The following is a 72,089-nucleotide window of genomic DNA, read 5'->3' on the forward strand; positions in this document are numbered from 1 at the left end:
ATCTCAGGCAAAAACTCCCAGAAATAGTTAAGGTAACCCTGCAACAGCATAAATTCATCACAGCTCTGTTGTGCAGAGGCACAAGATTTTATAAAGACCTTGTTAAAATCCAGAAAGCTGGAAATTATGGAGAAAGCTCAGCAAACTAAAGCCCTGTTTTCTTTTTGCCCTTAAAGCAGCAATGTGTGAGGGGCAGTTATTTTGCAAACCTCCCCTCCCTGCTCCTTCAGTACCACACATTGATGCCAAACTCCCCTGTTTGATGCCATGGGTTAGTGTCAGTGATGGTTTGCACTGGTGTGGGCTGGAAGTAGCTTTGTTGTTACCAGGGTTGGACCTGCCAGTGGAGCACAGGGGATGGACCATCCTCCCCTTCCTCCCACCAAAAGCATTTCCAGGTGTAAGTCTGACACAGGGAGTGGGGAACCTTCCACAAATAGAAGGATCTGCCCAAACCTCTGCTTAAAAATGAAGTTCTTGTGCTGGAGAGTGACTGTTTCACCGTGGTAGAAACAAAAAAGAAAAAGGGGGGAAAACAGACAAACTTATAAATAATAATAATTAGTTAAATAAGGATCCCTGATGAGCATCCACTGCCTCACCACTCTGGCGTGTGGAGTTAGTTTTAATGATTGTTACAATTAGGGAGGTATTAGCAATGATTTTGTTACATAGGTAATTTCTCCTTGCTGGATTTCTGCTGGCAGCAAACAGATTTCAAGCATTATGACTATTTTTAAAGCTTTTGAGGAATCAAGTGCAAGATATTAGAGGAGCTCAGTCATATGATGGATCTTACAGGATGAGATTCCTATGTAACTTAGGAAACGTTTTCCCAAACTATGGCTAAAGAAAAGTACCTACAGTCTCAGACATCCCCTATCTATCAGTAAAAGCTAAACTGGGTCCCTCCTTGGTGTCTGTAATAAGGTAATTCTCATTTTGAATATGTTTGCTTCTCCCCATTTTTCAATTCATATTTATTACCAACAAAGTTATGGAAAAGAGATGAATAATATTGTCCTCTCCTCACATTTTGGGTTTCTTTCTCTTCTTTGTCCCATTAAAGCACCATTGAATTTTTTGAGCAACTGCATTAATTCAGCTCAAGTCACAAAGCATTTTGCATTATGAAGGCTAAGGAGTGATTTATTTTAGTGCCATTTAGGAGCATTAGGGTGTGCCAAGTGATTATGGTGTGCCAAAAAGTTGCAAACATCCAGCATAAAAACAAAATCTATGATGCAGCTGAAAGTCAGGTTAAATATAGAAAACAGGTTTACTGGAAAAAAAACATTCAGCCAGAAAAATGAATGTAATTTTTGATTAGTCCATATAGAGACACGGGGGTTATGAGGAGAATTGTTAAACCAGATCAAAATAAAAGCCAGGTTTTGGAGGTTAATAAGATATCATAGATTGAAATGCCCATCAAGGATTTAATAACTGTATTTTGCTTCGATATTGAGTCAGTGTCACTGCATTACTACCAATAACCACTAATGAAAAACGTAGTGAATCTGATGAATATTTTATAAGGTCTGAATTTTGGATCAGAATTAATTCTCAGCCACTTTGTTGTCACCAGCTCTGGAGGCCAAACCGCCTCATCTCATCTTTTTCTTTTGGTTGAAATTTTAGCAAATTAGTTATCTCTTTTAATCCTGGAAAAATCAACATCTCAAGAAGGATTTTCCTTTACCGGTTCTCAATGGCTCTCTCAGCTTGTAAATCAATGCTCTGTGAGCTCTCAGCTTTACCCTTTTCAGGTTTCAGCCCTCTGGCATTTATAAAGGACACACTTCGTCAATGAGATTCCTTGATTTCTGCAGTTTAAGTTTCCTCTCCAGTGTTTTCTGGTTTTATTGATGGGTATAATGAATGCTAAATCTACCATGAGCACAATATTTCCAGTTGGAGCTGCCCTTGATTAACTGGCACTCCAGTCACTCAAAATGCTCACGGCTCTTGCACCTACCAGACCTCTGGCAACTTGTGCTGGCTGCCCATTTTTCTTGGGAGCACTCATAGGGAAAGGAATTTTATGTTCACTAAAGCCCCTGATGGTGAAAAATAAAACACAACCCCCACGAGAGGTCAAGAGGGCAATGAAAAAACCCCAGACACCACCATCCTTTGGAGAGATCCCCGTGTGAGCGGGAAACCCATGCTCTGCTTCTCTGCATCTCCAAAGCTCCCAGTTCACAGACTGCTCGGAAATTGGGTGAGTGTATTTGGTTTGATTTTATTTTTTTTCTTTACCCAAACTCGAGTAACCACTTTTAAATGTATGGTTGGAAAATCTGGCTTGCACAGCAGACCTCACAGTCATTCTCCCAGTGAAATCCAATCCCCTTGGTTTCTTTCATTTTACCTAAGACACCACTGAAGGAAAAACGGGTTTGGAGCAGATAAATCTCTTTCCATCCATGTCTATGATTTTTTTCACAGAAAATCTTGGGGGTTTATTTTCTTCCCCCCCACACACACACACTTTCAGCTGTAATTCTGAGTCTGTTTTCTCCTCTGTTTCCCACTGAATACAAGGAAAAAGCCCCTTGTGAGGAGCAGGTCACTGGGTGTGCGATTTCCGACGGCTGTGACTGGGTGTCTTTGCTTTATTTGATAAGTGATCCAGACAGCCAGGAATGATTTACTGCAAGGCTCCATTTGCCCTTGTGCTGGGATCACAATCTGGGAGGTTTTTCAACAGGCATTCTCAGCCCCCATTTTTAATCAGCCTTTCACCCGGATAGGCCAAGAAAAAGTTGTAAAGTCAGAAGAAACGCTGGCATGGGTTCTGTGACTCAGAACAGAGCAGAGGTTGTCTCCCTTCCACTTTCTGCAAACTCCCTTTTTTTTTTTCTGTTGACCACACACAAATGGTTTTAATCAGCTTCCAAAAGACTCTTGTTGGCATTTTAAGATGTTTGCTCTTTGCATTCTTCTCTACATCCCCCTTTCCTTTCTCATCTGAAAGCAAAGAAGATGTTGAAAAAACGGACAATTTTTTTTTTCCTTTTCTTTTTTTTTTTCTTTTCCCTGAGCCATTTCGGTTTTCCATTAGCTGAACACTTCTATTGAAGGGTGTTGTGCAACGAAAGTGCAACGGATATGGAAACCTCTTTATTATGCTTGGAATGTCAATTCGGACATTTGTTTGAGTTGGACCGTGCAAAACACGGTCATGGCAAGAACAAGCAGTTTGCTTCTTTAATGACCCTTCCTCTGCTAATGGGGCTCAGGCTGTCAAGTGATGCCTGTTCCTCGATGGCAGGTGAATTCAGGTGCTTGTTCATCCAGCTGGGAGCTCACAATGCCCCTGTCAATCAGCTCCCCGGGAAGGATAATTGGCGATTCCTCTTCCAGTGGAACATCCTTCAATCACACCACGCAGGAAGCAGCTAAAGGCCTTTCTCTACTCTGACTGCACTGAGCTGTTGAAGACACTGAGAAAAGTTAAAAGCTCCTCAGGAAGGAGGAAAAGGAAAATGGTTGTTGGCATGAGAGCTGTTGTGACTTCCCGTAGTGAGAGAGCACAGAGCTGGCTGAGAAAGAGAAAGCAAGGAAAAGCAGAGGATATAATGCCCAGAGACTGCACACATATGTCTCTTCCAAAGGATTTTCTCCTCTGCTATAATATTGACAGTGAAATATATTCTTTTATATAAACAAAAATAACCACCCAAAAAATGAGCCCTTGGCATAGGCCAGTAAAATCACACATTCTGAACAGGGCCAGGCCAAGATGGAAAAATACTCAGTCTATTTTTCCTAAAATCTACCATATTTCTCCACTCTCCTTTTTTTTAAAGTTTTTTTAAATTTCTTCTTTTATCCTCCTGGCATGAATGTGTCAGCAAAATGACATGAATGTGTCAGCTCAGACTTTACAGGTATGTTCCAGCCCCTTCGGGGGAAACCACAGTGATCCTCAGTGGATTGACTTCCATGAAGTAAAGTCCAATGGATCTTGTTTCAACTTGAGGAACATCAGATGTTAAGTGACAAACACCTGTAGAGAAAGGATCCATCATCCCTCAGAGGCCTGGGAAGGATTTCCACAGATGGCACCATGGATATCACAGCCCCAGGTTTTCTGAAACAATTTTTCACCTGAAAGATCCAGCAGGGTTTTGATTAGACCGTACACATGAGCTTCTACAAAAGTTGATAATGTTCAGCCAAAAGTCCAGAAAACTCATGAAAATGCTTAGATTTTGGTCCATGACAAGATGCCACAGGTTGATAAGACAAATATGTAGAAGAACATGTTTGGAGAAGCCACTGGCTCAAAACAGTGTAATTCACAACCTGGAATAGGGAGGAGAAAATGTAAAAGGAAAATATTTGTTTCCTAAAATTTAAATTGATTATTTGCACGTTTGCAATTCAATAAGAAACTCAAACACCAACCTCTCCTGTAAAACTTAATGGGCTGAACACACATTGTGCGTCATACCTGAAGGGGAAAAATTATGGAGAAAACCCAGCAGTATTTCTACTTTTGGCAATTCCCTCCTCTCTCTGTTTCCCAGCACTACCTTTTATCCATGTCTGCTGAGCTGCAAACCCTTCTGGAAATACCTGTGTAGGGTAACCAGTGTCCTGGTGCCCCAGCCTGACCTGGAAAGTTCAGATGTGTTACTAAAATTCACAAGAAAATATTGAGTTCTTCCAGAAACTATTTTTTAAAAACAATAAAAAGGTGAGGTTTGAGTTTTTTGGGGGGGTTGTTTGTTGGGTTTTGTTGTTGTTTGTTGGGTTTTGTTGTTGTTTGTTTGTTTGTTTTGTGGGTTTTTTTGATGACAATACAATCCAAGAAAGAAAGAGCAGGGAGAAGAAGAGCTATTTCTCCTTGTTGTCTGGATAAGTGGCTTTTTGAAAGAGAGAATAAAATTGTATATCATAACTGTAGACATTATTTATGCAGCAGCAGATAAACATTTGGCTTCTTCAGGTTATCCCAGCTGGATAATGTTAAATGACACCTTTACAACAAGGAAAATCATCAGGAAGAAATAATGTTCCCAAACTGGAACATCCAACTGGGACAGTTGATGATCAGTGCAAGCTGTTCAAAGTAAAGAAGTGTTAAAATTAGCAGGAATTCTTCTCATACCTTAAGGAGCATCTGCTTTTATGTCTTCCTGAGAGTTGGAGAAATCTGGTTTATTCTGCATGAGTCAACATTTTCTCCTCAGGACACAGAGAGGGTTTGTAAAGTGACCACACCGTCCAGGGGGACCATGTCCTCTATTAATCAACTTTAGCAAACCAGATTTTTCCCCCTTTGCACAGTTTTTCCATCTGAGATGGGACTTGGGATGAATCAAAGATGAGCTGGCAGGATGGTGGGGGGGCAGACTGGTGTCCACCCACCCCTGGCAGGGGTCAAGCATCTCTATCTGCATCATGGTTCTCCTCCTTTAGACACCCATGTGATTTTAGCTTGGAGGGACTCAGTAAGGCAACAGACAAATGGAAATGGTGACATTTCTGGGAATGACATAAAATTGTCATTTTCTCTGAGCAGTTGAGCTGAAGTGTCTGAAACAACCATTGTACATATAATAACAGAAAACCGAAACTTTGCCCCAAAAGGTTTTAATATCTATATTCTATTACCAGTGTCAAACAATTTATATTTTTAGTTGCTTTTTTTTTTCTTTCCCTCTTCCTCAACACTCAGCAACAGCAGAGTAGGGAGCACCACAACATAATGCTCTGCTTTCATTATTTTGAACTAATTTTGCTTTGCTATTTTTAACTACTCCAAATGCTGCTGCCACAGGGAATAGGTAGAATTATTTTACCATTTTAGCAGGCTGGAAAGAAGTGGAATGAACTTTTGCATACAGTGGGATGTTACCTCTGCCAACACTTAAATGAAATGGGTTTGCCTGTGTTATTATAGGACCATAATAATGTAATTACGTAGGACTAGCAGAGTGTTTTACATCTCTGCAGTAACCTGACATTAATCTGTGCAGTAGCAAAATATTAAATCCTTTTCACAGACTAGGAAAGTAAGGAGAAGGGTAAATCTCTGGGATCATAAAAGATATTAGTGTTACAGTGCAGCTGGAAGGAGGCAAAGGACTCCCTGCATGACAAGTTCTAGGGGTGCTCTACTGCCTTATGCAATTTTTAAGGTAAAATCCTCTCTTGACTTTTCTTTTTTTCATATCAACCCCATTCAGGATTTTTACTGCCCATCATAGTGAGTTCTCTACACTCTGTAAAACTGGGCACTTGATGACCTACCCGTGTTTATTGTATTTATTCTAACCCAGTATGTTAATGTACCTATTCTTGCACCTCTGTATGAAGGGACACCAGGGCAATGAGAGACTGTGTGGGTTACAAAAATGCCTGAGAAAATTTATTGTAGGGACTACTCAGCTGCAGCCACACTGCTTGTGTCCCTCCTCTTCCACAGCCCCAGCAATTACAAGGTTGTTCACGACGAAGCAGAGGGGTTTATTCAGTTTTCAAAAACCTGTATTAAATTCCTTTCATGGTCAGAATCCCTTCAGCCACCACTGCAGATAGCATGTGGGTCAGAAAATCATGATGAAACTCCTGAAAAATCAACCTTTACTCTCCCCAAATTCATATCCCATCTTCATGGACACTGTCTTTAGTCCCTAAAAACAGTCACCATCATTGAAAAGCCTGTCTGTGTTTATACTAATCAGCCTCAGAGGCTCTGGATATGTGCCCTCAGCAACATTTCCGCAGCCAAATTGCATCTTCTCCTTCTTTCCTGGACATCAACCAGTGGGAGAGTTTGCAAAATTAACTGAATGCCAGTATTCTGGTCTGTCACTCCTGGTGGAAGGACGTGGGCAGGAATTTCTTCTGGCTTCACTCTATGGATCTATATATGACTTGTCTTTTCCTCATTCCTGGCTGCCTGCTCTTCTCCAGCATCCATGTAAGAGGCCATTTCTATTAATAGCTCCCAGGCTTTGCATTTCCTGCATCCAAAGTGCTAATGAAAACTCCTTCCTGCCAACCCTCCAGGGGAAAGGCAATTTCCTCTGTCTCCCCATCCCTATCTGTACATCTGGTCATCTGACCTTCTGGATGTTTCTGTCCTATGGCAGATTTACATGAAACATCTGCTGCTTCTTGTTGGGGTAGGTATTTCACAGGGAAAAACTGCTGGCTGACTCAGGACAATAAGTGCTTCTCCCTGCCCAGATGACTATTCCCATTCTCAGGAAGGGAAATGCAATCAGACCTTTTGCCCTGGTTGACTTATCACCCTGCTGCTTCTGCCCCAGCCAGGCTTCCTCCAGGCTCTGCTCCGTGAAATCCTTCATCCTGCCTAATTAGAACTTCATCCTGGTGCTGGGGGCTGCTTTGACAGCTCAAAGAATGGGAGCTGGGGATTTGGGGCTCTGCAGATGTTGATCTGGAATCACCTGGCAAGGACAAAAGTTTGAGATACGTCCAACCTGCGTCCAGCTCTTCACCGAGCAGAGCTGCTTTCCGTGGTGGCTTTGCTCTACTCCTTTATCATAGATTATTTCTTGACATGGAAGACAGGTATTGATCCCTTCCCTTCTCCATGCAGTGCACACCAAAGCTACAGACCCCCTGGGCCAGGAGTGCAGACTCCAGCATTTTCTTAGGAGTTGCACATGTCCCATTGCCAACCACGGGCTGTGCCCCCAGCACTGCTCAAGCCAAACATCAGTACTCTGAATACAAGCACCTTTTCCTCTTATTTTGATCCCAAAGGAGGTTTCTAGAGCTGGTCCAAGTGATGCAAGAGCCAACCTTCCCTCCTCTCTGCCCCCCTGCCCTCTCCCCAGCCTTTCTGGAATGATTGCCATGTCTCTGTGAGCCCTGCAGTGGGAATCACAGAGCTCAGGATAAATCCTCCCCGTGTCTCAGCCACAAGACCTCCCCGTGATGCTGAAGCATCCTGTTCCTGCCCTTGGTAAGCAAAGGGATGCCTGGGACCAAGCTTCCTGCTGAGCCAGAGCAGTGACTGTTCCAAGGGGGATGCCATAAAATCACGGGGAAGGGGCAATTTGCAAATAATTTTTGGTTTCCACTCATTGAGGAACCAGAGGGGAAGGAGGGGGTGGGGATGTTGGGAGTCTGATGAAGTCTAGCACTTCTGAAGTAAATGGAATAGCAAGTTTCTTGGGGGCATATTTCCCATATTTTGCTAAGTTTGTATTTTCTGCAGTGAATATGATACATGAAATGCCAGCAACATTTGGTTTCCATTCCTCCAGAGAGACATTTGTCTCCAGACTAATAAATCTGCATCTGAATGTTCAGCCTAGTGAAAAAACTGGTGCCAGCACGACCTGTTTATGTCTCCTGTGTCTCAGTTTTCCTGTTTGAGGAACAAACTTTCTGTTATAAGGTTTTGCAGGGTTTAAAAGTGACCGGTTTTGAATCAGTTGGGGCTTCCAAATCAATGCATCCACTGAACCATGTGAAAAAGGGCATGCAAGGAACCATTTCTTGTGTAAATGAAAGTATTTTTCTGCAGGATCTGTCACCAAGATGGTTTGGACGGTTTTGCCTCAGCAAAGTGTTGGCTGTTGAACTCTTTTCTCTTGACAAGAAATACCCTGACAGCAGCTGGTTAAATATTGGGTTTTCATGTGGTCCCTTTATTTAATGTGGCCTTATCTGTGACAGCATCTATTTATAATGATCTGGATGAGATAATAAACAGACTGATCCTATAAACAGGGACCTCAGGGTTCAGCCAACAGCAAGAGGAGCCTGCCAGAAGAACTGTGTGTTCCAGGTGTGTTCTGGGCATGTTCCAGGAGTGTTCCAGGTGTGTTCCAGGTGTGTTCCAGGCATGTTCCATGTCCAGATGTGTTTAAATACACCATTTTCCAAGCTCCTTTTCAAGATTATTTCAGTTCTTTGCAGCTTGATAGTGAGAATATATGACCAAAAGAAAGAAAAATTCTCACTTCTGAGTTGCAAAACATCAATGAAAGGAAGTGGGGAAGGGTGGGCAGCTCAGACACATCATCTCAGAGGGAGCTGGATGGATTTGGGGAAACATGTTCTACTTCCCGGAGCTCCAGACTGTTCCTTGGGTACCCGTGAAGCAGGAGATGTTAAGATAAGGACTCCTTAAGATGGGCTTGAGGGGGGATTTATGACCCTGGAGATTTCACTAAGCCTTTCCATAGGTTTCCCTGCAGTTCACATAACAACAGAGTCCTAATTCACAGCCCAGCACTAAAAACTTGGACTTCCCTCAAAGAAAATGGAGGGGAGAAAAAAGATATCAAAGAGATCAAAACTGTGTTTGTATTAACATCAGAAATCAGATGGTGCCAAGGGCCTCTCAAGGCAAAAGGCTTCGATTTTTCCTCCTACCAGTGTCCAACCTGTAAAAATTAATGTGTCAACATCTCCAAGAAAATATTGTCTCCATGACCTTCCTATTCCCCCTCAACTGGAGGCTGCTGCTCATCATAAAAATGTTTTCTCTTGGTATTTCACATGATAGATTTGTAGGAAAAGCCATTACATTAATACAATGTTCACTGTTTTGCTGCATTGAATTACCTATAAAAGGAATTTTTATTCAGGGTTAAAAAGATCTAAATCCCCCCTACAAACCCTCTCTGCAGCCCTGAAATCCTTTTGTTCCATGGCTTGAAATATTAATTCTTTTTAGGGTGGGAGGTAAGTTTTAAAATGACTGAAAGGATACTTTTCATCTCCTGGCCAGTGGTATCTATTTATTTATTTTATTTTTTTTTTAATGAGACTCCAGCTGAAGACTAACACTTGACTTTAGCAACTGCTGAGGAAAACTTATTAGCAGGGTGATATATAGGATCTTTTTACTTCACAGATGGAGTCTCCCTAGTTCAAAAGAAAACGAGGTCTCAAGTAGCCTGTTCTTTAAAAAAATAACAAAGCTTGACTTCAGAACAATGGTATGTGCCCTCGGGGCGCTCTCCAGATCACGAGGGGGTGAGGGAGAGGCAAAAGATGTGCCCTGAAATCCAGGGGTGAGCTCCTGCCCACAGCCCTTCCTCCACAAGCACCACCAGGCAGGTTTGGCAAAAACACTGAAGATCTGCTCAAAACCACCCAAAAGCAGCTGATGGTGTTTGGCCGCTGTTCCCAGAGGGACTAAATCCTTAGCAGCAGGAATTAGCTTTAGTCTGACCTGACATAGATACCCTACATCCATATTCCCCTGCACTGCAAACTTTGGAGTTCTAAAACTTGAGCCCCAAATTGCCAGGTTACCCGGCAGATCGCTGTGGGTCAAGGTTTAGGTTGGATATCAGGGAGCAGTTCTCCATGGAAAGGGTTATCAACCACTGGCAGAGGCTTCCCAGGGCAGTGTTGAAGTCCCCATCCCTGGAGGGATTTAAAAGCTGTGTGGATGTGGCACTTGGGGACATGGTTGGCCTTGGCAGTGCTGGAGAAACAGTTGGACTCAATGACCAATTTCCAGCCTAAATGATTCTGCGATTCTAACTTTTTATTCCTTTTTTATTACTTTATTTTTACTTTATCTAGGCAGAAGATGTTCATCCCTCAATTTCAAGCCTGTAGGCCCTGGGGCTGGACAATTTGGATGCTTGCTGGGAAGATGTCAGACTGCTCTCAGGGAAGGGGATACACTTGGCATTTTTTACTGCTTATGAGTGTTGGCAGCAAATAAGTCAGAAATTCAACATTCCTGCTATAGTATAATAACACTGTCCATTAATGATGCACTTATAAACAGTTAATAAAGGATAAGTTTATTTATCTGTATGAAATGGCCACTTTAATAAATGGCAAATCATTTTTATAGTGGCCAGAAGCTTGCTTATAACCCAGGTTTATAACCAGCTATAAAACCTCGGATTGATGTGTTTTAGCTGATGTTTGACACATCCTAGTCAATGTTTGCGATTTTCTTGTAAAAATCTCTTAAATATTTATTTGCCATTTATAAGTCATTTGGAAAGGGAAACATTACTATAAATATGACTGCTGCATACAGATTTTGGGTGCCTGAATAGTGTATTTGCTCTCAGTTCTCACTTCTAAATGAACTGGCACTATTTTTATTTATTTATTTATTTATTTATTATTATTTTAGTTTTCTTTAAGGACAGAATCTGCAATGCAAAAGGATTAGTAGAACACTTAAGCTCTGGACTCTTTGTTGCTTGGTGCCAATATCCTTGGTTATGGATGTGCAAATTTTTGCAATTACTACTATAAAAGCAGCCCTTAGTGTGCTGTGACCAGTTTACAGGGAAAAAGGAATTACTTTAATCCCCCCGATTAGCACCAGTCCCAGGTCTAGTTCACATCCCACCACTGCAGCATCTCCTCCTTCCCTCCCCAACCTCTGCCAACCCAGAGCTGCCTTTACAATCTCACTATATCTGTGTGTTTTACGTGTCTTACACCAGAACACCTTATTCCTCTCCATTTCCATGGCTAAACTCTGCAGATATAACTGTTTATATGGAATCCTTATTTATTTGAGCTGCACTGGTGTTTTGGAGCAGCCTTTTCCACCTGGCAGCTCGTGCTTTGCGTGCAGCCTGTAGGATGCTTCCATCTGGCCCCCAAGCAATTTTCCACCCTCATACAGCATTATGAGATATTTACCACCCAGTCCTAGAGAAATCTGTTGTCACAGACTCTCCAAGGGCTGCCCTGTCAGGCTCTTACTTACTTCCTTCCCTCCACAGGTCTCCCAGCGCTGTAGGGAGATGGTGGGATGTGCCTGGAAGGTCGACTCTCCCTCTTGCAAGCAGTTGCATTAAAGTGTTGGATCAGTCTTTTTGCCTCCCTTTCCACCTGTAAATATAGGGAAGTGTCAAACTTTGATGGCTAAAAAAGTCTTTTCTCTCTTCTAGCCTCTCCCCATGGAAAAAGGGGCAAAAATAGGCAAGTGAATCAAAGATAAAGAAACAGGACAAGAAAAAAGGGAGAGGAGTGTGGCTGCACAGTCTAAGAATGCAAATCCAATACAAAGTTCCTGTCCAGACCTGAGAACAAGATAGAGAAGGAGGATTTCCACTAAGCATATATCTCCTTTGCAAAAAATCCCAACATTTACAGCAGCTTTCTCAAACAGTTCCTTTTCTGAAGGGTTTTGAAAATTGCCAGGGACACAAACAAATAGTGATTTTCTTGTGCTGTTCATCTCCTGTGGGAAACACTAGAAATCCTTCTGCTTTCATCCTGTACCACTGCAGGGAATTTAATCTATCTCTTTCTAAGTAGGCACAATCAAAATTTTAGTTCTTCAGGAAAATTTGACGAGCTCAGGCTGCCTGATGGACTCTTCTCTCTGCAATGATCCCAATGATGAGTAGGGGAGAAAGAATCATTTTCAGGAAAGCTTAACTTTAAAATATTTTATTTTTTAAATTTCATTTCATTTCAAATAAAACCTCACATTCTGACAAGAGCATAATTTTTTTTTTTTCTCAGAACACGGGTCTCAAATCTATCCTTAGAGGCACAGCTCATGCTGTTACAGATGAGAATGGATATTGGGTATTTGGAAGGACACAGCAACACCAGGGAATTGGGATGTATGGGAATGTATGTTAAGATGCTGGAACCATCTAGGGGGTGTGGAGGGATGTGGAAAACACGGAGCTCCCCTGCAGCACCATAAACCAACACATGTGATTCTGTGGGATTCTGTGTCCTCAGTGAGCACAGCAGGACATTTTTAGGGAGGTTTTTAAGAGTTGTTGCAGAGCTATTGAAACTACTTCTCTTTTAACCCTGCCAAGAGAGCCAACACCCCCAAGACCCTTTGATTTAACACTGCCCTTGTTGAAGTCAGTGGTAATTTTTTTCTTGCTTCCAGTGAAGTTCATGACTCCATAAGGATACAGGGCTCGGAATTACAGAGAGAGCAATTTCAATAAAAACACCTAAAATATGTTTTCTAGGCTTGTCAGGGCTATAATCTTGGTGTCCTCCAGAGTTGTAAGCGGTTACAAAATCTAAGGAATTTACCCAACCAAATCTGACCTCCTGTAAGTCTCCAGTGGGTACAGGGTAGGGTGCAAACACCACATGTGGAAGAAAGGTAGGTATTTTACTCTGTGAAGCTTGTTCTTAAACTTCTGCAAATTATCAGTCCCATGAAAAGCTCTTTGTGAGCCAAAAAGTCCAAGTGAGAAGGACACTCTTCCTGAATTATTTAACCTAGAACTAACAATAACAATAACAATAAAAAATAAACCTAAAAATGAAAATGGCTGCTAAGCTCTGTAATCAATTCTTCCCTCATTGTAAATCTTGTGTGGTCTCGTTTCTGTTCAGCCTAGAAACAGGAAATGTTGTTTTCAAAGGGATCATTACAAGGGAACTCTTTGTTATTTGTCCGTGAAACCTTTCGCACAATGGGGCCTTAATCCTGAATTAAGTAGGTGCTGCTGTAGCACAGGAACTAATTGCATCACGTGTGGGAGCATTATTATTGATGAGCATAACAATAGTAAAAATAACAATATTAGTTATGGATTATTAAGTAGGAGAGCTTCACCTTGGAGGGAGTTTCTCAGGAAGTCAGGCAGTGTGGCTCCTGAGCAGTCACAGGCTCCAAAAAATAAATGTCCAGAGATGCATCAGGAAGAGAGCAGCTGCCATTTCTGCTTCTCTTAGAGTTAGAAAATCACAGAAGGATTTGGGTTGGAAGGGACCTTAAAGCTCATCTCATTCCACCCAGTGCCATGGGCAGGGACACCTTCCACTATCCCAGGTTGCTCCAAGCCCCGTCCAACCCGGCCTTGGGTGCTTCCAGGGATGGGGCAGCCACAGCTGCTCTGGGCAGAAATCTCTCCTGGAATTCTACTTACAGGTTTTCGTTGGGTCACAGCACGTTTTGGAGAAAACAAATCTGCAGTGGCTGCTTGTCCCGATGGCAACAAGATTTTTGTTGGAAGGACGAATTTGCATGGGAAGTACCTGGTCCAGACAGGATGGGAGAGCTCAGGAACTGAGCTGGCCTCCATAATTCCCTGCTAAATCTGGGAAAAGGGTGTTCAAGGCTTCCCCTGGTAGAAGTTTAAAAATTGGAATCTCTTTCCCTAATAAACTGCTTTCCTAATAAACTGCTACCACATGTAAATGCTGACGGTTCGCTGCCTCTCAATCCCCACCCGGAGCTGCTCACTGGGGTCCTGCTGCCCCTGTACATGGCACACACAGAGCTATAAAAAGTAGCAGACTGTGTCCCTTTAATAAATTACACCATAAATTTTACAGGCTTTACCCCAGTGGGTTTTTAAATCTTGCTTAGGTTATGCAACATCATCTTGCAATAGGAAACATCCTTCAAATGTTTAGGTTAGAGGAGTGGAATCTAACCCACTCGAATTGTTTTAGAGTGTAATAAATAAATAAAATGTACCCTCTCTTCAGGATGAAATATGACCCACATAGAAGAGAGACAAGCAGCTTTGATAGCTGATAATAAGGGTCAGTATTTCATTTTGATTTTATTCAGCATTTGGTTTTTGTCCTAAAAATCCAGTATCTATGACACTGACAAACTAACTAAAAAAAAAAAAAAAAGTGAAATGTTGTTTTGCCCTGATATCTTCTAATCCAAGAATTAAGAAGAAAAAAGAGTCAGGTTGTTTCAACAGTGACACAAGACTCCCACCCAGAAACTTCCAGTAAATGTCAGTGCCCAGGACCTGAAAGTGAGAAGAAATAAAAAGCTTCAGTACCAAATGACTGCTTTTCTGAGGTCTTCTTTGGCCCTTCTATTAGTTCTATAATTAGTGACTATAGACCAAAAATCGAGCAGCTGATTGTGCCAATTTGGTGTTAAATTTTGGGACTTTGGCTGAGCCCTTTCTGCCTTGTGGGACTGCTACAAGTGCTCGTAGTGGTGGCCGTGGTGCTGGAAAGCCTTGGTCTCCACCATGGAGAAAGGGGCATTTGTGCTGACTCCAGAGGCAGCTGGAAAACTAATCAACCTATGGAAGCCTATGGAATCCAAGGCACTGCACTGAAAAGAATAATTGTTGCAATAAAACTGATTGGCAGATCCAAAGCAGTGTTAACACCAGGGTTTATTAACAGTGGAGGTCAAATTTGAACCTGAGAAAAGCAGGAGGTGCCCCATTAAGACCAAACCTGAATTTGGCCACGATTCTTAAGCTCTTCAGAAATAAGCACAAGCTCTGCAGCCATTTAGGAGTGAACACCACTATTTTTGTGACTTTCAACACAGTCCTGTTTTCCATTCTGCTGCAGTTTCACAGGCAAGGTTTCTGGGCATGGCTCCCAAGACAAGGAGATGTTAATTGCTATTTAGGATTGAAAGGAGGGAGGAAAAGCCGGCTGTTAAACCCCACTGCCCACACAAATACATGTGTGTGAGCTCCTCCCCACTGTGAGCATGGCACCAGCACAGCCTTCCAGGGTTTTTCCGTGTTTTTCATAGGTTTTAACCACTATCAACAATATTATTTATAAAATTATGTCATTGCCAATGGGTTTTCCTGTAATTTCATAAATACAGTTAAGCAATTCTTTTTTTTTTTTTTTTTTTTTTTTTCCAAGGAGAAATGGAGAGTGAAAGGTTTACTTTAGGAAGATGCAACACCTGAGGGTAAGCAGAAGACACGTCAAGGTTGCTCATGGTTGCTTCCATAACAAAATCTAAGAGCCAGAAACAAATCAAGAAAACCCCTTGAAAAGACTAGAAAACTGGAGAAATTGCCATTAGTGAGGAATGGAGAAGCATGTGGGGGACTACCAGCAATGTAATAATTCCTAACAGATAAAATGAGCTATGGATCACATGTGGGTGCAGCACGGCTTAGCCTTGCCTGCTTCCAGCCAGAACTCAAATGGACTATCAGAAATGGCTTGAAGACCATGCAAAGAGCATTAGAAGACCGGGGATGGAAAAGTGCTCCTCAGAGCCTCTGTGGATGACACAGCACCACCAAAGCTGCAAGCAGTGATGAGCCTCAAGCCAGCTTAAACCACCTCTGCCTTCTGAGGAACCCACAGGTTTGCAGCAACAACCCTGGTGAAATTTCTGCCTTGCTTTAGCAGGTAAAGGGGCCTCACCTGAGGCTGTAAATGTAGTCCTTGACACAGCAGTGTTAATCCTGATTTGGGAGGATTCATTAATTCCATGCATCTTTATTTACCTTAAGAGTGAGCTCAGGACTCCCTTTGAGTCCCGCCCTGTGTTTTGGACTGTCCTTTCTGTGTGCTGCACACAGTAGTTGGACCCGGTCTGGAGACCTCTGGAGTTGTTATTTTTCATCAGGAAGATGGCTTTTAACTGCAGGGGTAAACCTCACTCCATGCTGGGCAAATGTTGGGTGGAAAAATATTTCACAATAGGAAACAAGTTGGAATAAGTCAGAAAAGAGGAAGTCGACCAATCCACGGCACTGTTTGGGCTCGGTGTAATATTTCAAAGTTCCCTGTTTTGAAATTATTAGACCACCAAAAAAGTGAAAGGCTGCCAAAAATTACTGTAAAAGGTAATAATTGTTAATAACTTGGCACCTGCTTGCTCATTTGAGCTGCATGGTTTTGGCATCCATTAAAGACAACATTGTAAGCAAATAAAAGAGCAACTGCCTGGCACAGAACGCTTTTAACCACATCATAACTAAATATTAAATGTGAGGGTTTAATTCGATTTATAGTTTAAATAAGGATCTTTGCAGTACCTTTAAAAAAAGGGAGAAAAATAAGAGTCAACACCATAAACAGTGAGTCATAAGAAGATTTTAAAGAAATAATTGCAGTGTCCTTGACCTTGAAATGATCCTTTTTCTGAATTAGCACAGGAATTTAATTAAAGCTTCAAAAAAAGCTTTCATTTTAGATTTGAGTTACCAAATATTTAGAGATCCAGTGCCCAGGCAAGCCAATGGAAACATTCCTGCTCATTTCAGTGAGCTTTGGATCAGGCCCCGCGCAGCTTCGGGTGTCTCCTTTCACAGGATGGACCCAAGGTCACTGCAGGAGAAAATGTTCTCCCTTAACCCAACGCTATCTGAGGTCCCACATCCCAGGGACCACGAAGGGGTTGCACAGCATGGACAAGTCAGGCAGGAGCAACAGCCAAACCATCTTTATGCCTTGCCATTGCTCTGCGGTGGTTGCAGTGATTAAATAAAGCTCTGAGGTCTCTTTTGCTGTCCTTTCCAACAGCTGAGGCCTTTTTTGACCTGTTAACAAAGTCACTAAATCTGCATTTACCCACTGCCAGAGATGCAGCACGTTCCTGCCAGTGAGCCTCTGTCTCCTTTCTTTTTCCAACAGAGCTGTTGGAATTACAGCTCCAGCATGTCAGAGACTCATCCAAAGGTCACTGAAGTCAGGGGACACCTTTTCTATTGACTTCAGTGGGCTTTGGACCAGGTTCTTAGTCACCACTAACAAGTCAGCATTTACCAGAAGTGACATCTGAAGCCTCCAGTTATTTCCTGTTCCCAGTATAGGGTAAGTGGTGATAGCTGGGGTGTCATCCAGTAGTTACATTTGGTGTTTCTGACCTCTAAAATGGGCTCCTCTGTCCCATTCCTGCATATCCAGGGCTCTGTGCTTCAGAGGGCAGGAGGGAGGGGAGCAGGCTGCAAGAAGGGCAGCTTTCCTTACTCCCCTCCTCCTTGTCATGATCCCAAGCAGAAGATAATTTTTATGGGTCTGGAAAAAAAAAAAATAAAATTAAAATACCGTGACTCTAAGGTGCTGCTGAAATTCCTGCCCTCTTTCTCGAGTCAGGTTCACGATCATCCCAACAATCTGTGCTTATTTTCATCTCTAAGGATGGTAATTTTGCCTGAGTCAGGAGAAAACAAGGGCAAACTGGGAAAGAATCCTCAGTCCCGGCACACAGTCAGCAGTGTCATCTTTCAAAAGAAGTTTCTGCACGCTCAGAAGGATCAATGTCTTCTTATTTTGGTTCAACAGAGGCTCGGTTTATTACACAGCTTTTGTTTTTATTAGTGAAATGCACTAAACTGTTTTCTCAAGACTTGCCAAACAGTTTAAAACGTAATACCATTAAATTTGAGGTCCTACTGGGAAAAGTAATGCAAACTTAATTAAAGTTAACCAGAGTTCTCTCTTTGTGCAGCCCCATGTTTCGCTGTGTTGGAGTTTGCTCGTAAAGCACTCACTCACTCTCAGCAGCACCAGAGCTGAGGCTGCAAAGGGTCAGAAAACTGCCAGGGTGGGAGATGGCAAGGGCAGAAGGGAGGAATGAGCAGCGGGAATAGCTGAGAAAAATAAACAAACAAACAAATAAATAAATAAATAAGGGGAGGAAAAAAGACCAAGAAACCTCCTGTTTTCTTCCTCTGGTGTAAAATATTTTAGTTTTCATCTTGATCAGGTTCCCGGGGGTGGGGTTTAGAAGGCACTGTGGTGTCTCCAAGGGGAATGAAGGTTCAAACTGCAGAAAACAGCTACGTGGGTCAAATATTAATTTTTGTAATGTAATATTTGCAGCATTAATCTTTGTAATATTTCTTTTCTAGATTCTCACTGTTCCTACCTGTTTACCCCCAAGACATCACATCATTTTTGTGGGATGTCTCCTCTGCACGTGGCAGTTCCCTTTCCCTGCTGGCAGGAGGCTGGCAGGGAGCAGGCAGGGATATGAGGGACCAAGAGGAAAGATGAGCTTTGCCTGCAAGAACCACGGCACTGCACCTTCAAAACATGGGCACACTGAGGTGATACATTGATTGAATCTCTATGTAAGAGTCAGAAATAAAGCTCCTTACAAAACATTAGACATCCTCTACTGTTTTAGGAAAAAGTGAGAATATGGCACCTGATGTTTGGGTAATTGAATATTTTGCCCATCAAATATTTGGGTTCGTGGTTTGTCCAAGGACTTGGTCAAAAGTTGATCTCCACCCTAGAGATGAAACATTTCAGTGGAGGATGAAACAAAAAACAGATTAAATTCCTCTAGAGATTAATTTAGATGCGTAAACTGGCAGATTATAGAAAAAGGTCCCCTAGATGTCATCTTTTCTCCTTTGGTTGGAAGAGGGTAAAAATTTGGCAGCAGCACCGAGCCATGCACTGAGATTAAGAGGGAAATCCAACTCCCTGGTCCAAAAGTCCACAATGCCATCAACCAGCATGGCTAGAAGGGCTAGAAAGGAGTGACAGAAGACTCTGGGAATATGAAAGTTATTTTGTCATGGGTTATGCTGGGATTTTGCCTCATCCTGGTCCTCCATCTATTCTTAGTCTCCTGAGCAAAGCTTATTTCTGCCTCAAGCATTGTAATGTACTTTCTATAGCCTGAATGAGTTTATTACAAATAGTGTTATTAGCAGCACTAGCAAGAAGAAAAGAAAGAAGTGGAAAATTTCCATAATAAATACATTTTTAAAAAAGAACCCTTTTAGAAATTGTTCATATCCCTGCTCTTCATCACCAGCCTAAGGGATGAGTTTCCAGCCACGTATCTTGCAAGGCAACAGGTAGTGATGGAATGTGTACTTGGAAAATTTAATCTGTGAGTTGTTGAATTAAAATTCTGCTGCTCAGGTCAGAAAAAAAATGAAGCTTTCTTGTAATCTATTTGTCCAGTTAGAACTCCATGAATTTTGAATAATATATTTAAACTGGTTTTTTTAACTCAGTAGGAGTAATTAATTATTCAGCTTAAGTGAGAAACATGCAGAAAATAAGCAAATAGAAACAGAGGTGACACTCAGTAATGAAATTATTCATTATGGGTTATACTTCTTCTAATTTTTATAGGAGGTACTTTTATTATCTATTTATAACTGATTATCTCTAATAGCTCTGACCAGTAATTTCTTAATTATCACCATTTCACAGCTAAAAGTTGCACAGTATCTTTGCAATTACAGAGTCTGAAGTATTATAGTCCAGAAGGAGAACTCCACTGCTGCTGAGGCTGAGATGGCTTTTTTATTGATTGGATGAAAAGCAAAATGATGTGGCCTCAGACAACTCATTTAGTCTGTTCTTTCTCTCCCAAACTGTAAATTAACTCTGCTTTATTCCCTGAAGGTGGGGAAAGAGGAAGGCTTTGGGTCTTCTTGTGAGGCACCTGGATACTGTTTAAATGAGGGTATAAATAAGGGTGAAATATCAATGTAGGCAGAAAATACTCTGGGATTAAATTCTTGTGGAGGAGAGAGGTAGTTCACAGGACCTTTTTTTTTTTCTTGCTGCCACCTCATGGAAACCTGGAGCATCAGCAGTGGGGACTTGTTTTTGTTTTCCCTCCCACAGTGCTTCGACACAGCCCCGTGGAGATCACGACATGCTATCCCTGTGTTGATAAGAGGAATGAAAATAGCATTTGGGTCCTTGGAGGATTCATTTATTTCCTAAAAGCTGCCCTGCTTGTGAAGCCATCACTTTCCCTTTTGTCCAGCATGGGTAACACCAGCCACGACCAGGCCTGGAAAGCCACACGTCCCTGTCTGCAGGGGCACTTCCTGACCAGAAACGAGCCATGGCACATCTCTTTCTTTCCACTACCCCTGGAGAACAACAGTTTTTTGGGAGCAAACTACGCCCACATGGAAAGTTCCCATTTCCTCCTCAAAATAACAAAAAAAAAAAAAAAAAAATTACAAAAAAAAAAAATTACAAAAAAATAAGGCCCTTGTCTCCTCTGTTCCACGGCTGGGGCAGGTTCCCGCTCGCGCTGCACCGTGGCCCTCGCCTTGGCCGTCTGCCCGAAACTCCCGTCTGTTTTCCAGACAGGAAATATGAATCAAAATAACATGACATAAAAACAGTAATTAGCTTTTGTGTGTGAGGCTGCTAAGGCCTTAATGAGGAACAGGCTTGTAATAAAACTCTTGGCTACTGTCTCCAAAACTTACTCTCTCTCTCTCTCTCTCTCGCTCCCCTTTTCAGTTCATCATTTATTTTCTTGTGGGGAGAAGTGAGGAGAGAAGGAGACGCTATCTGTAAATTGATCCTCCCCACCCTGGTTAAATTATCAGGGAGTCTATAAATGTTTTGACATTTTTTCCATTTGTTTTGGGCTATTTCTCTCCCACCCACAATGCTCATCTTTCCCCGTGACCCTTCACTGCCTTTCATGGCATCTTAAGAGCTCTGGCTTGAGCAGTAGCTGAGACTTTCATTAAAGTGTGGGATCCTACAGGTCACCTGGGCTGCCACACTATTCCAAGGATGTTTTCTGGATAGTTGCTCCATCAAGCAATCCAGGGCAGTTATGGTCTCTCCCAGCATCCCTGTGCCTTTGAGAAGAGTGAAGGATGTTGTAGAGCAGCAGGTTCACCTTGAGGCCGGGGAAGATGTGCCTGTACCTGTACCAAGGGTCACTTCATCTACCCACCTTTGTGCAGAAACCTGTGATCTCACAAAGGCAAATATTTACTTTCTGCAGGAAGAAGCTCCAAGTCTTAGCAAACTCTTCTCTCAGACCTGGCATCATGTGGAGTCAGACTGACTTGGGAATCGAGACCTACCTCGGCAGCACTTGCTTTGAGTACTCAAAGGTGTGCACAAGTTCTCAAACTCCTGGAATTTTCTGCATCAATACAAGTTTGTTTTTGCAAGCAGCTGTGTCTCCTTCCCAGACAGATGTATTTAGTCACAAGTGATAGTATGTTATAACTCTATATGAGCTCTGGTCTTGGTCCTACTTTGATGCCACTTTCCCTGATACAACCATAGCAAAATATCTTTGTATAGACCCTAATGATGTTCCTGTACATGTCTCTGCACCTTTGTAGGCTCCCCACCAATTTTAATGAATTGTAATTTGAAATCCCTTTATTGTCAGCATATTCAGAGCTGCAGAGCAGTGGTGGAATCCAGTTGCATGGATTTTAGCAGTGAACACTAAAATTCCTCTAGGATCAGTCATCACCCATGCCCATAATGCCCTGTTGGTAGCAGGTCTAATGGGTTTCATCAAATGAGAGGAAAGAGAGAAGTTCTGTCCCCATTTCCAGAAGCTCTGTTCTCATTTCCCACTTCTTTATATGGAATTTGCTGGGACATGGGAAAAAACATGGTGAGAGTGTTTGGGGAGAGTATCCACAGACAGTCTCCTTCCAAGGAACTAACCATGGACCCTCCTGGAAAGCTTCCTGATGGGACTAACCTCATGCCAGTGCCCTCTAAGTGATGTTTACCAATTAATTAACCATCTGCAGGAACACCGTGGCTGCTGGTGGGGATTTTCCATTGCTTGGTGCTCTAAATCCCAGCTGGCAAAGCCCAGAAGTGCTGCTGGAGTTGGAGAAAATAAGTTCTGTGAGACCTCAAAACGTGCTGTAATTATGAACTCCAAGCGCTGCTGTACATGATAACATCAGATCAGAGCTAGCAGGGAAAAAAAACCTTTCCCTGGCAATTTTTCCGTGGAAAATGCCATCCAGTTGAAATCAAGACTTCCGATCAGAATATGTTGTTGTCAGTGAAGTTTTACTTCAGTTTTTTAAACAGATTTGTTTTGACTAGCTTGAAGTATTGTGTTTGGATCTTGTTGGAGTGAAATGACTTGATTTTTTTGTCCTAAGTGTCTTTTCATAACAAAAGTGATTTAATTTTATGCTTTGAATAATGTATGTTAAAAAGGAAGCTATTTTGTTCTGATTTGGTTTTATCAGAACAGGCTATTTTATTTCATTCCAAATAATTTATTTTTTTTATGTGGTTGAAGAGAAAATGCGGTTTTCAAAAGTTTTTTTTCCTGATTTGGCACTAAAACAAATTTTGAAATGTCAGAATTTCAAGTGGACTCCCAGTGAAGTGCAACCCATTCCATGGCGTAAAGCAAGAAGAAAACCCACATAAAACAATCAAATTGATGTAGACATTTATTACTTGTGAGAGTTGTAAAAGCATCACATGGCTTTCTCATAAAAAGTCATAAACCCTATTTACAGTCCCTGCATTATTATTCTAGTAACTAAAACCAGTGACTCTATGAAGTGCAGGAGTGTTCAGCTCACTCTCTCACAACTGCTTTGGAAATGCAGCAAATGCTTACTCTTTTCAGAGCTGGGAGATCGTATTTTACATGTATTTATTTATTGTGTTTACCTCTTACACTTATAGCTTGGCCCCTACCCAAGAGGTCAAAGCCATAATTACTTGCATTTCATGATAACAAATGCAGAAATTAAATCAGTGAAGTGCACTCATGTTTTTGGGAAAACTAGTGGTGTTTGGGTTACATTTCAGCATTCAAGGGGGTTAAATGCTTTAGTGGAAAAAGCTTAACTCTGTCTACAATGGAGCATCCAACACTTAGAGCCTCAGGCAGTGTGTGGTTACAGGTGAAATTTATTTGAAATGATCACAAAGACCATAAGGCACACACAAAAAAGATATTCTAAGAGGTTTTGCATCAGTTACAGGCTTTTCTTATTCAGAAATTCATAGGAAAAAAAAGATATATTCAGAAAGATTTGTTTATTCTTCCATGTTCTGAGCTCAGTGAAATCAATGAAAAAAAGTCAGATTCCAAGAGAGAGTTTGGTTGTCCCGTTAACCAGCAGGGTTGCTATTGCAAACACATTGTATTTGGGTGTTGTCATCTCTGGAATAAAGCACCAGAGCTTTTAGATCGAAGCCAAAGTTTCCCTCAGACTTTCTAATGTGAAGAACCTTTCTATTGCCCGTAAAAACGACACCCCCGCCTTCTTTAGGGAAAGTCCAAAGTCTCTCCCAAGCAGGATCAGCTGGAGATGTTTGCAATGTTTTGCTTTATTAGGAATCTAAGGGAAGGGAAGTCCCACTCCTTGCTTTGGCTTTGAACCTACAAAACATGGATTTATGGAACACGATCCTCTCGACTGTAATGTAACTGTTGATGTTTTCTTACTTTGATTTTCTCTCATTTATCATCCTTTACAAATCCAACAAGTTCATCTAAGAGGGAGACTGAGCTTTGCTGGTCATCAGCGGAGAATCTCTGTGGAAATCTCTCTCTTATTGGTTTCCCACTAGTGTCACTGCACTGGCTCTACCCAGATATAACAGCTTTTTATCATCTTGCCATCATTATTTTCACCGTTTTTCTTCTAAATGGGACCCATACATAAGCCCAGGGCTAAAAATACTTGGATCCAGCCAATTTTTCCCTAACAGATTTGGGAACTTGCATCTGTTGACTAAGCTCAGCCAGAGACCCAATTCCAGAGTCTGAAACTCAGCTCAGCCCAGTGTTTCAAACAAAGGAAATATGGGAGGATGGCCCTGGGCAGTTTACAGGTCCATCACCACTGTCCCATGGATCTAGTGCAGCTACCCCATGCCAGCTCACCTCACCTGAGAGTACCCCAAACATAGCCTGCAAAGAGCTGATAAAATTGTTTTTCTGGCTGTTAGCAAGAAATAAATTGTTGATGATTATTTGCTAAATTAAAACGTCTGAGCCATGCAAAGAGAAACCTTACTTGAAAAAAAACTATTAAACCCATTGTAGAGCTCCCATTGCAGAAGATGCCCCTTGAGCTGCAAGAGGGCATGTGCTGCTTTCCCATCCACTTGGGGAAATTCCAAAGTAACTGTGCCACGAGGATCTGGACTCTCAGCATTCCCTGACTTGCGTACAGGCTTGGAAGACACATGGAATTAGTCTTCATGATTCAATTATTCTGCGGTAGAGCTTGGACGTGTGCAATATATTGAAAGCCTTTGGGAGACTATCAAAATTTAATAGGGAAAGTATGGCATTTTTTAATTTTTACTTCCAACCCTTGCTGTCAAATGATTTGTTTGCTATTTTTATAAACACACTACAGTGCCACTGAGGAGGTGCAGGGACAGGAATGAACTGAGCTGGCTAATCCAGTTGCAAAACAGAAGGACGGATTAACCCCTCATGTTCCACTCATTGGGAATTCCAGATGTTCAAGAAAAACAACCAGATGTGGCTGGCAGGGTAAAACTGCCTTTTCCTGGGCAGCTGGGCTTGGTGAAGTAAGAGCAGCGGGTACATCGTTTTGTGCCTCAGATTGCTCTGTTTGTGGTTAACTGTTCACACAGATAATATTTTGGAGGCAATTATTCTGCAGATTTGGCTCTGCTCTCGGTCTGGGTTTCTTGGAAATAACATTGGACATGGAGATGTTTCTTTGTTGTGCCATTTCTATCGCTGGCACTTAATTTCCTCCATAGTCTTGACCTCCTCTTTGGCTTGTTTCTCAGGGAACTGCTCATCCAAGTCTTCAATCTCTTCTAGTTCTCCCAGGATTTTTAAGATCACATATTTAACATCTTTCATCACCATGTTTGCTAAAGCCTTGGAGCTTGTGTCTTCCTCTTTCTCCATGTCATGCAGTCTCCTCTTGTTCTGGACAAATATCTGAACTTGCTCTTCTCCTCCTTTGCCTGTTCCTCCCATTTAACATTTGCTCATCAAGTCCAGCTTGTTCTTTTCAAACCTGCACAACTGAGGTCTTGGTCACCTGCCACACAATCAAACTCACCTCTATCTACTTCCTCTCCCTCAGGGCCCCATTTCTACCTCTGCCTTTGCGACCCTTCTGTCAGCACCTGCAACTTTGAGGTTGTCTTTTAAGCAGCTCTTTGATTTCACAGTTCTGGCACTACCTACTTAAACCCTCTGCACTAACATCTGGCAGGGACAACGTGCAAGCCAAAACTGTATTTTACACTGTGATATCCAGAAGTCCACCCCCTCACTGCCTTATGGCTTTTTCCTTTGAAAAAGCACTAGTCTGCTTTTCCTTTTCCTTGATGACTTCTCTTTTATGCTCAGGACAAGTGGTGTTCCTCAACCAAACACTCAGCACTTCCTCCTTTTCCCTCTTATTCCATTCAACTCCGAAGGAATTTGCTACACACTTCCTTTTGGAGGTCCAAAAGCTACACAGCACTAATGTAGCGTTGAGCTCGTCATGGGTTGGCAGCAATGAAATGCCTCCCAGTATTCCGTAGGTTCCACTGGCTGCTTCAGCACCACCTGTTCTCCAACCCTCTCCACTTATACACCACAATTTATTTTTGTACTAATGGCAAAATACACCGAAAAATAAATTGTGTGCTTTTCATCTGCAGTTATTTCCTTGAAAAGATGGCCTTGGAAGAGAACACTGAGTGGATCTTTACCTCTGAATCACTGTCTGCAAACAGTCTGCAGCTCCAGCTGCTGATCCCAGTGCATAAGGGGGAGGCATCTTGCATGTATGCATTGTATAGGCAGGGAAACATTGACGTTTGCATCTGCCTTTGATTCAAGAAAAGGGCAAAAAGAAGCAATATCACTTTACAGAGACGGGAGACGGCTCCAAACCATGTTACATTCTGTACAATAATGGTTTTGAAAGATGACTCATTCAAGCTTGTCAAATTAGCCATTACATTTGCATGGCCCCTCTGGGAGCTGTTTAATCGAGCACAGAAAGTTAAAAAGCAGCTCGCACACACTGAAAGAAATCTCTCTGCCTTTCATCCTTAGTGCTTCAGCTGTCTTTGTCACCCATCAGAGGCGAAGGCACAGGTAGTAAAACAGCCTCCCAAACATCTCCTTCCTCGGAGCACACTGGAGATTGGAAAACATTTTGGCAAACTTCGTTTTCTGTCACATGTGTGTAATTAAATAACAGCTTTCTGACAAAGAAGAGGTTTGTTCAGGACAGTGATCACTCAAACACTTGTACAATATTCCTTAGGCATCCAAACCGTAGCATCAGGTCTTGGCGCCGGGACTCCAGGATCTGCAATCAATCTCTAAACTCTCCTCCCCAGTGAACCCCAGCTTTCTGCCAAGGCTCAAGTTGAAGTGTTTGGGGCTTTCTAAAGCCAGATGTCTCTGTAATCCTTGATTCCTGTTAACCTCTTCGCTCGAGCGGCCTTGGAATGATGAGAAAAGTTTTCCTAAGAAAGATGATAAACGGACAGGAATTGGACCACGTGAAAAGCAGACCTGGATGGGGGGGGAGGCATCTTGCTGAGTTCTTTCATTCAAATCTGAACATTGACATGTAGAAAAATCAGTCAGTCCTTTGCACAAATGCCTGAGTTTCTGCCTCAGAAAGATTCTTTTTAGCATCACTCCTGCACCCACTGTGGTGTGAGAGATCCCCAGGAGCATCACTCACTCACTCACTCACTCACTCGTGTGCATTGAGATTCCTGGGATGAGGTTGGACTGGATCTGTCACTCTCAGCCGTTGGTGCAAAGACTCCCAGCAACTTTGCTGGAAATCAGCTCCAAGGTAGAGTGTGATGCTTGGCATGGAGGCTCTGCCTCATGCTATCTGCGGGTCTTGTTATTCAAGACTTAGCTCTGAACATGCTCAAAACCTCTTTTAATTAGTTTCAGTTCCACTCTCACAGGAACCTGAGTCTCAGCACAAGCAGTGGGCAGAAGAAACAGAACTTTCTCGTCATGTCTTGGCATCTGCCTCTCTTTCTCTCTTGTTCCCAATCTCAGCTCTTGTAACCGTGTAGGGTTTATTTTTTTCACATTCTTTTTTTTTTTCATTTCAACCACGACTTGAAAAGATTAAAGCCTGACGTTACTGCTTCTCAAAAAGGATCTCTGCCAACAGGGTATCCTGCAAATGGGAAGGAGTAGTGTGTGACTGAAGCTTCTTGAAACAACAGCATTAATATATGGGGACTGCACTGCACACAGCATTTGCCTGAAGATAACAGGGGCTGGATTCTCTCTCCCTCACTCCTGCTTAGTAAAAATTTTATCCATGACTAAACCTCAGAAAGACAACCTGTAGAGGAAGGTGGCAGGTGGAGGCTGCCAGACTGTTAAATATTGTAACTTTTTTATTTAATTAAAATCTTAGTCCATTTGAATCCTTTTATAGTGTGCATTCATATATATGTAATATGTCGCTCATTTTTATGTCTTTTTAGTGCAGCGGCTTTGTTTAACAAGGAACAAGGTTTGACTGGTTTATGGCAGGAAATCACAAGAAAAATGGGCTCTGGAAGGGAGGAATCTGTTCTGGTGGAGCAGTGGAGACACATGACCAAGTTGTCCAGGGCTGAAGGAGACCGAGCTGCCCCAGCCATTCAAATAAGGCAATGAGGGACCCATGACACAGCCCTACAAAGGACTTCTTGTATGACCATTGCTTGAAAAAGCTTTATGGAGGAGTTCTGGCAAGTATAGTTCTTGCTGTTTGAGATCTCACTGACCCTTCCAGCACCCCTTGTCTTTCAGCCAAGGATTGCTGTCCAGGCAGCAGGTGCAGCAGAAACATTTGCATTGAAAGCAGCTGATTCAAGGGCAAAGCCTCTGAGTTAGTCCTTGGTGCAGAGTGGTGGTGATTAACACTCCTCCAGCTCTATCAGTGAGGGTCAAGTGTGAGCTGTCATGCAGCCCCAGGGCCGGGGGATGAAATCTCAGCTCTCTTTCTGTCATTCTCTGGCTTGTAGTGCTGGTTTAGAGGCTTTCTGGCTCCTTGATGCACTTCCAGTTCTTCTACAGACTTGTCAGCACCGTGATGGGCTGCACGACTGAACAGTCCCCTCTGCAGGGCCAGGAGGCTGGGCTTTGTTCACCACTGAGATAATTTGCACAGAAACCTCTCTTGCTCATTACCCACCTTTCTCCTGCTTAACAAAAAGGAGATCTTTGCGCCTCAGATTTCCCTCTGACACCCTCTGGTTTTGTCTTAGCAGTGGAGGGGCTCCTGTCTGCCCCAGGAAAAAGTGGGAGCAGCTCAGAATAGTCAATGAACAATGGAAGAGTTTTGGGAGGATGTAAATTTACATATTTACATATTTTCCCCTTTACATTCGCATGTAATATTTAATGTACAGAATCAGAATCACAGAGTCAATTAGGTTGGAAAGACCTCTGAGATCATCGAGTCCAACATTTGACCAAACATCACTTTGTCAACTAGACCATGGCACTGAGTGTCCAATTTTTCCTTAAACACCTCCAGAAAAGGCGACTCCACCACCTCCCTGGGTAGTCCATTCCAATGTCTAATCAGCCTTTCTGTGAAGAAATTCTTCCTAAATTCCTAATTCTTCCTTTACATCTCTCCCTCTACCACAGACCTTCATTTTAGTCACAGAGCTTTGATGAAGCTGCACTTCTAGAAGGAAAAAAAATATGAGCACGTGCTATCCTCCTGTGAGGGAAGGAAGACTCTTCAGCAAGAGGAAGAAGAACCATTTTTTTGAAATTTGCTATAAAATTAGGCAAAAACACTGATGACTCCCAGTGCCATATGGCTTTACTACAAAGGCAGAGTTTTATACTCCCCCTGCCCTGGTGCAGATCTGTTTTACAGAGTGAGTGCAGTCCTCAGTTCACCTCACCCCTTGCCCACCAGAACAGCCATCAGCCTAATTCGTGTAGTCACACTATTTAGACCTTGAACAATTTTTCTCAGCTCTGGTTATGTACAAGGTCTAAATATTTTCCTTGTGAAGCACAAACACCCTTTATCCTTCTCCTTATGCACCCTCTCGAGGAGTTCACATAAGAACTGTTAATCAGCACCACATTTTGAGGACAGTCTCCTTTCTATTTATTTTTTCCTTTTTTTTTCTCTCTCTTTTTTTTTTTTTTTTTTTCAGAAAAATGAGCAGTCTCTGGTCCACGCTCACATTTTTACTTTCTTGTTGCTGTTGACACATAGAATCCCGACAAGTCAACTTGTATTAATTTCCCTGATTGGAACCAAAAATAAAGTTCCAGTTCGTGTTTCATTTCCAGTCTGCTGTTCTGAATTTCAGCCCCTTCATGGAGTAGATACACCCAGAAGGACTTGGTGGATTATGTTTACTTAATGAAGACCAGGCTGCTTGAGTCGTCTGATACTTACTCTTTTGGTTTTATTTCCTTTCCCTCAAAGATTTGGGATTACAGATCACCTGGGCTGAGGGGAAAAAGTACAAATTTTATATACATTATATATATATATCTCCACACATACATATAAAGACTTCTTTTTCAAGAAAAGAGGTTTTTTTCTGTATTTCACAGAAAATAGACATTGCAGCAACTGTGGGTTTCCTCAGACCCTGGAGATTGCAGTGACCTTTGAGATGGATTGTGGGCCATCAGAAGCTAAATCTGCCCACTTTGGTTAGCCTGACATGAGTTATGACTCTGGAATGCTGAGGTCCATGTTCTTGATCTATTTAGGTATAACGAAGGGTTATAACATAGAATTAAATCAACCAATTGCTGTCTGGCACAATGAAGGCTAAGAAATGCTCCCTGCCACAATGGAATGGAGTTACAGTCAGAACCTGGGAGCTCAGTTGCCCACAACTACAGAATCTGCAATTTTTGAAACTCTTTTCTCCAAACTCTTCCTCACTTCCCAGTAGATTCACACAGATTTGGAATAGCAGAGCTCAAAGCATGTGTTGAGCCCAGCAGGGACACAGTGCTGAGCCTGCTCTTCTGTCACCCTACTGTGGCTGACCTCCAGTTGCTTCCACTTGTCATGGCTGCACCCAGCTCCTTGTGCTGGCATGAAGAAGAAAAAGAGAAGAAAAGCCCTCCCTACTCACTGTACACTGGAATCTAAACCAGTACACTGGAATCTAAACCAGAACTCTGCCAGCCAGGTGTCCTAATATTTAGACTGTAAATAAATTGTGGGATTACTCCACTGAAGCCTCGTGAATATAAAAAACATTAATCATAGAATCATGGAATAGTTTGGGTTGGAAGGGACCTTAAAGATCATCTCTTCCACCCCCTGCCATGGGCAGGGACACCTTCCATTAGCCCAGGTTGCTCCAAGCCCCGTCCAGCCTGGCCTTGGACACTTCCAGGGATGGGGCAGCCCCAGCTTCTCTGGGCAACCTGTGCCAGGGCCACACAGTAAAGAATTTCTCCCTAATATCCAATCTAAACCTGCTGCCTTTCAGTTTAAACCCATTCCCATTGGTCCTATCCCTACATGGCCTTGCAAAAAGTCTCTCCCCATCTTTTTTGTAGGCTCCCTGACTCTGAGGTTGATTATCATTTCAAAAATCTGTTTCATGCTCATACCCAGCATTTGCTTGGGCTGAGCTCTAGTAGGAATCCATTATTTTTCTTGGATTTGGGAAGGTGCTAAAGCTTTCCTGAGCAGTTGTGACTGCAATACCTTTCCAAGGAGCACCAATTCTGGCCTTGAATCTTGGAAAATAATGTTCCTCCACACTCTCCTCTTCAGAAGTGTGCATGTGAACGATTTAGTGCTTCGTGTCAGCAAATCAGGATGTTGATCTTAATTATGTTTTCATTGTCCCAACACACACTAGGAGCCTCAGACATGACCGCTGACACCATTGTGGCAGTAGTGCAAGAATATGGGCTAAAAAAATTGCTCTTTACCTTCCTGTTTGGTAATTCAGATGTATTTTTTGTCTTGTCACCTCCAGCATCTTCATATGTCATCAAAAATCCCCAAGAACAAAGCAAGGAACAGTGTTGCAGCTGGGAATTCTTTTCCTCCTTTACCAGAAATTTTTTCAGAGAGAAACAAATAAGGAAAATATCCCATGGGACATACAGAAGACTCCTCCTTGAACCCTTCCCTTTTTAGCAGGAAGAAAGGGAAAAAAGACATCCAAGCTGGGCTCACCTTTCTTTCTTCAGTGCACAGATGCACCTTTGAAGGTGGCAAAGCATGTTCACCATGCTCAGCTGTGGTGTTTGCCAGAACAAAACCAGATTTTGGTGTCTGGGAGGAAGAAGAACAGGAATTGGGGCAGAATTCCTTGTCTCAGGCAGAGCTGTGTGACTCTGTTTGCTCTGGCACGCGGCCCTTTTATTTATATGAACTTGCAGCCGTTTTTCACTGCACGGGGCCATCCCCTGGAGAGCCCATTTCAGAGGAAATCTGTCTGAACTTCGATGAAAACTGTCGTGTTCCCCCCCCCTCCTAATTCTCCTTGGGTATGTGGGCCACAAGAAAAATGGAGCCACCCACAAAACAGGGAGAAGAAATTTACCCACCTGGAATAAAACTGTTCTGCAACTTATTTTTTCACACTTCACATGTCTCTGGGTTGCCACACATTTGCCAGCAAGGAAGGCTGGGGCCACCTAATCAACCATTTCTAGAGCCATTTGGGCTCCCAGTTTGGCTGGAAAAGAAGTTTTCAACAAATTAATTATTTCTGCCACACAGCAGTCATAAATAAGTGCTTGCTGCCATGGCCATCTGCTGCTGAAGGTCACTGAACAATAACTATTTCAGGAAAATGTTTAAATTCTTATTGGTAATACCTCTAACCAAAGCCAAGCCAGTAGGGAGATCATGTGTTGGTTAGTGGGTGGCCTTAATGATTTTACCATAAAAGTAATTCCAAAAATACACATATCAGGCACTCCAGCTAATTCTGTAACTTGATTTGACAAGTATGAACCGAAATATATGTAGTAACCAGGCAGTTATTAGTGGTGGAGCAGAAGCATTAAAGCTACTAAAGCTGTCTTGGCACAAATGCCAACGTGGTGTCTTTGTTTAAAGTCACAGGGAAACTCCATTTTTATGTAATTTCCAGCATTGCCTCGTCTCAGAGGGAAAGCCAAGGAGACAACATAGGTTATTGGTCCATAGGATATTACTTAGAGTCCTTTCCCAAATTGTCACCCCCCTCCTTGCAGGGACGATATTTCCATATAAAGGTGGGGTTTCTACAGCTCTCCTGAATCTTTGAAGCTTTATGGAAAATTCTGAGGTTCCCAGACTTTAAAGACAGAAAGAACCACGAAAATTCATTTTGTTCACAACAGCTGTGAGAAGACTCTCTGGGGACCCAGGCACAATGGGTGAGCAGGACTTGTAGGACAGCATCTAATCTTGTTTCCAAAGGGCTCTCCCATGCCTGCTGTTCCTTCTGATTTCATGGAATCACAGGATGGTTTGGGTTTGAAGGACCTTAAATCTCATCTCGTTCCAACAGCCCTGATGGGACTAGACCAGGTTGTTCAGAGCCTCATCCACCCTGGCCTTGCTCTATTAGTATTCCCAGATTTATCTTTATCTCACCGTGTTGTCTCCTCAGCCTGTCACTGGTCTGGTCCCATCCATGTTAGGGGAAACTAGGAAACTTATTTATCAAAGGATAAACTTATTTATCACTGTGAGATAAATAACTGTGAGAAAAGAGCAAGAACACCATGAAATTCGAAAGGGTTTATCTCTATTACTCAAGCATGTGCTGAACCAAGGCTTCAAGGGCTGAGAAAGGGTGTAAAATCAGTCATATAAATTTGTTTCCACTGTCTGCGATGGCTCATCCCAAATCAACTCATGAGAGGGACTGTAAAATTAGTCTTGAAATACACCTCATTTTCAGTATTATTAAGAAGGTACATGATGTTCATGATTTACAGGGTGATAAAGTGCTGGAACAAACCAGAAACAAAAACATGGTGTCAAAAAGCAGCCAGTACCCCCCACTAACAGAGCCTGGTGGGCTTTCACTGCAGAGAGGTTTCTGAGATGCAATAGCCCTTCAGAAGCTGCTTCTGCACTCCTGTCCCTACATTTCAAAGTTACAGCTCTGTGTCACACACTTTTACAGGCAGTTCAAGGGATGGCCCAGAGCCCTGTGTGCCCCTGGGACAAGGCAGCTGCCCCACCTCTGGGTCACCAGAGGAGCAGGGTGGGAACCCCACGGGCTCGTGCTGACCTTGGGGCACACAGTGACATCAGCACATAGCAGGGCTTAAGCACAAATCCAGAAAGGACTGTTTTGTTCAACCCACACTCATTGCCACAGGATATCAGAGAGTAGACATGGCCTGAAAAAGAGTTTAGGGACATCCCCACGGGATGTATCCATCAGTGACCATGAACAGCAAGGACACACATGCAGCCTCCAGACGAGGAAATCCCCGTGCTGGACTGGCCATAAACTGGGAGATATTCAAGACACTGCTCCTGGTTTTTCTTTTTCTGTGGTATTTCCCTTAGTGCCTGTTACTGGTCTGTCAGAGGAAGAAAACATTATCCTGTATGGCCATTCTTACCTCTGTGCACATGGCTAAATGCTTTGAGCCCTAAATTGGCTGTCATGGTTGGTGGGAAGAAGATTTAGGGCTAGAGGCATTTAGGAACTCACCCTTCAGTGAGTGTGTGCATTTTTCTCCTCCAAAAAAATTGTTTTCCTTCACCTTCAGGGAGCTTGAAATTCTTTGCCCTCCCCTATCATGTAAGTAGGACAAAAAGACTTTCATTGTTGGGAGCACCTGTTAATTTTAGAAGAAATAAAGAGAAAACGAGATGTTACTTTGGGCCTTAAGTAACCCCTGGAACTGAGAAATTCTACTAATGCTTGGAGCTGTGCTCATCCCATCCCCCAGGAATCTCCTGCTCAAACAGCCTTTTCACCCCCAGCTTTGCTTTCATTCATAAGGCGGCCTCAGAACTCTGGTTTTCCTTGTACTTCCTGACATTTTGCCATTGTAAAAGCCATGGGGATATTGGAAATACTGACCTAATGTTTAGTGAGGCAGTTGGCCAGTTTAAGGGGATATATGTGTGAATGTGTATAAATGTATGAGTGTATAGATGTACATATATTTTTATATACATATATTATTGAAGGTATATCATTCTATTCCTAGTAGCACGGTACATGCATGTGCACAGAGACAATACTTTCATTTTTCTTCTGAGATACACTTTGCTGTCATTTGTGTAACCTTTCTTTTCAGTTTGTTAATCAATTATACTTCAGGCTTCATCAGAGGGGTCCAAAGTGTAACAGCAGCCACTATTGTTGCAAGGGAAAGAACAAATTGACTGATGGTGGGTAATCAAAGTAATATAGAGACTTGGCATAGGCAATATTTACTTTACATCTGTCACTTAAGACATTTTACTGCCAATCAGTGCCTTCAGAAGGCTGGCTGGAACAATAGAGGTCTTTCTACTTAATTCCTCCTATTGACTGGGGCTTACACTGACAAAGTTCACTTGCTATGTAATCCTCAAGGCATGCACTCGCTGCTGCAGCCAAGTTTTTAGATATATATCCCCCTGTGTCAATGAATTGGAAAAAAGCAGCTCTTTGGAGCCAAAGCATTGAAGGTGGTCCCTGAAACCCAGCCCATGACAGTGTACAATCGGCCTTGTTGGCTTTGGAGGTGTCAAAGTGATAGGAGCGCTTACAGGAACCCTCCCTGCAGCTGCTGGAGATGTGAAAGGCCTTTGATGGTTCACTGGTGACCACTGTTTGCAGGTCAAGTCTGGCCAGGAAGATCCTATGCAATAACAAGTGAGGGGGGGGGGGGTGATGGGAAGCAGGAGGAGGGGTTCATTTTTCTCCATTTGTCTCCTCTTTTTTTTTTTTTCCCTTTCCTTTTCTCTTCGGTCTGTCCTGCCCTGCAGAGACTGATGTTTATAAGATGAGTCAGAAAAGCCACAGACCAGGCTGGAGTGGGGGAGCAAGGAAACTATGAAAAGTGTCTTGTGTGTTCGCTCCAATATTTGGTCCCCTGTGGTGCTGTTGGATACCCAACATCAGGAGCAGAGGGTGACAGCCACAGCCATGTCATCTCAGGCAGCAACAGGGCTTTTGGAGGACATGAAGTTGCTCACCCTTCCTGGTCAAGGTGAGGAGTGTGCTGAGAGCAGGAAAGGATGAAAATGTCCCTTTCAACTGGAAGTCATTGGTACCTACAGCATATTCATCTTTCAGGCTCACACTTCCTTGCCCCTGACCTAAACCTATTGGACTGGGGGAATGGCTTTAAGCTGAAGGAGGGCAGGGTTAGATTGGATATGAGGAAGAAATCCTTCCCTGTGAGGGTGGTGAGGCCTTGGCACAGGTTGCCCAGAGAAGCTGCGGCTGCCCCATCCCTGGAAGTGTCCAAGGCCAGGTTGGATGGGGCTTGGAGCAACCTGGTCTAGTGGAAGGTGTCATGTCAGAGGGGTTGGAACAAGATGATCTTTAAGGTCCCTTCCAACCCAAACCATTCCATGATTCTGCAAAAATGAGGACACCGGAGTCAGTGACCATGTGGGGGGGGCTGCAAGGCAAAGATCATTCATGTTTACAGGGCAGTTGAGTGTCTGAACAAAGTCCACAGGAATTCAGTGGAAAGGGTCTTTTAAACCAGACTTACGGACACCACCTTGACAAACTCCTACACATACAGTAACCTATTCTCCAAAATAACAGAACAAATGCACATTTGGTATATTTGAAGCCTAACACAGGCTCAGCCTTCTTCCAGACCATGTTAGAAAACATCTCTTTCTCTGATTTTGTTTGTACATCCATCCACAAGGACTTAGTGCACATTTTGCCTGTAGCTGGGGCTGATTCAGTTTCCCAGTTTCCCAGTTTCCCAACACTCTTGGGACTTCATTTCTGTGGTGATTCAGCTTCTGAGTTAAACACCAGGTGAGAGCCTTTGAGTCATGGGCTGTACAGCTCCATCTCTTGCACAGTAAAATCAGATTTCTGCCTTCCTTAAACCACATATTAGGCTGCTACAACATGTTTCTGCTGAGGACTTACCAGCCAGATTGCAATGTTTTAGTAACTACTCAATTCAACCAAAGAAACTCATGAATTTTCATACATCAAAGGCCAAAGATCCAGCCTTGTTCTAAATGTTTCTCTCATTGGCAGTTTTCTGTCTCACAAATGGCATTTTTTTTCTGCACACACCATTTTGACTTGCAACAAATATCCTTAAGAGAGTTGAAATCAAAGAATCAGTGGGACTTCCTGGGTTTCAAGACCCTCTGCTCCAAAGAGATTTTATCCTCCTTTTTTTAAAAAAAAAATTTTAAAGGGTGGTGGGGAAAGCAGAGCTAAAAAAAAAAATCCTGGGTCTCTGCCAAAATAACTAACTGACTTCCAAGACATGTCTGTCAGTAGGCTTGCTCTGGAATTTCCTCTGCATGTACTGGAGGGTTCAATTTTTCCATAAAACCCAGTATTATGTAAGGGGCACTGACAAATGTTTCCAGTTGCACCCTGAGATTGCAAATGCATTTGTTGGGGACTGACAAGAGATATGAACCCGGGTTTCCAAATCACTGAAGTCACCCCGTGACTTGCAGCTCTTCTACTTCTCCCCGAATCAAAAATAACCAGAATTACAGGTTTGAGAGTTAACCAGACCACTTTAGATTATAACAGAGATAAATAGGACTTGGTCAGATTTAAGTGTCAGTGTTTAAATGACAACACAGTGACAAAACATGGTTATCACAGCACTCAGCTCTCACAGCTCTTGCCCAGTACCTGGAGCCTTGGAACACATTGGCAAAACTACGGGGATTGTTCTGAAACGTCCCTGAATATTGCATGTCTGTGTACAGCAGAGATTTCGATGTCAGCACATTTTTCAGCTTTCACTGAGGGCTTGGAATGGCAGAGGGTGTTTCAAGGTCAAGGCTGGGAGACATTGGCAGGGCTGTGCGTGGGAAAGCTTGACATTGCGAGATGTCTGGCTGTGACCATTGCAGTCAGACTGACCTCCCCAGGAACCAAATTCATCTTGTAATTAAGCAGAGGGAAGTAAAAGTAGACTGGCATCTAAGTTTGCAGCTGAGAAAGACTCCAATGTGTAATCATATATGAGTATATATAGACACACATGCCACCTCCTCCATAAAAACCACATACATACAAGCATCGATATGGTTTGCAAAAATAGAGTCATGTAGGTTGATTAGAAATAGGATATTTGTCTTTGATTCTCTACTCCCTTTCTGGAATGACTATAGATTAAGCTGAAAGGCTTGAAAAACCTGAGCTGAAGGCCCTTTTGGACATATTTGTTAAAGACATGGACATAAAAATTCATTACTGCATTACTTTCCTGCAGCTGATGCCTGTAATGTAGCTCAAGATGGGTTGCACCAACTTGCAGTGGCACTTTGGTGTGTCTTAGATGTGTCTCTCTCATTTCCAAAATGCATTGGTCATTTGCCACTTCCATGGCCTGTCACAAACCCTACTGACCCTTGAGACTTCAAGCCACTCTTGGACAAAGTGCTGCCTCCTCTTCTGCTTGGTACCATCATAAATCAGAAAATAGTTTGGGTTGGAAGGGACCTTTCAAGGCCATCTAGGCCAAACCCCTGCAATGAGCAGGGACATCTTCAACTAGATCAGATTCCTCAGAGCCCCATCCAACCTGACCCTGAATGATTCCAGGAAAGGGGCATCCAACACCTCTCTGGGCAACCTGTGCCACGGTTTCACCACCCCCATGGTAAAAAACTTCTTCCTGACCTGGAGGGATGCTCCATCAGCTGGTGGCTGTCAGGCTTACCCAGAAAAGTGAGCAAAATGTGCTTTAATCTGCAAATCCACCTGAGGTCCCCGTGATCCTCTCCAATATTTCCAGTGTCAGCCCAGGATGAGCAACACAACAAGGAAATCCCAGAGATAGGGAGTTTTTTGCCATGATGGAGACCTTTCCATGACTCAGTGGAGGTCGGGGCTCTAGCACTTACTTCCAGAGAGTTGGAGGGAAGGAAAGGGTGCAGGGGAGCTGTCTTGCTGATAGGTAAAAGGGAAAAGTTCACAAGTCCACAGGCACACATGCCGAATACTTCAGGAACTTAGAGGGATATGGTTTCAGATCACGCTGCTGGAATGTAGCCCTGGCTGCAAGGATTCGGAGCTGAAGGGATGAGGGGGTGACGGAGCTGGGGTTTCACATGTTGCACCCACAGGAGATGGGGGGAAAAAAAGAGAAAAAAGGTTATTCTGGTAGATTCTCCCACATTTAGGAGAAGGGGAACACAGGGAAACGTTTCTGGCTATGCTTGTTCCAGCTCTCGCTCAAGTTCTGGTAGTTTTATTGATCCCTCAGGGAGCAGACTTGAGCCTTTCTGTCTGAATCTACCTGGAATCCATGGCCAAATACCTGGTCCTTGTAGGTTGCTCAACCAGCTGATTCTAGTTAAAAATTCAACAGCCATTTCTTCCCTCTGAATAAATAATAGTAATTCATATGGTCATAAACGATCTTTTTTTCTCCTAAGAAAGCTCTCCTTCATATTCAGCCACTGGTTGTCAAACAGAGGCTTGTTTCCTTTCCTGTTAATAAGTACCGTCTCTTTTTTGCCTAAACCAGACTTTTTGGAGCATTACATCACCGTGCACAAAGTTATGTCAAGGCTGGATGGAGATAATTCACATCCTGTCAGGTCTGACATAAGAGAGTGGGCTACCTTCCAGCGGGGTAAAATATGAAAGGGAAAGTAAAATGGGTCTATTCTAGTGAAAATGAGGGCTAGTGAGTATGGGACGTATGGATTTGGGAGGTGATTGAGGAAGAAAGTTACATGTTTAACTCCTGTTCACTTTTTGCTCCCCTTTGCTCCACTGATTATGCCTTAAAAGCTTTATGTCATAACCATTTGCCATCTAAATGCCTACAGTGAGTTACAGTTGCCCTCATTACTCATTGGCCATTGAATATATCCAGGTGCTGTTTTGCCACTTCATCACAAAATGGGGAGACAAGGTAAAACTGACCTAAAAATGATCAGAGCCAAAAGCTGTGATCCAGAAATGGCAAAATGAAAATGTTCAGTCAGAGTCATAAAATCACAAATTGGTTTGGGTTGGAGGGGACCTTAAAGATCATCTTACTCCAACCCCTCTGATATGACACCTTCCACTAGACCAGGTGGCTCCAAGCCCCGTCCAACCTGGCCTTGGACACTTCCAGGGATGGGGCAGCCCCAGTTTCCCTGGGCAACCTGTGCCAGGGCCTCACCACCTTCACAGGGAAGACTTTCCTCCTCATATCCAATCTAATCCTGCCCTCTATGTTTGAAGCCATTCCCCTCTGTCCTGTCACTCCTGTCCTTGACAAAAGTCCCTCTCCTTCCATTTTCCAGATGAAACGTTCAGCGCTTCCTCAAAGCTCTGCAGCCACTGTGTCTCCCCGAGCCACGAGGGTTCTGGTTTGTCACTCTCACATTTGGAAACCTTTACAATTTTTAATTTGGACTTTCCTTGCTACAATGCAATCCCATTTTTTCTTGTCCCATCAGCCCAAGGATCCAGAGAAGACAGCATTCCATTATCTCTGCAGCAGTTTTTATGTACTCAGACTTCAAACGCTACCAGTATGAAAAACAGGCTAATTATAGTCCCATTTTAATTAATGGACATTGACTATGAATTTAACTAAATTCAAGGTGAAGCCAAAGTCTGAAATTTGTTCTTATTCCACAGTAACCAGAAACAGACAACTAGAAACTGGAGTCTTGGATTTTGTTTTTATGTTTGTCCCTCAGGGCTCTGCTCTGCGATTAAAATTGGAAAGAACTGGTAAGTCACACTTTATAAAATTTACTATAACTTTGCATCAGGACAGTTCCAAATACAAGCTGTGATTACTTGAAGTAAAACTCTTTTCTGAAGATATGTCACTGTTATTTAAGGAGTGGGATTTCAGTTCTGATCTTCCCTGAGATCTCCATCTGAACAGTGTAAAATCAGTGAACACTTAAGCATTTGAGCAGATTTACTCTGGATTTACTTTAAGTAAAGGAGAAGCATCATTGCACATGAATCTCAACTATAGCTGGCAATTCAAAATAAATTTAGTAAGTGCTTTAATGCTTCACATTTGGCCTCAAATTACTACTATATGACAAATTTCAGGGGCATCTGAAACAGGAGCAGCTTTAAAATGAAAAATCTTGCAAGTTATTAGTACAAACTCTTCAGAGTCCTCCACATCCTTTTGGTTTCTGATTTTTAATGAAGCCATCATAAACCCACAGCAAATTTAACTCAAGGAATTCCAATAAAGTCTTCAGGAAAAAAACCCCAACCTTCTAACATACTATATCTGAAATGACAAGTGTGTTATTACAATCAAATGCAGGCTGACTAATGTTTATTTGGGGTTAGAGAAAAATGGGTTTTAATTCATGACAGCTGATTTTAATACTTTTTTTTTTAAGAATAAGGATTATTTACCTGTCTGAATCAAATTATGTTGTTTGAATCTGAACAGCTAAGAATGAAAATGTGATTGAGAAAGGTTATCCTCCCATTTTAACAGAAAAACAGCGAAACAAAGAACCGTGTATTTAAAGGTGAAAGCAAGACTATGCCATTATTGCTTGTGGAGAAATGTGAAGAATTAAGTAAAGGCAAAGGAGATGTGTTTTTTGCATGTGCAGCACATTGGGCTTTTTCATTGTGGAACTTTTCACTACCTCATTTCAGGCACTTTATTGCTCCTCCAATTTCATTTTCTGTGTAATTTAACAAAATTACAAGTTCCTTCCCGCCCAAAGATGGCTTTTCTTTCAAACTGTAAATGTCTAATTTCAAGCTCCAGCCTCACAATGCACCTTTAAAACAAATTGAACCCATATTGCCACAGCTAAGGAGTCATGTTGAAAATGAAGAAAGGTTTCTCGCAGAGGGGTCTGTATCTGTTCTTGTACCAAAAAATCAAGTTTTGCTGTTGACTACCACAGGCTCACTCTCTGCAGTACTTTATATATCTATTAAAGTAAGCCTTTTAATTATGATTAACCTTTCACACCTACATCCTGGCACAGCCAGCATCAATTTTTCACAGATGGTACAGAGAATATCCATCTCCCTTATTGTGTCTGTTCAGTGATGCTCAGCTGAGCCATCGGAAACTATTCCTAGAAATGCTATTTGCAGAAATGCTGCTTTCATTCCTAAAGCAAAGGTACTGGAAGTACTGATGAATGGGAAAAAAAATCTTTCAACAGAAACATCCATGTTTAAGGATACAAGACCATTGCCTCCTTGCAGTGATGATGATCAATATTTGTTTCCAAACCTGCCATCAGAGGTGGGGACCTGCATCCTGCTCCAGAGTTTTGATGGAGCCACAAGCCATTACGTTAATTTGTGACCACAATTAACATTGCAGATGCTATTACCTTTATTAATACTATGCCTATAGTTTAAATGCAATTGAGAGGCCTTTTTCCCCCCCAAAAAAAAGGAAATAACGTTACAGAGATAGTCTTAATGAGGTAAAACACAGTCCTTGCTGGTGCTTGCTGCTTGGGAATGTGCTCTGCTTTTGGTTTTTGGGCTGAATCCCTGACCTCTGGATGCACAGGGGTGGTCTGCATCCCAGACCTTCCTCTGACGCTTTCTTCCTTATTTCAGGACCTCTCTTTTGAGTCTCAGTGGATGTGATACAACGGGAAGCAGAGTCTGGGAGTTCATGGAAAGCTTTTCCTCTCATCCCCAGATGCTTCTTTCAATTAAACAGTCTGTAGTTTCCAAAAATGCTTGGGGATTCACATACCACTAAATTACACTGGGTGTGGACAATTGAAAAATGTGAGGAGTGAAGCGTAAATCTGTGAAAAAAAAAAAACCTCTGCAGAACCCACCTTGGTAATTATTTAAGTCAAGGGTATAAAAAAAATATGCTGATGTTATTGGCTAATCCACCAGTATCTTGCCAATGGGATTTCCCACAATTCACCAACAGATTAAAAAATAAGATGATCCCAACCGGTCTCCAGATCCCTTGTGTCAAATAGAAACCTGCTGGAATTACAAGAGACAGGGAAAAGAAAGATTTCATTTAATTTAGCAAAAATCTAGCATAGCATCAATATCCTGGGGAAATTATTTGTTTTTAGACATATGTAAAAAATTAGAATTAGAGGTAAAAACACTTATTTATACCCTTCTTCCCTCCCCCAAATAACTGTAAAAGCTTCAAACCTGGATTTTACACCCTCAGAAATGAATCTGTAACAGGTTCATAGGTCAGTCTGCAAGATTTGAGGTGATGTTTTGAACTTTGAACAAGTCACAAATACTTCCTGGAACAGCAAATGCAATAAATATCCCAGCAGAAGAAATTTCTTTGACTTCTTTCCCTGGATGAAATCCAGGGATGAAAGTGGGGCCAGAGCCGTTACATGATGAGGAGGAATTTAAAAAGTCAGCTTCAGGAACCTCAGCAGAAAGCTCAGTTCAGGCTTCGTGTGAGTTTTTGATGAACATTTATGGTGTCTTGAAGCATTTTACTCATCCCTGTTAAACAGGGGCTGCATCTGTTAAGTCAGTCAGGAAGGAGCCGCCGTAAATGTGAAAACCAGAAAAGCCTCTGCTGAAGGCCTGAAACCATTCCTCCTTATTTATCATTCGAGGTGCAATTGAGAGCTTGTTTTCCTTCTGTCTGGAAATGTCACCTACAAGATCTTCTAAACCCTCCATCCTTAGCAATTTGAGTTTCCATTTGATTGGGAATGTGTCTCCAAACTCAGCAGGGTGGGCTGGGAGGCGATCGCCAGTTAACTTGTCTCCCGCGACTCCTTTTAGAGTAAATAGATTTATATCCCATATTTATGAACAGTGAAAGTGAGAGTAATGATGAAGGGGGGGGATGACATATTTTTCCTTGACGTACTTTGTCACCCAGAGCTCTTAGAGCTCTGAGCAGTCAAATTAGTTTAGGCCTGCAAAGTGAGTGATGTGCCCTTTTCTCCGAGGTAAAGAGATATTTGTAGTGGCATGAAGGGAGCCGGGAACATTTCTTGTAAGATTGCCCAAAGGAAATAGCACCGTGCACAACTGGCTTTTTGTGTAGAAGACTATATTAAAAAAAAAAAAAAAAAAAAAGAAAGAAAAGAAAGAAGAAAAAGGAACACACATAGTCTAAAAGTATATTTATTAAAAAAGGGAAGGGAAAAAAAGACGACATATTTCAGCTCTTGTCGAAACGCCTGAAAAGTTTCCCTGTGACACTGAATGATCTAAGTCATGTCTCCAAAGAGTAGCTCATCATTTCTCAGACAACAGCAGGAATTTGTGGCTGACCTCCTGAGGGAAATGGTCAACTTTCTCCATCTTTCCTCTCTATGCCAATGTTTGGCTTTAATTTATGTTGGTCAGTTGAAAATGGAAAGTTCAGCACCAAAGCTGAACTGACGGGGGAAAAAAACACAGCATGAGAAAGGGCTTGTTTTGTGGGATGTGTTTTCCAAGGCACTCTGGGTTGACACGGGCTGTTTCCCTGCACCTTCCAGCCTGTTTATCACCCCAGAGCCGTGAGTGCCCTCCCCAGATGGAGAAATGAAAGGCTGCAGTAATTGAGGTCAGTTGTCTGTTACTGCTAAATGTTTGCAAAGGGTTTTTTACAAGCTGTCAGGCCACCTCCATCTGGTAAGAAGCTCCACATCTCCCCTAACCACTGCAGCGTGTTTTCTTTCAAAATATCGTAGAGGAAACATGTTGCTTTGAGAAAGATAGAAGGAACGTTCAATGAAAGCTGGGTGCCTTGACTCTGTGACGTGTGTTGGCAACTCTCCTGTAGATTTACCTGCTGAAAAAATGCCCCAAAGGGGCATAAGTAGGGTGCCTCAGCAGTTAGGGCAAAGAAAATAAGGTGCACATAGGAGACAGCACCCAAAAATGGCACAGGAGAATTCACACACCAGGCTATGAGAAGCAGAGGGGGGGGAAAGGCTGAATGTTGGATTTGTGTGGTGTCACCCTGGTTGCACATCTTCCTGCACCAAAGGAAGGTCTGAGGGACAGCAGGAAACCCCAGTTCCAGAGTTATGTCCAAGATGCTTCTAGAAAAGTGCGAGGATTTACTACCTCAGCAAGACACACCTGCTTCTACTTTTAACAGGGCTGATATTTAATAGCAGAGCAGATGGACATTGCTTTTGGATGAGCTGAGCATGCCCAATTTCACAGCCACCAAGGATAAACCCCTCTGCTGGGACATCTTTAGAAGTTTCCCTAAAAAAATAGCAATACAATCTCAAAAAAAGCAACCAGAAGTTGATTAAGCTGCCATCTAAAGTGCAGAGCTGATTGATAGTTAAAGATTTTGTGTCAGTGGAAGGAGCATTAGAGTGGTGCTGTTTGTCAGACAGCATGAGGTACAGATTTTGTCAAAGACAAGTTTGGAGAGAGATTTGAAGGCTGTGCTCTAGTCTGGTTTGGGACAAGTCTCCATCTTGTAGGTGTTAATTACCTTTGCAATTCCTTTTTCCATTTGTAGTTTGGGGGTTTTTTGAGCTTGTTTTGCTGGTAGGGAGCCCTAGTCAACAAGCCATGTGATGTTTTTATCATTTCAAGGAGGTCTTTTTTGCAGAAAACAGTGAGAAACATCTCACAAACTGGGAAATGCCATCTAGATTTTCTTCCAGAACAAGAAACTCTGAGATGAGCTCAGCTGGTGAGAGCATGATGCTAATAACACCAAGGCTGTAGGTTTGATTCTTGTGTGAGCCATTCACTAAAGAGTTGGAATGATGATCCCTGTGGGTCCCTTCCAGCTCAGAATATTCTGTGTTTCTGTGAAGGTATTTACAGTCATGGCACATGTGAATATTATCTAAGTTCAGAGTAAAATATTATCTAACCTGAGATAATCCCTTGAATGGTATTCTTTTACCCACTTCAGAGAGTGTCATGAAAAGCTTTATTCCAGCAGATCACAACCTTCTGAGCCAAATGAATAACCCCAAATTGTGTAAACATGAACAGCAAACAGGTTGGGTTCTACGCCTTCTGCTGGTTTGATTTTTCCTCTCCCTCTGGCACCCAGACACATCATGCTGTCTCATGCTTTTCCACACCCAGGACTTTGGAAAGAGGTTGTTTAATAGCTCAGCTCCTGCCAGTAGCTCTTGGTGACGTGGGACACGAGCTCACTTTCTGGGCTTCCACCCAAGATTACCACTCCAGGACACTTCATTGGACTTTCTCACTGATTTGGGAACACCTGGCCTTCCCTGTAATGCACATCTGGATGAGGCACAACTGCTGGAGGGTCAATCCCAGCAAGGGAAAATCAGAGATGTTGGAAAGATCTCAGAGCATTGGCCAAACATTTAACCATCAGTCACTACCATGGTCCTGCCGTGGTGGGCTCTGGCAGACATGAGGGTTTCAGCTCTTCTGCCATAAAATCAAACATCCCCACAAGCTCCAAACACATTAAACTGAATTTTTACACCTTTAATCCCTCAGGTTTCCCAGGCTTTTCCTAGGAAAGAATCTAGAGCTGATGAGGGGAAGAAGGAGATGCTCATGATTCTCAGCAAGACCAGTGAGGACAATCCACACCCTGCACCACCTTCTCCATCCCTCCCAAATTCCAAGCCTCAGCTCTAGCAGGGCAGATTCTTACGGTCCTGCAAACTGTGGGGCTCAGTTAGTGATGAAGACAACTCTCAGGTGTTTGGGGCAGATCTGGAATGACATATTGCATACACAGATTGCTGAGAATGGCCAAATTTTCCCAGCCCTGGGTGGGAAAAGCCAAGAGTGGACAGAGGTTGCTCATGCAGCACAGGGCATCTGTGCATTGTCTGTAACAGCCCCTGCAGTAGCAAATTGGGTTCTGTATATGAAATATAGTATTTTCACACATCTAGTGAATGCCACAATAAAACAAGGAACTGGTGCAGTTTACGACTGGGCCTCATGCTGAGTCCAATTAAACCTACTGTTTCCAATCAGGTTTAATGTGAGGATAAAGTGAATGCTCCCTGAGATTTGGAGGAGGATAATTTGTCAGTAATAATAAGTGTAGACAAACAGGATGTTCCACAGTGCAGGGGCCTGATTAAAACCAAATGTGTTTCCAGGGATCATCTCGAAACTCCTGGCAGCCAACACAGTCAGCATTGCTTGCAACTTACAGCATTTCTTTTGCAAAGGCTGCAAGCCTTTGCAATTCTTCCCAAATCCCACAGAAAAAAATAGAAGCCAGGCCATTGGGTCACCCAAGAGCCATCTCTGTGCGTTGTTGTTGGTTTTTCAGGTTTTTTGTCAGAGCATGTTTCAGCTTTATAACCTGTCAATGCAAGGACATCCTAACAGGAAAGGGAAAAAGTCTTGGATTTTCAGCCTGGCCCTATCCTACTTCCTGACAAGAGCCTGTCTAGTTGGACTTAACATTGGCAAAAATATGTTTCCTGATCAAAATGGGGTTTCCTACAAAAGGTGAATTCTTTCTTGATGAACTTTACTATAGAAACAAAATTGACAATTATGAGCCCATGGTCCAAAAAGCCAATTCAGCTTTGCGGGAGTTTAGTGTAAAGAAAAAAGGAAGGTTTCAAACTATCCCAGACTTCAGGTTTTATTAGACTCGAAATCATTCTAATAACCTCCTTCCTTAGGGAATGGAGAGGGTGAATTTCTTAGAAGGATTTTCTCACTTCTTGGCCAGATGGGAGACTCGGTACCTCCGCGCTCGTTAGCTCAGTTATAGTCCCAGAGAAATCCCTGGTTACCTGTTGCTGGAGAGCTGCTTTTGTTCCTTGGAGACACCCAGCCTGAGGTCAGTGTGCAGAACACTTAACATACTAACAAACCACTAATTAACCTCCCACAGAAACAGGAGCCCAAAATGTGTCTCTAATTCTCCATCGCTCCGTGTTTACAGCAGCACAATGGATCGTGTGTGGAGCTGTTGCTCCCCCCTGGGAAGGGGGTCCCGTTGAGGGACCATTGCTGCAAGTCTGCAGGAGACCAGATTAGGGATGGGGAAAATCCCTGAAATAAATGCAAAACTGGATGTTATGTCCTGTAACATCTTCCCTCCTGCCCAGGAAGGCAATTGGCCCCTCAATACCTCCTTTTTGGCTGTAGGTCTCTGTCTTGTTCAGACTTATCTGTTTGCCTTTAGGATGGTTCTGGATTTGCTGGGAAGTTACTCTCTTGATCTTCTCTCTTCATCTGACCTGTTTTTTTTTTTTTCATGAGAAACACTGCAATGCTTAAAAATGGGAATTCTTTTGGAGGTCTCCATGTATGATTGCTTGTTTGGTGACATAAGCAATTCCTTATGTCTGGTAACACAACCCCAGAAACCTTCATTACTTCCCTGCATCTCAGTCCTTAATGAATTCTTCTTAGGAAGGTCTGGTGAGCTCCTTTGTGTGCCTCCAAGACCAAATATATATTTTTATTATTTTAATGTATATGCATATGCATAATAAAACCCATTCTAGACTACACACAGGGAGACAACTCCATCATCTGAGTTCAAAAGACCCTTATGGATGAATTCCTATCAAAAATGGAGTACACACAGAAAAAGGTGGAAGATCTAAAGTCCCAAATGTGGTTTTGGGGCATTTCCCAGTGAAGTGGCCTTGCAGGAGAAAGTCTGGACAGACACTGAGGAGCTTGTTTCGGTTTCAAAGTGGAGAGAAAACTCCATCCTTCTGTTCAGTTTGGAAAAAAAAATGCAGGTGAATTCACAGGATTCTGTTTTGAGAGGCCTGGAAGAAATCAAACTTTGGGAGGAAGGTGTTTTGGCACACCTGAAGATTTGAATGCCTCCAACATGGAAAAATGCAATTTCAAAAAGTCTGGGAATTGAGACAGGAAAATAACACCAATAAAGAAAAGAAGACCCATCCTGGATGGGAGCATTTCCCTCGGAGGTAAAAAAAAAGGCTCCAAAATAGGGATGCCAGTCTGACAGAGGCACTCATGGCTCTCCTTTTCCTGCTGAGGAGTGACAATGGGAAAGACATCCTTTCAGATGGCAGCAGCTTCCCTGAAAACCCCACGATGTCTCTCAGCCAAACTGCCCCAGACAAATAAACGGTTTGATTTAATTTAGAGACACAGCTTGTTCCCAGGGAAGGGTAATTGGATCCATGGCAAAGAGCTGGGAAGGGGGCCTGAGATGAAACAAAAGAGGCAGCTCTGCTGCTTGGGATACTTGTTTTCTGCAGTGGAAATTTCTTAAGGAACAAAACCCCTTCTCCACACAGCAGGGCAATTTCACTGACCTAATTTCCTGCCACTGTTCCCTCTCCTCTGATAATGGGGAAGTGTGTTGGTTTTCTCCTCCTACAATTAAACAAACAAAGCATAAAATTAATGTGAATGTTTAATGCAAAAAGGCTGCAGAAGGAGAGCTGCCGTGGACTGAGACCTTTGCAAACACGAGGTGACGTGGTTGTAATGCAATTGTTTCTGCTACTGCTGTCCTGCAGCTTCCAGGCTTGGTGCATCCAACTGTTCCAAGAACATCCCTGAAGTTAGAGCTGCCAGGCAGCAGTGAGGGGCTGGGAAAGAGGGAAAGCTGCTTCTGAAGGGCAGCAGAGCTGGGGAAGGGTCTGAAGAACCAGGACCAGCTGAAGGAGCTGGGGGGGCTCAGCCTGGAGAAAAGGAGGCTCAGGGGGGACCTTCTCACTCTCTGCAACTCCCTGACAGGAGGGGGGAGCCAGGTGGGGGTCGGGCTCTGCTCCTGGGGAGCAAGGGACAGGATGAGAGGAAATGGTCTCAAGCAGTGCCAGGGGAGGTTTAGGTTGGATATTAGGGAAAAATTCTTCACAGAAAGGGTTGTCAAGTGTAGTCACAGGCTGCCCAGGGCAGTGGTGGAGTCCCCATCCCTGGAGGGATTTAAAAGCCTCGTAGATGTGGCACTTGGGGACATGGGTTAGTGATGGCCTTGGGAGTGCTCGGAGAAGGTTGGGTTCAACAGTCTTAGAGGGCTTTTCCAGACTAAATGATTCTGTGATTCCATGCTTTGTCTCCTCCCTTCCCCAGCTCAGCAAGTCAAAGAGATGGTTGAAGAGGAGAGTTGGGTTATCAGCTCTTGGCCATCATTCCACGCTGCCTCCTGGTGGGACACCTCCCACACGTGTCCAATAAAGGTGACTTGAACACCCAGTGTGGGCTGGGAAGTGGGACTGAGGCCATGTGCTGGCACAGGAAAGGGTGGTTGATGTTCCAGGGTGGTACCATGGACAGAGTGTGGCCATGCACACCTGGGGGTGTTTACTGAGCACAAATCTGACATTAAAAGGCAAATAAAAGGCGAGGGGGTGGAATCTAAAAAATCATGGCCTAACACATGGACACTTGCAAAGTCCCTGGAAAATTAAGTCAGCATCTGAATCTGATTTGAATCTTCTTGGGTCCTTCTGACCAAGAGCAATCTGGGACAGTGACATTTTCTTGAGCTGTGACCACTTTGGGCTGACTCAGGAGCTGAGCTGATACAGCCAAGAGATGAGGAATTCACAGTTTTTGTCTGGCTGGGAAACAGTGAAGAAGTGATAACAGTAGTTTGTGGGGTTTTTTTAATCTGGATATAAGTTATCACTATTTTCCTCTCTCCTTCTTCCCTCTGTACATTATTAAATACTCTGCTCTGGACTGTTCTTCCCTACATTTCACAAATGTATAATTTACACTATTTAAAAGGAAGTAAAATCAAAGCCTATTCTGGATAAAATAGTAGTTGTTTGAAATTTTAAGGCATAATATAAACCTTTCTCTCAATGCTGGATTTCCTTTTTATAACTAAATGCCACTATCATTGCTTAAAATCTGGGTAAAGTTTTCACAACTTTATATACTTTTTTTGTAACTGTGACTGGCTTAAAAGTCAGGGTGAGGATGGTAAAGAGCAAATTGGAAGTGTTTTTTCATCTTTTTTTCATCTATTGTTTAAATTTCATACCCTTGAATAATGGAACTGGTTTTGTTCACAAGACTATTTGACCATTGTATATTCCCCCAGAAAATAAGTGCTCAGCCTGGGAATTATTTTAGGAAGATTACTTTTAATCAGATCCATACAGTTATAAAATATAACCAAAATATATTAACTCTCCTTTAGTCCTTTGCTTTGGGCTGGAATTCTCTCTGCCCTTTCATGCCTGGAAAATGAAAAAGATACATTCAGCTTTCTTCCCACGAGGGAAAAAGGTGTTAAAGCTTCTTTCTTGTGATGTATTTTTTTTAAATTTCTTCTAAAAAATGTCTGGCCAGAGCCTTTTCAGTGGGTAAGATATTGAGATAATGAGAATATTCCTCCAACGCAGCAACGAAGGTGTCACAGAGCTGTTCAGCAATACGTTTGGTGAAGATGGAAGTTGCATATAAAGCTCTTTTCCCGATTTTTTTTTTCCCAAAAGAAAATGCTCGCAGAGTCCACTAGAGGGTTCCGCTCGGAGCGGTGCAGCCGAGTGTGCGGAGGCTGCATCCCATCGGGATGCTCTCGGCGGGACAGGTGGAGTGGAGCCTCTGCTGCTCCAACCCCATCCCCGGGTCAGAAACCTTCTGCAGCTGGGGAAAAGGAAGAGATCAGCCTTGAAATTCATCCTAATGATCATTGTAAAAGGGTCAGTTGCTCTTTGATTCAGGTTAATTAGAAGAAGGGCGTTTATGGGAAGCACAATCCCTATTTCTCTCGGCTCTGCTCATTTCTTCTCCCTGCTCATTCCGTCGGCTGCTTTAGAAAGCTCTCTAGACTTAAAACTTCACCTGGGTTTTACTTTTGGGCATTTTTGTTACAACTCAGGGTAAAAAGAAAGGCAAAAAGCATAAAATCATCTGGAGCCTTTGGAATTACAGCTGGCTTGTGTTGCACTCAGCAAGTCAGCCTGAAATACTGAGTGGCAGGAAAATTGATGTCTTACCTCGGCACTTTTTTCTTCTGGAAAGCACAGAAATATATGAAATAAAGCTTTCTGTGGGAGGCTGAGGGCTAACACAACCTAATGGGATTACAAGGCAGGGGGTACTCAGGGTCACTGTGGATCCCAAATGAGTGAGAGCAATAAACTACTTATTGGCACATTCGTTTCTTTTTTAGCACGTTTTCCAAGACCAAATGCAGGAGAGGACCAGAAGGGGGGTGGCTTTTATGTGATCCCAGAAGGGGCTGTCAGAGGCCCTCAGGAATGACATTTTGGGCAAGAAAATCCTCTTGTAGTTGAATTTTAGCAGTCAATCATCCATCTTACAGCAATGAGAGTGTTAAATAAACACGGGCAGATAACAGATGGGACCCCACGGGAGGCACAGCTAAATGCACATCAACAACCTGCAAAAGTGGTACAGGGGGAGCAAACCCACACAGAGTCCACCTCCTTTGGGCATCTAGTTTTCCAGAGCTCTCAGAGGACACCTTTGAAGGTTTGACCCAAAAAAATCCCTTGAGCAGAACTCGGTGCCCTCAAATCTCACTGCCATGTGTGATAGGAGGATGCCCTGATGCCACAATCCTGTCTGACATGGCTTTGCCGATGAAGTTGATGAGACTCCTGCACCCAAATGAGCAACTCTGTAACGAGGCAGATTGCAAACACAGGACAGTAACTGGCCAAAAACAACTGTAAGGGAATATCGTTGTTTTAGCAAGAGATTTCATCTCTTCTCGCTTAACTCAGTGGCAAAATTTCCCCCTGTTTTCTGAGGCTCTGGATTTTAGTTTCATCGGGGGGATAGGAAGATAGCGAGATGATATCCACAGCCTTGTCCTCGAAGCTGACAGCTGCTGAGAAAAACGTTCTTTCTGTTAATCTGGCTCCATTGTGCCGGGATTAAGTTCAGGCGTGTAAGATTTCTACTCCTGTCTAAACCCTGAATTTTGTGTGTGCTGTGTCATGGAAAGTTAGGACTTGGCTTTCACATGAATAATTCAGTCTGATACTTTCATGCATTCTGCTGCCAGCAAAGTTGTCATATTTTATAGACAGATCAAAAAGTGTAGCCTTCTAAAAATGTACAGCTTCAGTTGAGAGAAAGGGTTCAGATTGCAGCGGTCCCTGTTTGAAAATGCTGCTTGTATGACTGATTATTTTGCTTCCTACTGGACCAAAGCATACCAAAATTCCCATTTTTCTGCAATACCCCCACTTTGTATGCCAGGCCCCAGATGGGGCTGGGAGATTTGCTTATGTTAAATAAAAACAAAACACAGAGAGCTGTTCAGAAAGGATCAATAGCAAGTGATCATTTACCAGCCTGCTCAGCCTTTCCTTTGAAAGCAGTGCAAGAAATTCTATCAAATTCCATAAGAACCAGAAAGAGTCTTCACCTGCAAGTCAACGTGGCTTTGGTCTAAACACACCAGGCTGGGATATAAATAAAACTGTGTTTTAATCCTGCACTTTGCCACTGAAGTTGTGCCTTGGATAAACTCCTTTTTTTCCCTCAATGCCTCAGTTTCCTCACCTCTAAAAATGAAAACAAATTGCTAGTTTTCATATTAAACTTAAAAGTTAGAAAAGAACTGGGTAAAATAGCAGGACATCTTTCTAGTTACCTCCTGGACTAGTTTTTGCTGGTGTTGTTGCATCTGGTATTTGTGGTCTCCAGTACCCTGCAGTCCGCACTGTATGAGCATCCTTAAGTAGATCAAACTCTGTTGAGGAGAAAGACTGAGGATACAGGATCAGTACCCAAATCTTGCTAATTCTACTTGATCCATGCAATTATCCAACCTAACAACATGGATCAGACAACCAGTGTAGAAGGTTCAGAGATTCTCCCCAGTTGCTTCCTTGTTGTGAACATCTCCAGGGCCTGATCCCGGTGACACTCGGATCCGAAGGAGACTCGCTGCTGACTTAACTTTTAATTTAACTGGACCACACAGATCCAGGATACTCCAGCCTCAGTGACAGCTGGCAGGGTTGGTTCCTATTTTCCTTATTTTCTTACTCTGGAATATATATAAAACTTGTTTTAATCACCAGCCTGTGTGTATGATGAATGATGAACTTTATCAAGACGGAATGACAGAAAACACCTCATATATTAAGACCTCTGTCACTGCACCCAGATTATCTTCTATTTGTTTTGTGGGCAAACAGCAAGTTTTTAAAGATTTTAATCCACGGCATTACAACCCGCCAAACAAAAACAAGAAAGGGGTTTCTCCCTGCAAATCAAGTCAGGATTAAATCCTCCCGTTGCAAAAGGGACTAGGTAAATATTTTCCTATAGGAGTCGACACCCCCACCCTCTCCACATGCTAAAGAGGCAAGTGTGGGTTTAATGGCTGGCCAGATAAGCCCTTATCTAAAGGATCCAACACTTAGCTTTACAGTCTGCACACTTATTTACCAATTGCTAATGGCTACTGGCTTTATGGCACTTGTGCCTCAATTACGGTGCGAACAGCCCCGGTTATCGGTGGCCCGAGAGCACAGCTCGAATGGGGCTTTTTGGTGGAAAGAAGAGATTTAGAAGGGATCTGATAGGAAATAATAATAATTTAAAAAAGGTGTTTTTCTCACGGCAAGTGCTGGTTTAAGCAAACAAAGTGTGCCCCGAGCATTAAAAGCACCGCGCCTGCAGCTGAATTTGAGCTGCGTTTGGGAGAGCTTGGAGCTTGTTTAGATTTCTTGGGTCAAAACAAGAAATCTAAACAAAGGTGATTTTTTTTTAATTGCTATTTTTTTTTATTATTATTATTATTATTTTACGGAAAAGAAGAGTGAGGAAAAAACCTCTGGATCCCTTCTCCCTGATGCTGCAGGAGGAGGGATGGATGCTGCCCTCAAAGGTTGGGAAGCAGCGCCGGGACCTCCTCCCAGGTGATGTTTATGGCACAGAAAAGCCTCCACGTCCCGGTGTACGACGACCACACTGTAAATACGTCCTTTCCCATCATGTAGGACGTCAAGATCGTTAGTTTTGGCTGGGAATAAAATATATTCCGTACAGACCGCTCTGCTAGTGGGCAGAAAATGCACGCTGCTGCTGAGATGTTTCTGGTTATATTTCCCCTTTGTTCCTAAAAATGACGGAGTTATTGCATAATGCAGGGAAAATAGAGCACAAGGATGGAAGACAGCCTGTCAGTTAGAAGTGTAAAAGAATGCTCGATTTCTTTTATAAAGCAATCCCTCTAAAAAACTAAACGCCTAAAAAAAAATCCTATTCTGACAAGCAAATAGTTTGTTTCCTTCCCATTTCATACAGCCTTGAAAAACCTCCAGCAACTCGTCAGAGGATTTATTTAGACTTTCTTGATTCTTGAATTCTCCCCCGAATTTTGTGTGCGTGCGTTTTATTAGGTTAATAAAACTTGATTTCCAAGGTTTTGGACGCCTCGGGGGTACAATGAGCTCGGATGTCAAATGCATCACATAACTAATGAAGGGATTTCAAAGGTCTCCAAAGTGTCCATAGCAGCAATTTGTAGCGTCTCATAAAGGTAAAGCCCATTCTGGCTACAGCGTGTTTTGTCTGACAGTTTTCCGGGCGCTCCAGCTTCGATCTGATGTTTTATTCCGATTTTATATCGTTTTTAAGCGCCCCGGTGTCGCTGTCACAGGGATTGTGGTCAAAGCGAGTCAAACCATCATCCTCCAGCGAGTCCGTGCCCGTATTCCTCGGAAAGGGCAAACGGGAGGTGGGGGGAACCCCATTACAGGGATTTACCAAAAGGGATCCAGAGGGTAAAACGAGATGGGGAAAACCCTCACCCAAGGAAATATTTTACTATGTAAAGGTCTTGCTGGAGGGAGGGAGGGAGAAGCTGAACTGCTTTTTACTCTTTTTTCCCCCTTCTTTCTTTTTTTTCCCCTTTTTCTTTTCTTTTCTTTTCTTTTCTTTTCTTTTCTTTTCTTTTCTTTTCTTTTCTTTTCTTTTCTTTTCTCTTCTCTTCTTTCTCTTCTCTTCTCTTCTCTTCTCTTCTCTTCTCTTCTCTTCTCTTCTCTTCTCTTCTCTTCTCTTCTCTTCTCTTCTCTTCTCTTCTCTTCTCTTCTCTTCTCTTCTCTTCTCTTCTCTTCTCTTTCTTTTCTTTCTTTTTTCTTTTCTTTCTTTTTTCTTTATTATTCTTTTTTATTTTCTTTTTTAAAATATACTTTATTCTTGGAAGGTTTTTTTTTTGGAGGAGTTGTTCGTTTGGTTTCTGTTTGGGTTTTGTTCGTTTGTTTTGGGTTGGTTTGAGGTTTTTTTTTTATTTTTTGGGTTTTTTTGTTCCTATTTCAACTTCTTTTCTCCTAACTCCACGCTCTTTCTGGGGCTGAGCTGGATGCGCAGGCGGTGCCAGTGAGGGATGGAGGGATGGAGGGATGGATGGAGGGATGGAGGGATGGAGGGATGGGGGAGGCTGCAGTGGGTCCGCGGGCTGTTCCCGGCGCTGCTGCGCTCGGCTCTCACTCGGACGGGACCCTCGACTCTGCCTCGTATTTTCCCTCCGATTTACTCTCCATTCCCCCTCCTCAGCCTGGTCCTATTTTGGCAAAAGCCAAAAAACAAGCACCCCCCTCCCCACCCGGCCCATCCCGGGGCGCAGCTTCCCCCGGGATTGGTGTGTTTGTGGAATTCCTGGGCAAACGAACTTGCCGTTGCCAGTTTTCCTCCGCCTTTTCACAAACACCGAGCTCGATTTCCAGAGCTGCAGAGCAGCTTTTTTGGGCTGAGCTCCTCTAATAAATGACCCGCTCTCCCACTCGCAGATAGCGCTGGTTCTCCCTCTCCCGGGGTACGGGAGGACGGGAAAGGGGCTCTTGCCAACAGGCCGGTGGCTGCTGGAAAACCACGCTGGCAACTCGCACTGTCATTTGTTCCCAGCTCTTCTCGGCTGCCAAATTAAAGACATCAAAATAATAATAATGATGTTTAAAAAAATAAAATTAGCCGGGTTTTTGAAGCCGCTGCTTCGGCTGGGAGAACACACAGAGCCTCTGGGACTCCCAGGCAGGGGAAAGAAGGAGATGGAAAAGGTCCGGGAGGGACTTCCAAAGCCACAGGCAGGGGAGAGATGGAGACGGAAAGGGGCCTGAGGGGACTCCCAGAGCCTCGGGTAGGGGAGAAATGGTGATGGAGAGGGACTTGGAGGACTCCCAGAGCCTCGGTAACTCCCAGGGAGGAGAGAGATGATGATGGAGAGGGATCAGGGGAGACACCCAGAGCCCCGGGCGGGGGAGGGCTGGTGATGGAGAGGGACCGAGGGCTGGGGGCTGTTGTCACCCCTAAAACAAAAGGGCCATTGTGGAGCGCAGAGATCAGCAGCAGTAAGAACTCTCGCAAGGCAGGGCTCTCGCTATGGGGTTAGAACAGCAGTGTTAATCTTCTCTCCAGTGTTTACAGAGCCAGCTCATCCGTGGGGCGGGTGGAAAGCGGCCAGCTCGCAAGAGAACGCTCTTTATTAAAAAACACGGACTTGTGTTGCTTTTAGCAGTGACCCCGGAGCGTGTCCCGCATTTTTGGGGGAGGGCAGCTCCCCTTGCCCGCCGCTCCCCCGCTCCCAGCCCCGCATCCACAGGAGATGAGAGGTCCCCAGCCGCCTTCAGCAGCAGCTGGAAGAGCCCCCCTCGAGAAAAAAAATCCCTTGTGGAGGTTTGAGGGGTGACTTTCACCCAGATGGGAGCCTGAAGGAGCCCCGAAACGCTCCCTCCCCCGGGCGGGCAGCACCGCACCGCACTTTCTATTGATTCACATATTTGTTTGTTTTACGTAAAAGGGGGGTGGACGGGGTGTGTGTGAGAATTTCGGTCTCTATCAGCAGTTAGAGATCATCATTTGGAGACGAGAAGATAAGGGGGAGGAACGGGGGAAATGTGGAAAAATTAGGGAAAAAAAGGGGCCATAGCTGTGAAAAGAATATTAAAATTCTTCCCCAAAAACTCTCCTTGCCTCCCCCGTCCTTGTACAAACTGCACTTTTAGAAGAAATACCGGTACGGAACTCTCTCATTTCTCCATCCTGCTTATCCCAGCCCGTGGGAAGGGACGGTGATTCCCGGGAAATAAATGTGCACCCCGCACGGGCGCACAGGGAGCTGCCTCCGGCTCGTTTTTGGGGACAAATGAGCTGCTGTCGGTATTTGTGCCGGGCAGGAACCCCCGGGCTGGGGGAACTCAGGACCCGGCCGGCACCGCCCGCCCCTGTCCCGCGTTCTGCCGCTCCCGCGGGAGATGCTGCGAGTCCGCGGCCGCGTACCTGGCCCGGAGGATGAGTATCCGCGGGGGTCAAAAACCACGGGAATGTTTGGGAATTGCGGGTCGGAGCCCTGTCTGCAGCGCCCTGCGCTGCCTGCGCTGCCTGCGCTGCCTGCGCTGCCTGCGCGCCGCCCGCCGGCCCTCGCTCCCCCCTCCCCCCGCCAAAGCGAATTTGTTGCATTTCCTCAATTGATTGTTTAGTCAGAGGTTTTGCCAACTTCCTGATGGTTCATTTTCTGATTCTGCAAAGAAAAAAAAAAAAGGAACCGCATTTCCTTTTTGACTTAAGAGGGAGAGAGAGAGCGAGCAGCGGAGGCTGGGGGCTGGTGGACGCATCGAGCTGTATGTACTGGACTTTTTCTCTTCCCTCTCCTCCTCTTCCTCTTCCTCCCCTCCGAGCCCGGGATTTGCACCATCCCCTTCCCCTCTCCTGCCTCCAGAGCCCCGCAGGGCTCCAGGGACGGAGCTCGGGCAGGCGAAGCGGCCTCGCTGCTCTGCGGAGCCGCTGCTCCTCTGTCTCGGGCTGCAGCACTTGTCTTTGATTCCTTAAATAGCTCTAATTTTTTTTTCTTTATTTCTTTTTCCTGTCTTTTATTTCCCATTTCGCGCCCTGTCCGTGCAGTTCTTGTGGCTGCGACCAGGGATCCAACTGCAGAAAGAAAAGTAAACATGGAAATCGGTTCCACTCGCTGTTATTTGCTTCGGGTTTTCTGTTGTGGGGTTTTTACTATTATTTCGATTTTATTTTTTTTTCGAGAGCAGCAAAGCTACACTTTGCATTTTCTTCCCAGCTCTGCTGTCTGTAATTATTGCCTTTAGTCTGTTGCTTAAAGTGCAAAAACCGTACAAAAACTGTACAATGTAAAAGTATAAATCTTAAAACTGTATCTTTCTTATAGTAAATTTTTATCCCTAATCTTGCCATAGCAGAATACGCTTGAAATAGGTGGGGGGGGGATGCAAACTTTGGCATAAGCACAGTGCACTTTATAGAAAATTACTGTCTTTCTGCCCCCAAACCCCTTCCTAAACTACTTTTGTGTGGTCTGATGTTTATCATTCAAATTATCACCGACTACAGACCTGGCTGCAGCAGGTCAGGAGCTGCAGAAGTGCAGGGCCCTACCCCAAACCTCCTGAAAGCAGCAGGAGCTTTGGATCAGGCCCTACAGAAATAAATTAAAGGAAAATCCTGGGTACAGTGTAAAGGAAAATATATGGGAGTCAGAGAGAATGGGGCTTTGTTCAGCTGCAAGGGGGAAAGGGGAGAGCAAAATCCCAACTGCTTGCTGGTAGTCTTGTGTCCAGGGGTGTTTGGCTTATCTTAAATAATCTTCAAATTAGGGCCTGGTTGATTCCCCTGGTTGGGGAATCAATCCTAAAAACTGGTTAGAACTTTGTTTGCTGCAGCAGTGAAAACACAGCGGTTCACCCCTATATTTGTATATGTGTGTATAGGTGCCCAGCCCGTGCGTGCCTGCCTCTGAACACGGATCTAAAAGCATTCCTGGGAAGGTGAACACATATCTGTAATCTGCAGAAAGCAGATACGACGGGGAAAGGGCAGTTTAAGGCAAGGACAAATTTATTCTCATTCCCTGCACCCCGGTCTCAGGTCTCTCCCCATGGAAACGGCCACGTGCGAGCCTGGATGTGTGAGCTGGGGGTGTGAGCCATGGGGAAGGTGAAGGATGGGGAAGATGAAGGACGGGGAGGATGAAAGCATGGCAGGACCACGCCTCAGAGAGCAGGGATTAGTGCATCCCAGAGAGCAGGGATTAGTGCATCCCAGAGAGAAGGAATTAGAGTATCCCAGCGTATTTTCCCATTGCTTCGCAACCGGGTCACACCTCTGAGTTTTCTGCCCAACAGGAACGGGGGATTTCTATGGCGATGATAAATCTAAGCCCTGCACCCCATAAAAAACCAAGACTCACGCTTTACTCACACTTTAGGGGCCACGTGCATCTGCCCCCGAGACAGGGATGGGTCGGGACAACGCCGCTCGTTTCAAGTGTTGACACCGAGCGCGGCAATCCAAATATTTGTGCAGCCTTTGCCGCGGGATTTTGTTATTCTACCATCGAAACTATCGCTCTGGAAAGCTTTTGGAAGGCTGGGAAAGCCAAGCGGAGATTGCTATCAGGGCAAAGCCTGCCTGCTGGGCTGGTGCGAGGTGCGGGCTCTCCATTAGGTGGCATTGGTAGTTTGGTGGTGGGAGAGGAGAACGTGGCTCTGCGTCGCGATTGGGAGCGTATTTATCTTTTCAGCACTTGTTATATACTTACAGTACAATTTGCTTTATCAACACACAGTTTAATAGCTTTATCGGGTCGTTTTCTGTATCGGGAATGAAAAGCAATACTTCCCTGCCCTCCACGGAGAGCGTTGTAGCTGGTTTTTGTTCAATCAAAGGCGTTATAAACATAATTTTCTCACTACACAACACTTAAAAAGCATAACAAACAAAAATAATGTACAACAGATTATACACAGCCCTTTCCTGTTTTCTAAAGGTTCAAACACCTGATAACTCAGCCCGACAGGAATTTGACACCCAAGTTATGGGTATGTTGTCTGCTGCACAAAGACAAGATGGCAATAAGAAAAAAACCCCTTTTTTAATGTGTACAGCACAATTGGGTTCGATCTGAAGGGTTATAGATGCAATTTTAAATAGTAAAAATAATCAAAATTCTAAAAAAATAGAATTAAATATAAATCACTCAAGAAAAATATTTTTTTCTCCTCACAGTAACTTTTTGTCTCTGGGAGTTCTGCTTTTATTTACATCTCATGCCAGCAGTTCTTGTTCAATTAAAAAAATCCTTCAACTGTTAAAAAAAATCTATTTTGTTTGCAAAGACAGAGATAATTTTAATCATAGGATAATTAGCCTAATTCAATTTACACTGCTGAAATCTCATTAACTAAATTAGAGCCAGTCCCTTATTTACAGTGAGGTTTGCGAGAACAAAATCCATCTCAAACTGTTTGCTATTGTTTGTTTTGGTTTGGTTTTTTCCCCTCCCTGACTTCTTGCTATCATTTAATTTAAAGGGCAGACTTCACATTTATACTCATTTGGGAAAAATATTCTGAAGAATTAAGTCTGCATTTTAATTTCAGGGCACTGTGTTTAAAGACCTAAATGGTTTTAAAACCTCCTGATTCACAAAGACTGAACTGTATATTTTGTCAAAGTTATGGTTGAAAGATGTATAGGAAATGCTACCTCAAGATATATATATGTATATATATATATAAAAATATATAAAAATATATTTTATAGATATTATGTATATTATGTATATGACGAAATATTTTCACATACTAATGGCTAAATATATGTTAAACATTTATTTGTTTCATCTAGAAAAAATATTTTAAGCTACAAAATTGTCTCATAGTACAATTTTTTCCTCACTTTTACCTTCCTTAAGTGTTCCTTTCTTTCCCTGGATTAATATTCTGAGCAAATATTAAAAGTCTAATTTGTTTAACTTCTTTTAATAACCCTTCTTGTGGTCCATGGAAGGGAATATTCTGATTATTTTGACAACTGAAGTTTTCAAAAGCTTTTTTTTTTATTATTTTTTTTTTCAGTATAGCTGGCACATAACAACACTTTTATTTCAGTATATGAGTCGATGACAATTAATAAAAAAAATTCCCTGTAATACTTTAGTTTTCCACACTCCAGCAACAACAAATGGAGTGTTCATGTCCCACATATGTTTTAAAATGTAAGTTTTAAATACTTTCCCTGTAACATCCACAGGAGCCCAAGAGGGTGAACTAATACCAACATCTACATCGATATATGTGAAGAAAAGTGACTTTAACTCTTGGGAGCCCAATGGGAACGTCCTAATCCAGTTCTGCAGCAATTAAACTCGTTGACGACTGAAATTTTGGTTGTTTAAAGGTCATTTTTGCCCCTTGCAGAATCGGGTCACACACACACACACACATAAATTTACATGGCTCATTCCATCAATTTTTGATGTCTTATCTAAAGCTGGAGAAATGCAAACCGTTTTCCCCCCTTGTATCAGTTTGCAGCTACAAGCAGAAGGGCTGGGGCCAGGGGAGAGAGCGACAGTCAATTAAACCCAACCAAACCCAGCCAGGGCAAAGCAGAATTTCCAAAAGGAGCATTTAAAGCCCTAACAGTGGTTAATTCTGCCACGCCGGGCTCATTAGCATCTCCTGCACAAAGGCACGGGATCGTTACGTTCCCATTTCCAGCTTTCTCCGACTTTTCCTGTCGTTATTTTCTCTTTTTCTCAAGGTGTGTTTACTCGGGTTCGTGTTTTTCTGAAGTAACCCCTGTCATTCAGCACCAACGCTCCAGCACCCTGGGATTTTTTACCCCGTGCTCCGTGCAGGAATAATGATTTCATCATCCCGAGCTGAAACAAAGCAGGACTTCATTTGGGGGGCAGAGGGATATGATAATCAGGGAGAAATCAGAGACCAGATCTGAAACGAGGAGAAATTGGTGAATTTCCATGAAAAATCAATGAGGAGCTGGAATGATTTTTTTTTTCCTTTTTTTTTTTTTTTTTTCCCCCGGGTGGAAGAAAACTGATATCAAAGTCAACAAGCTCCGACTTTACCCTGGTCTGTGGAAATTTCAACACACATTACCTGCCTTTGACCTTTAGCGGGGCAGCAGAATAAGCAGAGCACAAACGCTGGAGGACAGCGAGGCACCCACACACAGTTTCTTCTTTCATACAAGGAAATCAGAGGGAAGAAATTTAAATCTTTTATTTTTCTCTGCCAGCTTGCAGCTCCAGTCATCCCCCTTTAAAAAGATGTACACGAATTATCAACGTGGTGGTTGGAATTAAAGCATTTTCATGGCTTTTCCCAGCACGGGAAGGCCCCGGGTTTGATCCAGCGGCTGAAACTCCTGGAAAGTTCAGCAGAACAAACAAACAAACAAACAAAAAGGGGATGTGTGAGCTCTCAGGGGTCAGGTTACCCCGCTTGCCTGTTCACCACCATCTCCTCTAATAATTTTTAACTACATTTTAGGGTATTTACGGGCTGTGAATTGTTTGGTTCGACTCCTCTTCATGACGGAATCAAATATGCACAGCATTTAGGGGAGTAAAAGATCGTGGGATGAGGCTTGATAGATTCAAATTGTGGTCTTGGGCAATGATGCAAGTCTAAATAAATACTGAAAAACTCCAGGAAAAACTCTAAACAGGCTTCTAGTTAAAATAAAACCGTAATAATAATAACATGGTAAAAAAGAGTAAGGGCCAAACTCCACTATAAGCCACCCTAATGATAATTACATTGTGGTAATGACTGTGCAGGCCAGTTTTAAATAACATAAAGACAGTGCCTTTACATTAGCATGTCAGTAGGAATAGATGCCCTTGTATAATCCTATAGAAATACATATTGCTCTGCCTTAATTTAGGCTCTTGGTGGATTTAGGGTGGCTCTTCCCCATCATGACTGGCACCTTTGAGGCATTTTCTTGCCTTATTCATGGTTTTGTTAAAAAGAGATAGCAACCACAGGCTGTCTCTGATGCCAACCCAAGCTCACATCCACCTTCCACCAGCCTCTGGAGGTGTCTCAATCCGATGCCACTGAAGCAAAAATCCCGTCACAGGCAAATCTCCGTGCTCAAACACGGGGGGGTGTGAAGTATTACCTGATGAATGAAAGCAAGGAAAGTATTTTTTTGCCCATGATTAAAAAAATAAATCTGTTTTAAAAGAACACATTATATTTATTCAGTTTTGAGTTTGGCTGAGGTTTGTTATAAAAATAGTGCCGTAATTTTTTAAGAAACATTTTCTGTTTGGATAGATTAACTGTACACGCAGGCACTTTAGCTTTTGATTCCTTTCAGTAATATAGTAATATTCATTGCTGGCATCAAAAACTCCCCTTAATAAAAACAGTTTTGGAAATCTTTCATGCCAGACAGATAAAATCTCTTTGAAATGTGGAGGGGGGGGATGATGAGCAACTGTCAGAGTATGTGATCCCCCTTTGCTCTCGAGGCCCAGAGCCACCGCCTCCAGAAGTGCATCTTCTCCAGTCCTCTCCTACAAATGCCTGGGGGAAAAAGGCATTTGAGAATGATATTATTGCTGAGGTACTTGATTGCAATAGCCAGTGTTTTGTACATTCAGGACAAAAACATTACGAGTGTCTGATCAATGTGGGGTCCTCCCTCTCTCCCTGTACTCCTTCCATCTGGGTCAGCATCCCGACGGTACCAAGCAGGACCCTGGCTCATCCTTCCCAGCCCACTCTGACTCCTCAGATCCCCTCAGGCTCTCAGAGAACTTTTTTGCTTCCCTTTAAGTGTGGGAAAAGCCTGGCTGAAGCAGCGGGGCTGGAGACATGGCACAAGGGGTGCTCTCTCCCTCCCTTCTGTGCCTGCCTTTGAAACAGCTCGTTGTGCCCATTGCCTTTAATCTCTGTGCAGGTTATTTTGCAGCTCGGCAATAATTCCTCAGATGGCCTGAGAAGCTTAGTTATAGCCAATAGTTACCTCCTGTCATTTGCTATCTGCTAAATCAGAGCAAGATTCATCTGAGTTAAATTTTCATAATTCCCTGAAAATCCCCATTTACCGAAGCTGAGGCTGCGACCCCAAACCCCCGCACTGCTGCTGCCAACCCACAGTCAGCAGGAGGGAAAATTAAAACAAAGGAGAAAAATACCAAATATCTGTAAGAAACAAATATTTCTCTCCATTTTCTGTGTCAGTGGGTCGTTGTGGAGGTGGTCACCCTTGGAGCTGGCTGGGTCCAACTTGTTGGTGCTGCCTACACTGATCCCGCCCGCAGAGCTCATCCCAGCCCCGGCACGTTTGTACACACAGGGCTGTTCCTGGTCCAGGTTTTGTATTTGTTTCTGCCTTGCACTGCTTTTTTTTGTAAATCCTGCAGCATTTCTGTTCATTTCAGTCCTTCATAAAAGTCTCATTTTGGGTTTTTTTCTTTCCTTTTGCAGTGTTTTTACTTCAGTGCATACACAGATGTGCTGCCAACACACTCATGAATGCACCCAAAACTGAAGGTTCAATTAAGCAGCTCATTGCTCTTTTGACATTTTAATTTCATCTCCTTTTTTTTTTTTAGGAGAATTAGTGGTAACTTTATCTCTCATCAAATTCCAGGATTTTGTCTAATTCAATTATACCTATCGAGATTCTTTTCTTCTTTCTTCATCTTTACTGAACTGGCACAGATTAGTGTGTCTGCTTCTGAGAAAATCCAAATCACCCTGGAATTCTCTTTCTTTGTGTATGCCCAATAAATATCTCTTACACTTCTTCAAGACTAGAAAGTTTTGATCTATTGTTTATTACATATTATTATTAAACCATTTCAATGATGTTCCGTCTTCAGAGATCGTTAATTTGTTGCAGCAGTGATGATAAAAGAAAAAATATTAGGAAGCACCACCCCTGTGCATTAGCCTTCCTTGCCTTGTTCCCTGTCAGTTCAGATCTCCTTCTCCTCATCTGTGAGATAGAAATAACCTTGGGACTGGGAGAAAAGTGTGTTTCTCATAAGAGCTCGGGACAGGAAAGGCTTTTCTTTAAATCGAAAGCAGTTGGCGGCTGCAAGAGCCTTGAGGCAGAACCTCTGCTGCTGCTGCTGCTGTGTGTCAGCCCTTCCACCTGCCCACAGGCACAATTCTCTGGGGTTAATATCGAACCCAAAGTCCTTATTTTTAATTCTGCTCTAATCTGAGACCTGCTGCAAAGTTGTGTGTTCTCCATGTGGGAACAGGCTGGGTTTTCCTGGAGGCTGGAGAGAGCTGCCTGTGGTGATGGGGCAGGTCAGAGAATCACAGAATATGCCAGGTTGGAAGGGACTCACAAGGATCATTGAGTCCAGCTCCTGGCCCTGCACAGGACCCTCCCCAAGAGTCACTCCATGTGCCTGAGAGTATCATCCAAATGCTTCTTGAGCTCTGTCAGGCTTGGTTACGAGGATATTCTTCCCAGCAAGTCCCTAACCCTGTGAACTGGAAACCGGGCTGGGCTTTGCCCAGTGCAAGTCTCCAGGAACTGCCTTAGGATTTTTAGGGGATGTGCCCAGCCTGCTTCCACCACCATCATCTCCTCCATCAGGCACAACTTGAGGACAGCAGCAATATGGCCTGGATGGACAGACTATTTTGGCTACTCCCTCTTGGAAGGGAGTTTCACCACCTCTCCTTCTGAGATGCACTTTGTCAGCCAGCTATTAAACAGAGATCCTCTTCTTCTGCACAGCTCTTTCTTTCCTAGGTAGATGGGAGGTCTGTGTGTGCTCCAAGGGAATAATGAGGAGCATCCCTCTTTGTTTGTACCCCAGTAACCCTCTGCATCCATGTTTGGTGAAGTACAGAATTCGGGTTGGAAGGCATCATTTAGTTCCAACGCTTAAGGAGTCCAGCCCCTCAAGTGGTTGGTGGTGGTGCTGCATTTAAGGGCAATGCAACCCTGTGAAAACTGATGCTGTTGATTTTACTCAGCGTTGCTCAAAAGTTATCAAAGCCAAGGATGGGTGTCAGCACACAGGGCTGGGCATTCCCAGACCTCATGGTTGTGCAGGTGGATCGGCATGTGGAGAGGTCACACCTACCAACTTCTTAGGCCTCTGGTGTGAAAGATAAAGCCATCTGGTCACCATTTGACAGCTTAAATTGTAATTACACCGTTTGGCCTAGGAATTGCTTCGAGCCACTGTTTGAAGCTGCCTTGTGATTCAGCTCTTCCAGCGCTGAGATAGGGATCGAGTCATTCCACGGGAGCTGAGTTACTGGAGTTCATCTCGCTTCATCTCCCTGGCCGGCTTTTTGCCTTCCTGAATTTATCCCGGCAGATCCTTCGTTATGATTGTGAACTTGGCAGCAGTTGTTTGGTGTAAATAATCACAGTGGCCGATAACCAGGAACACCTGCCGGCCCATTACCCGGATAAGGAGGAGAAGATGGGCATCTCCAGCGAAATTCCACAATATGGAAGTGTTTAAAGGAAGACCTGCCCGGCTCAGGGTAGCAGAGATCTGAACCTTTAAATTGCAGCCATTCCTGGCCTCACGATAAGTAAATAAACAATTCACAGCTGCCTGGGCTAAACACAGAAACACATCTATCTCTTCCAGGCGTGATTGCCGAACAAGTAATTAAGTGCGAAATGTGAGCCCTCAATGTCAGTGTGAGCTGATAAAGGTCTTCAGTTGTAAATTAGCTGAACTCCAGCGAGCCCTCGATATTAACCCTTCAGGAGCCCTTGGGTGGCAGTGGGTGCCTTAGCATGACTCCAGTGCAATTTGCATGCAATTATTCCTGACATTTGCCCCTGGGAATATGGAGCTGTTGTTTTAGCAAATTAAAAAAACAAGGGAGGGAGTTGTTTGCTCTCTTCTCCCTGAGCTAGTGCAAGGCACCCTGTAAGTCCCAGTTCATGGCTCTGCCACGCTCGTCCATCACATTCCCTCTGCCCCTCTTCCTCCTGGCGATAGCAGAGGTGTCACAAACCTAAAATACATTTAAGTTGGTGAGTTGTTGGTGAGCTTTATCTCAGGCTGTGAGACAAAGAGGGCTGCTAACTCAGATGGGCAGATACCCATCAGTGGCTCAAAATGAATACACCAGGATTCGCCTTGGGAATAAGGATGCAATGAATGACCATAAATTGAAAAACCACCATTTGTTAAGTAATTCATTAAATGGGTTTTGGGTCTTTTTGTTTGGTTTGTGGCTGTTGTTTTTCTTTTCTCCTTTTTTTTTTCTTCCATGAATGAAGGAGTTAAAAGGGGGCTCACTAATGATTTTACTTTGCAAGGTAACTGATGATTTATCTTAAGAGTTCAGCTCCTGCAATCCTATGACTGTACTCAGTGTTCATTTTCAGGTGCATATCTCTAATTCTTTTAGCTCACAGTGAAAGCTTTGACAAAGTCCATCGAGTGTCCAGTTTTCAATCCAAGGGACTGCAAACTACAAGACAAATAAAAATAATTTGTAGTAGATTTTTTAAAAACTCATAATTTTTAAGCCATCCATTAATTTTTGAGTCCTAAATATCAACTTTGCAACATCTGGGATTAACTGTACTTGGTGGAGTTTTGCTGCTTAAATGATTTCCAAGCTTAGAGAACTTGTTTGATGCTGGGACTGGATTTGACTCAAACCCCTGGTTGTGAAGATGTGTGTGACTGTGAGGCTGGAGGGACAGATCTATGGATCTAGGCCTTGGGACCCTCAGACTCCAGGAGCCTATGGACCACATGAGGCACTGCACATGCCAGCTGGTTCCTTGCTTCACTGGAAAAAGCTCAAGATGGGCCCAGTTTCACTCTCCTCACCAGCCAGTTTGAACTGGGCATTAGTGGAGCCTCATCCCTGCTTCTGCTCTCAACACTTTTGGTTTGGGCAAGCTCTGTCCAGTCACACTGTGACACAGAACAAGAAGGGGAGAGAGGGAAATTTATAGCCATCTTTGGCAAGATGAAGTTGAATTCCAGGCCAGACCTCTAGAAATAACATTTGAACTATGGCTCAAACCTGGTCCAGAGAAATGACTTCTCACGTGGAGCCTGCATTGCTTTGTCTTTCACATCATTGTGACTGCAGAGGAGTGGGAGAGGAGACAGAAAGGAGGAGAGATCCCATAGTCCCTCCTCAGCCCCCAAATGCTGACAGAGGAACTCAAAACCACCACTGCAGTTATGCTGTGGTTTATTTTGGGCTCCAGACCACTCAGGAGCATGGTAAGAAGTCAGCAGGTGCAATGCTGCAGAGCTAAATAGGCTGAGTTCAGGCAAGAGAAGAATCTTTTATCTGCTGGGCTTAACACAGAAGTGACCCCCTGGCAGTCACCACGATGCATCCCAAACCAAACAGATAAATCAAGAGATTGTGTTGTTGCACATATGAGCCTGCTATGAGTATTTTAACCCTTGAACAAAGCTTGCTGACCTTGGCTTTTGTGCCACAAGTGTTTAATCCTTTTATCTAAGACTCCCCCATGTCTCTATTACCTTTCCCAACAGTCTCCCAGGTGGGTAGAAATCACTAGAAGATGTTGAAATTTGGCTCTGGAGCAGCTGCAGTGGGTAAAAACAGTGCAAATGATAGAATATTTTTTTTTTAATGGGAGTTTAATGAGTTTATGATGGGAATTATTTGACCTAGTACCTGCTGTAGAAGGAGATACATTGGATGATTCCAGAGATCCCTTCCAGTCCTATGTCCTGCTTTCCTCTGACTGTGGAAGACAAAGAAACAACCAACTCACACGTGCCTTGCTGCTGGTCTTGGGACCCAAGGCACTCACTGGGCCCACACCTACACAGAGAGGGGAACTTCCTAAAACCTTTCTCCTTAAATGGCTCTATTTTCCCTGTCTTGGCCTCACTAGCATGACACCCTTTCACTACTCCATCATGCCTGGGCATAGCTTTTCATCCTCAGCCCAGGAATCACACTCAGATCACTCTGTAGTAAATTTTTATGGGGACCAAATGTATTCTTGGGTTCACTGGGGAAGGGAGGAAAGCAGGGAATGATTAACAGCAGGGAGATGGGACCTCAATTTTTTTCTTCCTGCAGCCCATGCTTTGTTTGAGACTGGCCTCGTTATTATATATTTCTTCAGATTTAACTCACAGACTTTTACTCTTTTCCTGTTCTGAAGCAGCTGCTTATATTTTACAGCTTTACTTGAAGCCATGACAGGAGCTGTGCTCAAAATGTGGGAGTCTGTATCATAGTTTAGGAAATCAGCCACCAAATCCCTGGTGCATCTTGGCAGCTGGGAATGCTCCAGCCCAGCCAGGGTGCTGCCAACAAACCAGGATGCCCCTGCCAAACCAGCTGCTGGGAGCACATCAGGAGTGGTGCAAATGGTAGATGGGAACATCAGATAACCAAGCCAGGAATCTCCTCGTGAACCACAAGAGCCTTATCTTTCCCCTGTCCCAGAGAAACCATACAAAAAATGCTCTATTTCACACAGCTGTTTTTTCAGAGCTGAGGCCGTGGAGAACACGGATCATCCATTTTAGATCCCCCTTCCAGTGAGAGGCCCTGGGAACTGGGCAGGAAGACAACTTTCAAAACCCAAGCTGTGAAGGAGCAAGAACACTCCTACAATGTCCCTTCTAAAAGGGAGCCTCCCTTTTGGGTTTCAAATGCTATCTTTGTCACCACCCTCAGTAACCTCTCTAGCAAAGAGCTGAATGTTATTAGAAAAGAGCTGAGTATGGGTGGGAAGACAAGAAAACAAAAGGAAATGGAAGTCCTGGAAATTGATTTTCCATTTGAATCTATTATTTTTTTGTCTTCTAATTTTTAATAAGACACTGTATGAAGTTTATTGCACTGCTATCTATTTTCTTTTAGGGTGTGTTATCTTTTGTGACTTAGTTTAGACTAAAATAAACGCCAGTTACTAATTAAGGATAGGAATGGAAATCCAAAGATTTGCTTCTCATCAATGCCAAGTGGTAAATCCTTTAATGCTCTGGGATTTTGCTCTATGGCTCTAAATTTCCCATTGGTATTTAGTAATCTGCTGATTGCATTTACTTTAATTCTTTGGTCTTCAGAGTGTTCATGTTGAGATACTCACTTGCAGTAGCTCTGTGTGTTAAGGGCAATGAGTTAAAAGCTGTAGGGTTTTTTCATTAAATTCCAGCTCTGTTTTTTCTATTGAGTTCCCAACTACTGTGTTATATCATACTAATAAGAGTTGTACTCTGGCTGGACAAATGACAGCGTGTTGCAGTGTCCTGGGGGAGCCATGACATCATTTCTAATTTGCTTATCTGCACTCCAAGAAATGGAAGGGTGAGTGGTGAGAAACTGAATTGTATTTTCACTCTAACTCACCTCATCTTGCTATGATGTTATGGGAACTATGTCACTGAGCAGCTCACACCCACTGCCCTGGAGAGCTCACACCCACCCATTCCCTGGAGACCTCAGATGCACCTATTTCCACCTATTTTCCCACTCCCAAGGGCTAAGCAGCAGCAATTGTGGAGGAAAGGGACACCGTTTCTTTTAATGCACGTCCCTCAAGGTTTGTCTGCGGGCTAAGAGGCATCAAGGAAAACCTTCCAAGCAGTTTTGTGCTAGACTCTCACAACCTCTTTGACACTGGGATCAACAAGAATAGAGGTTGGAGAAATTTTTTGGAGCAACTTGGGTACCTTTGGCTGTGTTTGGACTGCATTAGCTCAAACAGGATTTAATTTTTAATTTTTTTTTCACATCCTCACTCAAGCTGAGACTGGAAGAGATGTTCTATTCTCATGGGAGCTGAAACAAAGCTTTCTAGCTGGTTGAACCTTTGCTGTGGGTCCTTCTCTGCTCATGGAATTAGGACAGGAGGTAGGAATTTTAGAATTGGAGAGAGACTGTGGCATTTCCCATTTTATTTGTATCATTCTGAGTAAATAGTTTGCATACAGAGAATCTTGGATAAATAGTTATGAAATCACTAAATGCTTTTCTAATTTAACCCAAACTTTTAGCATTTTCTGAAACCGTGGCTGCCTCTTCTCCAAAAAAGATAATCTTGACATTAAGTTTTTAATAACTCTGTAGCACGCAGCCAATTGAGATATTTTATTTTCCCTAAGTGAAGGTCTGGCCATTCTGTCCATTTGTTTTGCAATGAGAACTTTCAAACTGGAAGGGCAAGGACATTTTTTTGTTGTTTACCTACTTATTACTCTTATTCCAGAGAATCCCTCATGCACCTGGAACAGCTGCCTTGGCAGTCCAAGGGAGTGAGGACCAAAGGCTCCAACTCCCTGTACTGGGAATGACATAATGCCATGAGGAAGACACTGAGATAACCTGTTCCTTTAAAAATAGCAAGGTCAGGGAGGCAATAAAGCTGTCAGCATGGCAATCACTGCAGTGCTGGTGTTCTACCAGCTCACCAGGCTGGAGACCAGGAGGGTGGGAATTCCCAACGAGGATGGCCACGTTTGGGTAAACAAACTCGTGGCAATACCCCAGTGCTATTGTCAGCTGAACAGCTCTATTTGTGCCAATGATATTTCCAGGTTAGCTCCTCCTAGGGCGATAAAAATCTTCATTTGATTATTTTTGCCATTTTTTTTCATTTTTTTCCCCCCTTCAGTGCAATGATAGATGGAGTGCCCATAAAACCTCCCGGCACCACGTACGACATCCCCAAGCACCGAGCCAGGTGTGGAGCAACTGGTCACAGACCAGGCTTCCACCCAGGCCTAGGCTTGGCTCCTGTGTGTCTGTTCTCTGGTCACTGGGATGCTTCACTCTTTGTTTGCTGTGAGCGTCCAACTGTGGGAATATTTCACACCAAAGTCCAGGCCAAGAATGGAAAACCATCAAATCTCTTCAGCTGAGCAGCCTTGGGAGGTGCTCACGTAGTTCAGGTGGGAGCACAGCCCAATGTTTTCATTGTGTTGAGAGTATATGATTTCAACA

This window comes from Pipra filicauda, unplaced genomic scaffold (genome assembly GCF_003945595.2).
Source record: "Pipra filicauda isolate LSUMZ 115617 unplaced genomic scaffold, ASM394559v2 scaffold159_size1710840_pilon, whole genome shotgun sequence".
In the NCBI taxonomy this organism is placed as follows: Eukaryota; Metazoa; Chordata; class Aves; order Passeriformes; family Pipridae; genus Pipra; species Pipra filicauda.